The sequence below is a fragment of the Heloderma suspectum genome, chromosome 2 (genome assembly GCF_057233095.1).
Source record: "Heloderma suspectum isolate Gila_16-S chromosome 2, 16-S_ref, whole genome shotgun sequence".
NCBI lineage: Eukaryota > Metazoa > Chordata > Lepidosauria > Squamata > Helodermatidae > Heloderma > Heloderma suspectum.
In genome coordinates this window covers 384,938,138-385,010,226 of record NC_139459.1, presented here as the reverse complement: position 1 = coordinate 385,010,226, position 72,089 = coordinate 384,938,138, and the positions used below count along the sequence as shown (strand labels likewise).

Below are 72,089 nucleotides of genomic sequence, written 5' to 3'. Positions count from 1 at the left end.
TGTACGAGGGTCAAGAAGCAACAGTAAGAACCAGACATGGAACAACTGAGTGGTTCAAAATTGGGAAAGGAGTACGACAAGGCTGCATATTGTCACCCTGCTTATTTAACTTATATGCAGAGTACATCATGAGAAATGCCGGGTTGGATGAATCAGAGGTTGGAATTAAGATTGCTGGGAGAATTATCAACAACCTCCGATATGCAGACGATACCACCCTAATGGCAGAAAGTGAAGAGGATCTCAAGAGCCTCTTGTTGAGGGTGAAAGAGGAGAGTGCAAAAGCTGGTTTGAAACTCAACATTAAAAAAACTAAGATCATGGCATCTGGCCCCATCACTTCCTGGCATATAGAAGGGGAAGAAATGGAAGCAGTGACAGATTTTACTTTCTTGGGCTCCAAGATCACCGCAGACGGTGACTGTAGCCCTGAAATTAACAGACGCTTGCTCCTTGGGAGGAAAGCTATGGCCAACCTAGACAGCATAGTAAGAAGCAGAGACATCACCTTGCCGACAAAGGTCCATCTAATCAAAGCTATGGTTTTCCCAGTAGTAATGTATGGCTGTGAGAGCTGGACTATAAGGAAGGCTGAGCGCCGAAGAATTGATGCTTTCGAACTGTGGTGCTGGAGAAGACTCTTACGAGTCCCCTGGACTGCAAGGAGGTCAAATCAGTCCATCCTAAAGGAAATCAACCCTGAGTGCTCATTGGAAGGACAGATAATGAAGCTGAAGCTCCAATATTTTGGCCACCTAATGCGAAGAGAAAACTCCCTGGAAAAGACCCTGATGCTGGGAAAGACTGAAGGCAAAAGGAGAAGGGGACGGCATAGGATGAGATGGCTAGATAGCATCACGGATGCAATGAATATGAACTTGAGCACGCTCCGGGAGAGAGCGCAGGACAGGAAGGCCTGGCGTGCTATGGTCCATGGGGTCACGAAGAGTCAGACACGACTGAACGACTGAACAACAACAACAACAAAATAGTTTAGCAGACGCTATTTGCGTTCCCCCTTATTTTTGCCATCTTAGTCTACATAAATATTTACATAGACTAAGATGGCCAAAAATAAGGAACGCAAATGGCGGTGGCTGTAGCTGCTGCCATTTGCATATGCGCGTTTTTTGTGTTTTTTTAAGCCAGACGTGATAGGCTACATAAGTCCTTACGTAGCCTATCACGGCTGACTACAGGGACACAAATGGCGGTGGCTACGGCCGCCGCCATTTGCGTCCTTGCTAGCCAGTGGCTGGATGTCCGGCTGGCGGCTGCTGGCAGAGCCGGTTGGCAGCTCCGCAGAATCCTGCTGGGATTCCGGAGGGGAGGTGCAGAGCGCCTCCCCCACCTGCGAAGATTCTGGGGGGAGGGACAGAGTGCCCCCCCCCAGTGGAACCTGGCGGAGCCAGGTAAGGGGACTTTCGTACATCCCTAGACTGGAACATCTTATGAAAATCATATAAAGGAATTGTACTGGCTGCCAATATGCTTCCGGTCAGAAGTCAAATGTTTGGTGATGACATTTAAAGCCCTAAGTGGCTTGTTGTTGTTTATTCGTTCAGTCGCTTCCAACTCTTCGTTACTCCATGGACCAGCCCATGCCAGAGCTTTCTGTCGGCTGGCACCATCCCCAGCTCCCCCAAGGTTGAGTTCATCACCTCCAGAATATCCTAAGTGGCTTGGGACCTCAATATTTGAGGGCACACCTCTCCTCATATATTCCTACCTGAGGACTGAGATCTGGTGGATGGGCCCTCCCCTGCGTCCCACCAGTACAAGACATATGCTATGGTGGGAAGTAGGAGAGCATCTTCTTTGCTGTGGCACCCTGGTTGTGGAATGCCCTCCCCTTGGAGGCCCGATTGGCACAGATAATGGTTTCATTTTGGCACCAAGGAAAAAACATGTCTGTTTATTAAAGCCTTTGATGGCTAAATGCATTCCCTACAGCAGCACACTGTTTTAACTGTTTTATTATTTTAGATTTTAATTGGTATTAGCTTGATTGATAGTTTAAGGGGTTTAAATTATTTATTGTTTTATACTGTTTAAATTTATTTTATCTGCATGCCACCCTGAGATCTTGATGGTATAGGGTCAGATACAAATGTTTTAAATAAAATCAAATAAATGCAGATAATCTACCCCGGTGCCAACACCACCCTTTTGAGAACATTGCCCCAAATGGGGGTATTAGCAACTGGGCAGTTATTATTCAAAACCACAGAGTCCAGAGCAGGCTTCAAAAGGAGTGGTCATACCCCTGCCTCCTAATAAAACATCAGCCACTGCCCCTTCCCATCAGGATGCATTTACCACATGCTGCACCCACCCAGTCACACCCCTCCCCTAGCTAGCTTTTATTAGCACCAGTCAGGAGGGTATGTAGTCAGGCACATTGCTGCAAACGGTTGTCCACTTCATAACAACAACTAGTTCTCGATGGGCCTGGGGCTCCTTTTGCAAGGGATTTTTTGGAGGAGGGCGACTACTTGGGGAGGAAATGTAAAACAGGATCTATTTGCTGCCTGCACTGCCATGCAGGAGGAACAACCATGTGCTCTAACACATCTTTGGTTATCTTCAGCATGAGCCTTTTGCCATTTCTGGTGGTGTCGCAAAAGAAAAGGGGAATACCTCCCGAGGCTGCAACCTTTGATGTTTCAGCTTTTCTCCTTCACCCACCATCTGCATCCCCTTGATTTGGGATGCATATGCAGCATGTAAGGCATGGGCCACAGCTTGGACACTGCTGTAAGTGATATAGCTGTCTTGAGACTGGACTCTCTCAATCTCCTCCCATGGCATTGCCTCCAGTTTCTCTTTCTCTGTGCATCTCCTCCAAATTTTCATGGACAAAATATGTGTTGAATTGAAACAGGTAAAGGTTTCATCCCAGAACAGTGTCAGAGCAGAGGAAGCTGGTTCATAGTAGTCATATTTTGTCCTTTTTTTAGTCTTCATTATGAAGGAGAGAGAACCATGTAGGAAATGGAAGAGATAAGGTTCATAAATCAAGCTCAGGTTGATGTCCTGAAAAGTTGTTGTGATCCAGACTTTTGCCCCACTTTGCTTCTTTTCAAGTATGCTTTGTATCAAGGCAATAGGAGCAGTGCCATAGAAAGAGTCTGCATAGTAAATAACTACATTGACTTCTCTCCAGTTCACAGAGAGTTCACCCCGGGACAAAAGGTATATGATATCTCGACCTACCATCTTTGAAAAAGCAACACAAATTCCATTGCTCATCATGAGGGGTGGCAAGGCCCTCATGAACCTCTCTCCATTGTCAGTGTCTGAAGCAAAGAGACCGACCCACGTCCATCTGAAAAAGAGGAGGAGCTGGACGATTCCTGGGTACTGGGCTTCTTCCTTTGGGGCCGTCCGGTAGACAAAAGGGAACTGAGTTTTATCATTAAAAGCATGAGCAACAACACCATAACTGATCTAGAGAGGAAACGGAGAGACTGTAGTTTAGTATTGTTTTGTTTTCTGGATGAAGGTCAAGTATTTATGAACCTGAAATAATTAGTATCTAACAAAATGCCTCTCACTATGCAAGGTGTGGGGTACATGTAGAGGGGGAGTGCAAAAATATCCCAAAGATCATTTGTGATGCAGCCCTTCTTTGTGTTATTTGCTCAAAGAAGTACACTGGGGTCCTTTTCATGTATTCGAAATACAGTAGAATGATACACTTGAGGACACCTACCGATGTAGCTTAAAGCATCTCCTTGCCTCATATGAGGCAAGGGCTCCCCCTGCCCCAGCTATGCTCTCGATTCTGTTTGGGGAGCACACAAGAGCCATATTCAGGAATTGCAGCCATGAAGGGCCAACATGAGTACAAAGTACAACAGGGCTGCATCTTTAGTTGAGAGATGGGTGACCTCATAGCTCCTGGGGCAGAACTGTGTTGGTGATGCTGCAGAAATGTCTGTGGAGGTCCCAACGCTTGAGGCCAAAAATGATTATGGTCCTCCTCCAGCCTCACTTTTTAATGCGAGGCTTCCTGCTCCAAAGCACCACAACGGCCACTATTCAGCTCCAACACACTCCAGAGGACAAGCTCACCCAGTGGGCAGTGAGAGACACAGCAGAGTTAGAGCTCAGCTCAGCTCCCATGTCTATGCAGCTGAACTCCTCTCTTCCAACCCCACTGCCATGTCCTACCTGTGGGATTTTGTAGATGCTTGACATGGATGAAATATGGAGGGAAAGTTCAGAATCCGTCCCTTCAAGAATGGCCAGCAGGTGATTCTTTCCCTCACAGTTGTAATTTGGAATCTTGCTTTCACCTCCAGCAACCAGCTGTAGCATGGCATAGGAAGTTGTTCTTCCATCAAAATAGGACTTGTAGATGTTGTAGCCCAGGGTGATGTTGGGTAAGAGCCTGGGGTTCCGGTTGATCTCCTGAATGGCAAACATGAAGGCCTGGATGTGCCAGAACCTTACACCCAGCAAACTGCAAAACAGTACATAAAAATGAAATTCAGCGTGTCACACTGTCATTCGCTATTTAATGAAAACAAATCTTAGTTGCTTTCTTTGATACACTTAAACTCTTTTTTATACAATGTAAGGCTCAGAAGAGTTGATCATCTCATAATGGTTTGGAAATTCGTAGCGGGCAGCAAACATGCCTGTATTGCAAGGTAATTAAGTATTCATTTCCTGAGAAAAAGAAAGGTGGAGATCCTGCACCCCATCCCTTGAGAGGGGATGTTGACAGACACCAAGGGACAAATATATACACATGATAGCATGGCCTTTCTTAAGGCCTATCAGTTAAAAAAAAAAAAAAATCACCACGCAAAATGGTTATCTGGGTGGGAGATAATTCAGCATGGATCTCTCCCATGAGATCTCTGATACAGATCCTCCACTTTAACATGACTTCAAATTATATTCTATGAAATCTAGACAAAGTTGGACTATCACAATGGTCTCCAGCCAGTAACGTCATTAATCAGTCAAATGAAAAATATGTCACTGAAAACTTACTGCCAAATTTAATGCAAGTGGCCGCAATGATTCAGAATCACCACATTTACTTGGGAGTAAATCCTACTGCACTCAATGGGATTTACTTCTGAATAAGCAAGGTCCATGTTTATATATTTATTATGGTCATTAGACGCATTCAAGATAAAATACAAGACACAGTATCAGGTGACAAGGATGCAGTTCCTTCAGTATAGCCACCACAATGAATCAGCTGACCATTTATACACATCACAATTAGAAAATAATTAGACACCGGTTAGGTGAGATATCCGACCTCATCCCATCAACAGTGAATGACCAACCTTTCATCAGAATGCCCTGGGAAGTTAGTCAGCAGGGGATACAGCATTTGACATCTCAAATCAGAATAAAAATTGCAATATCAGAGTGTGTGTGTCAGAGTTTCCTATCTTACACAGACACAACCTGTTTTGGAATGGAATTTCCCAAACCTTGCCCTGAAAAGCTGCTGTTGATGTAATGTTAAGACTTGCATGAACAAATGCTTGCTGGACTGCTTCATTCCTTGTTGTTGTTCCGAGGCTTCAAATAAGAGGGTAAAGTGCCAGGATTGGGCAGAATCCCTTAGGGTCACAGGGTAGTTCCCGCTATGCGATATCATAAAATCTCTGAATGAAGACTTCAGAAGCTTGTTGTTGCTCCAGCATTTGACAAGATTCAAGCAAAACATCAACTGAGTTCATTCTATGTTTTGTGCATAGATTCCCTATAATGGACAAAAGGCTTATTGGATGGTAATTAACCAAAGCCTTTGGTTGCCTCATTTTGATTATCTGTTCATTTAGGTTATTAGAATAGGATAATTAAGAATCCCCATAATCTGTCTATAACTTGTGTCCATCTGCATCCATTTATATCAAATATAAGGTGCCGATCTCTGGCACCTAGCTACACTTTTGTATTACAGATCGGTACATCTACTTTTCCCCTTCATGGATCACTGCCTTGTTGTGGCGAAGGGGCTTGCGTAACTCAGTGAAGCCATAAGCTATGCCGTGCAGGGCCACCCAAGACGGACAGGTCATGGCAGAGAGTTCTGACAAAATGTGGTCCACTGGAGAAGGAAATGGCAACCCACTCCAGTATTCTTGCCAAGAAAACCCCATGGAACGTATCACAAGGCTAAAAGATATGACGCCGGAAGATGAACCCCTCAGGTCGGAAGGTGTCCAATATGCTACTGGGGAAGAGCAGAGGGTATTTCCAAGTAGCGCCAGAAAGAGTGAAGCGGCTGGGCCAAACCCGAAAGGACACTCAGCTGTGGATGTGTCTGGTGGTGAAAAGAAATTCCGATGCTGTAAAGAACAATATTGTTTAGGAACCTGGAATGTCAGATCAATGAATCAAGGTAAGCTGGAGGTGGTCAAACATGAGATGGCAAGATTGAACATCGACATCTTGGGAATCAGCGAACTCAAATGGACAGGCATGGGCGAATTTAATTCAGGTGACCATCATATCTACTATTGTGGGCAAGAATCCCTTAGAAGAAATGGAGTAGCACTCATAGTCAACAAAAGGGTGGGAAAAGCAGTACTGGGGTACAATCTCAAAAATGATAGAATGATCTCAGTACGAATCCAAGGCAAACCATTCAACATCACAGTAATTCAAGTCTATGCCCCAACCACTGAGGCCGAAGAAGCTGAGGTTGATCGTTTCTATGAAGACCTACAACACCTTCTAGAACTAACACCAAAAAAAGATGTCCTCTTCATCATAGGGGATTGGAATGCTAAAGTAGGAAGTCAAGAAATCACCGGGATAACAGGCAGGCATGGCCTTGGTGTACAAAATGAAGCAGGACAAAAGCTAATAGAGTTTTGCCAAGAGAACATGCTGATCATAGCAAACACTCTTTTCCAACAGCACAAGAGGCGACTCTACACATGGAGGTCACCAGATGGACAATATCGAAATCAGATTGATTATGTCCTTTGCAGCCAAAGATGGAGAAGCTCCATACAGTCAGTAAAAACAAGACCTGGAGCTGACTGTGGCTCAGATCATGAGCTGCTTCTTGCAAAATTTCGGCTTAAATTGAAGAACGTTGGGAAAACCACTAAACCGTTCAGGTATGACCTAAACCATATCCCTGATGAATATACAGTGGAGGTGCGGAATAGATTTCAGGGATTAGACCTGATAGACAGAGTGCCTGAGGAACTATGGACGGAGGTCCGTAACATTGTTCAGGAGGCAGCAACGAAATCCGTCCCAAAGAAAAAGAAATGCAAGAAAGCCAAGAGACTGTCTGATGAGGCTTTACAAGTAGCTCACGAAAGAAGGGAAGCGAAAAGCAAGGGAGAAAGGGGAAGATATACCCAACTGAATGCAGAGCTCCAGAGAATAGCAAGGAGAGACAAGAAGGCCTTCTTAAATGAACAATGCAAAGAAATCGAGGAAAACAACAGAATGGGAAAGACTAGAGATCTCTTCAAGAAAATCGGAGATCTCAAGGGAACGTTTTGTGCAAAGACGGGCATGATCAAGGACAAAGAAGGCAGGGACCTAACAGAAGCCGATGAGATTAAGAAGAGGTGGCAAGAATACACAGAAGAACTATACAGGAAAGATCTGAATGTCCCTGATAGCCATGAGAGTGCGGTCACTGAACTTGAGCCGGACATCCTCGAGAGTGAAGTCAAGTGGGCCTTAGGAATTATTAGTAACAACAAAGCTAGCGGAGATGGCAGTATTCCAGCCGAGCTATTTAAAATCCTAAAAGATGATGCTGTTAAAGTGCTGCATTCATTATGCCAACAAATCTGGAACACTCAACAGTGGCCACAAGACTGGAAAAGGTCAGTTTACATTCCAATTCCAAAGAAGGGCAACACCAAAGAGTGTTCAAACTACCGCACAATTGCGCTCATTTCACATGCCAGCAAGGTGATGCTCAAAATCCTACAAGCTAGGCTTCAGCAGTATGCGAACCGAGAACTACCGGAAGTACAAGCTGGGTTTCGAAGAGGCAGAGGAACTAGAGATCAAATCGCCAACATTCGCTGCATCATGGAGAAAGCAAGAGAATTCCAGAAAAACGTCTATTTCTGCTTCATTGACTACGCTAAAGCCTTGGATTGTGTGGATCACAACAAACTGTGGCAAATTCTGAAAGTGATGGGAGTACCAGACCACCTTACCTGTCTCCTCAGAAACCTGTACGAGGGTCAAGAAGCAACAGTAAGAACCAGACATGGAACAACCGATTGGTTCAAAATTGGGAAAGGAGTACGACAAGGCTGCATATTGTCACCCTGCTTATTTAACTTATATGCAGAGTACATCATGAGAAATGCCGGATTGGATGAATCACAGGTCGGAATTAAGATTGCCGGGAGAATTATCAACAACCTCCGATATGCAGACGATACCACCCTAATGGCAGAAAGCGAAGAGGATCTCAAGAGCCTCTTGTTGAGGGTGAAAGAGGAGAGTGCAAAAGCTGGTTTGAAACTCAACATTAAAAAAACGAAGATCATGGCATCTGGCCCTATCACTTCCTGGCATATAGAAGGGGAAGAAATGGAAGCAGTGACAGATTTTACTTTCTTGGGCTCCAAGATCACCGCAGATGGTGACTGTAGCCCTGAAATTAAAAGACGCTTGCTCCTTGGGAGGAAAGCTATGGCACACCTAGACAGCATAGTAAGATGCAGAGACATCACCTTGCCGACAAAGGTCCGTCTAATCAAAGCTATGGTTTTCCCAGTAGTAATGTATGGCTGTGAGATCTGGACTATAAGGAAGGCTGAGCGCCGAAGAATTGATGCTTTCGAACTGTGGTGCTGGAGAAGACTCTTACGAGTCCCCTGGACTGCAAGGAGGTCAAATCAGTCCATCCTAAAGGAAATCAACCCTGACTGCTCATTGGAAGGACAGATAATGAAGCTGAAGCTCCAATATTTTGGCCACCTAATGCGAAGAGAAAACTCTCTGGAAAAGACCCTGATGCTGGGAAAGACTGAAGGCAAAAGGAGAAGGGGACGGCAGAGGATGAGATGGCTAGATAGCATCACGGATGCAATGAATATGAACTTGAGCACGCTCCGGGAGAGAGCGCAGGACAGGAAGGCCTGGCGTGCTATGGTCCATGGGGTCACGAAGAGTCGGACACGACTGAACGACTGAACAACAACAACAACATCTACTTTTCTTTTCTCCCATCCTTCTTAACAGAACAAGATTCAAGACTATTAAAATACTTAATGTGGTTAAGGACTATTTAATATTCCAGAATGGCTGACTGGCTGGTGGGGAAACTCTCTTAGCATATTAAAGCTACTCTGTTTCTTGGTTCTGAGGGAAGCAAAAGCTGAGTGTAGTCAAAGTTCTTGGTTCTAAGGGAAGCAAAAGCCGAGTGCAGTCAAACGCGTACCCTGGATTTTAGGAAAGCTGATTTTCATAAACTCAGAACAATGATCAGAAAGGTCCCATGGCAAGCGATGCTAGCGAGAAAAGGAGTCCAAGATGGGTGGGAGCTTTTAAAAAAGGAAATTCTCAAGGCACAATCACAAGCAATTCCAACAAGAAGAAAAGGTGGAAGACAACAGAAGAAGCCAATGTGGCTTCACAAAAAGCTTAGGGATGACCTGAAAACAAAAAAGGACACATTTAGGAAGTGGAAAGAAGGCCAAGTAACGAAGAGTACAGGCAGATAGCACAGAATTGCAGGGATGGCGTCAGGAAGGCTAAAGCTGAGAATGAGCTGAGGTTAGCGAGGGATGCTAAAAACAACAAAAAGGCTTTCTTCAGCTACGTGCATAGTAAAAGACAGAGGAAAGAAATGGTTGTTCAGCTATTAAATAAGGATGGCAAAACGATAACAGATGACAAAGAAAAGGCAGAGGTGCTCAATTCCTACTTTGGCTCAGTCTTCTCCCAAAAGAGGGTCTATGACCACCCTGGCAAAGGTGAAGTACAGGCTGAAGGGGCAGGATTGCAGCTTGAGATCGATAGGCATATGGTCAAGGAAGACCTAATTCCTTTGAATGAGTTCAAATCTCCAGGGCCAGATGAACTGCATCCTAGAGTCATAAAGGAACTGGCAGAAGAACTCTCAGAACCGCTGTCTATTCTCTTTGAGAAATCATGGAGGATGGGGGAAGTGCCAGATGACTGGAGGAGGGCTAACGTTGTCCCTATCTTCAAAAAGGGTAAAAAGGAGGAACCTGGGAACTACAGACCAGTCAGTCTGACATCAATCCCTGGGAAAATTCTGGAGCAGGTGATAAAGGAATCCATCTGGAAGCACCTTGACAACAATGCCGTGATTACTCGAAGCCAACAAGGATTTGTCAAAAACAAGTCCTGCCAGACAAATCTGATCTCATTTTTTGATCAAGTAACCTCCCTTGTAGACTGTGGGAATGCTGTAGACATCATATACCTCGACTTCAGCAAAGCTTTCGACAAAGTGCCCCATGATCTCCTGATGAGCAAACTAGCTCGAAGTGGGCTAGATGAAACAACGATCCGGTGGATCCATAGTTGGCTACAGAATCGGACTCAAAGAGTGCTTATCAATGGGACCTTCTCAAACTGGGGAGAGGTAACGAGTGGGGTACCGCAGGGCTCAGTCCTGGGCCCAGTGCTCTTCAACATTTTGATGAATGACTTGGAGGAGGAGGTGCAGGGAATTCTGATCACATTTGCAGATGACACAAATTTGGGTGGGATAGCTAATACTTTGGAAGACAGAAACAAAATTCAAAGTGATCTGGATAGACTGGAGCGCTGGGCAGAAAACAACAGAATGACATTTAATAGGGACAAATGCCAAGTTCTGCACCTAGGAAAAAGAAAGCAAATGCACAGTTACAAGATGGGGGATACGTGGCTCAACCAAACTACAAGCGAGAAGGATCTTGGAATTGTTGTCAATCACAAGCTGAATATGAGCCAACCATGTGATGTGGCTGCAAAAAAGGCCAATGCTCTTTTGGGCTGCATTCATAGAAGCATCGCTTCCCAATCCCGGGAAGTACTAGTTCCCCTCTACTCAGCACTGGTTAGGCCTCATCTGGAGTACTGTGTCCAGTTTTGGGCACCACACTTGAAGAAGGATGCAGACAAACTGGAGAGGGTTCAGAGGAGGGCAACAAAGAGGATCAGGGGACTGGAAACAAAGCCCTATGAAGAGAGACTGAAAGAACTGGGCATGTTTAGCCTTGAGAAGAGAAGACTGAGGGGAGATAGGATAGCACTCTTCAAGTACTTGAAAGGTTGTCACAGAGAGGAAGGCCAGGATCATTCCTTGATCATCCCAGAGTGCAGGACACGGAATAATGGGCTCAAGTGACAGGAAGCCAGATTTCAGCTGAACATCAGGAAAAACTTCCTGAGTGTCAGAGCAATACGACAATGGAACCCATGACTAGGGGTGGACGAAAGTCCCTTACCTGTCCTCGAAGGACGTTCGCGGTGGGTGGGAGGCGCTTCGCTGGTCCCCCCGCAAAGTTCCGGCCTGGAGGGGAGGCTTCCTGCCTCGGCCTGGCCGAAATTCAGGCCGGGGGGGAGGCTTCCCGCCTAGGCCGGCCGCGAACGCGAAAGTTAAAAAAAAACCAAAAACAACGCCCCCTGATAGGCTACGTGATGATTCACGTAGCCTATCACGGCTAGATCTGCAAAGTCAGCCGTGATAGGCTACATCAATCGTCACGTAGCCTATCACGGGTGACATAAAAAAAAAAGCGCGTACGCTAATGGCGGCCCCCATAGAGAGCCGCCATTCGCGTTCCTTATTTACTCGCTGTAGTCTACGTAAATGTTTACGTAGACTACGGCGAAAATAAGGGCAATGCTATTTGCGTTGCCCTTATTTTCGCCGTAGTCTACGTAAACCTTTACGTAGACTACAGCAACCAAATAAGGAACGGGAATGGCGGCTCCCTATGGGGGCCGCCATTATCCGTACGCGCTTTTTTTTTTTTTAAGTCACCCGTGATAGGCTACGTGATGATTTACATAGCCTATCACGGCTGACTTTGCAAATCTAGCTGTGATAGGCTACGTTAATCGTCACGTAGCCTATCACGGGGGCGTTTTTTTTTTCTTTTATTGGAATGGCGGCGGCGGCAGCTGGTAGAAAGATCGGCTGCCGCCCCCTCCCCTGACAAAGACCCGCTGAACCGCCGGCCGGACCCACCGCCGGGAGGGACATTCGCCAAAGGTAAGTCCCGTCCCGGGGGGGTGCGGGGGGCGGGGGGGTGGAGAATTTCTCCCCGAAACTTGTTCGGGGGGCCGAACACGTTGGTGCTCGGCCCTCCGAAGTTTCGGGGAGAAATTCTCCGCCAACCCTAGGAAAAATGGACAAAACCTGCCAGACTGCTGGAGGTCACTCATCAAACCTTAAACTCCTACGAATAAGCCACTTCCTACCAGTTCTACCTCAAAATTGGCACAGGCCATCCTCAAATAAACTTCTCCTCTGCTGCCAAGTTTGGTCTGTTCAGCCATTTTCTCAGTATAAACCCCCTCCTCAATTTCTGATTATGACAGCAGAATGCGATTGACGCAACTGGCCCTTAACACACGGCCACAACTGTGGCTCTAAAATGATGCTGGAGGGGAAACCTGTGTGCGGGCATTTGCCTCCAGAAAGAGCCACCCCAGCACCAGCCTGTGTCTTATCACAGCAATGAAAAGCAAAGAGGGTGTTTGTTCTTTCCATTGAAGGGGTTGAAATTTGAATAATAAGGTGATTCATTTGTTCGGTATGTACAGAGTTTCCTTAATTGTGAGAATAGAGAAGATTGTTAGTGAGATTGTTTTTGATGAAATGTGTCAAATTATTTTAACAGGAACAGAACATATAGTACAACTTAATCGGGAGACAAACAAGAAAATGACATTGGGCTGGTACAGTAACTTCAATGTGTGTTGTTGATGCCCTAGTGTAATAGCATCTTACATCCGATTAGTTTATAGTATATAATGGAGATTTTATATTGTGATATGGTGACAGTGTGTGTTTACTAGAGATGCTGGTAAAGCTCACTGGGCTAAAGCCCAGGCAAGAGTGTGCATGTGTGTGTGTGTGTGTGTGTGTGTGTGTGATAATTCTCACCTCAAAGAAGAGGTGGACATTATAAGACCCCTGAATTCTTCTCCAGCTTCGATTCAAATTCCACCCACCCACCCACTCAGCCTGCCTGCCCTCTCACTTTCCTGTCCTGATACGCAAACCCTCTCACTCCTTCCCTTTAAACCCAACTTCTGGCTGCTCCTCACAATGGTGACATGGAAAGATCTTACAAACTTAAGAGATATTTTAGTGTATGTGTATTGTGTGTTTATGCTATTGTTGCATTTTGTTTTTCTTTAAAAAAATAATAAAAAAGAAAGAGTCACCCTAGCACCAGCTTGTGTCTTATCAGAGTGATTAAAAGCACAGAGGGTGTTTGTTCTTTTGGTTGAAACACTGCAAGGGAACCCCATTTCTCCAGTCAAATGTGATCAGACTGAATGAAATGGTGCTTTATTTTAATGATGCTCCTGTCCTTCAAACAGCACAGTGGGGCCAAAGTAGGGAGAGCAATTTACCAGGGATGATGACCAGATATGCCAGAAAAGATGGACAGTGTCCATTAAATGAGGACAACTGCTGTGAAGGTTTGGAAGCATTAAATCATCATCACTTACGTCTCCACCCTGGCTAATGGGGACTCAGAGAAAATGTATGGTTCTTGACACTTAAAGTACTGTGAGGAGAGGACTCCACTGATGAGGTAGTCTCCTGGTGAGTAATAATATGATCCTCCCAACTGATCTTTGTCCAGAGTCCTCGGGCACTTTGTCTTCTGCACTTGACCGGCCGCATAAGGAAGCAGGAGCAACAGCAGCAGCAGCAACGGTGTCATCCTTGCTCTGCCTGGCTCTTCCCACTCCTCCTTTGTGACTGTTCCTTCCACCTCCACAGCCAGCTAATGAGAAGACGTGAGAAAAGTCCTGCAAGATTGTGGCTGCAGTCTCGAATACAGCCAGCAACTTCTGAACTGAGTGCAGTGGGGGATGTACTAAACTACACCACAAGCATGGTCATCTCAGCCTGTCCTAAACCTAAGCCCGACGGAAGCACAGGAGATATTTTATGCACCAAGCTTCTCAGGCACAGTGCGAGAGGTTTCCTGGCATGGCCTTTGATTCTGATGTTTGCTTGCTTGGTCTCCAAGGCGAACAGAAAACAAAACATCTCTTGAGCTTTGGCAGGAATCAGAAGAGATCACTGTGTTTTTGATAATGATCAGGGGAAGCTTCACATCTGCAACTCCATGGATTCTCTGAGTGGCTCGAGGCCCAGCTGCAGAGCTGGAGAAAAACATGTTTGCGAGAAGTCACACATGTGGCTCCTTCTTCTGGCATGGGGGCACAGGGGAAAGGTGAGCTTGGCTTGACCTGTATTAGAGAAACGCACACGAAAGAGCCAAGATCAAGAGAAACTTTTAGGATGCATACCAGTGGTTGGGAACACGTGGACCCCCAGATAGGTCTGGACTGCGAGTTCAACAGCCCCAGCTGGCATAGCCCATGGGGAGGAATGACAGGAGTTGCAGTCCAAGAAGATCAGGGGGGCCACTTCTTCCCCATCCATGATGCGCATGAATGTGCACACCACTTGGGGGAGTTTCCCAGCCCTGATCCTTTTGCCAACCCTCCCAATCGCACCTCTGGTGCTGGATAAGCCACGATTACCAGTGGTGAAAGAATGAATGTTTGCTGCCATGCAACTCAGTGATCTCCCCTCTCAGTACTACCAATGAGCTTGTCAGAATTGTGCATAATCTTGTTTGGGAAGAAATAAACTATATTCCATTCAGAGCTGGCATTAATACTGGGAATCCATAGGCAGTTGCCAGACCCCTGTACCCTGTCTTGGTCCACTGCTGATGCCTATCCTGAGCCCTCCATGTCTCTTTCTCCTGACCCGGCCATCCATGATGTAGCCACCTTTTAATTTCCGTGTCCCTATTATACCATTTCTCTAGGGTATTGGGGGAGATTAAAATGGCGGCCAGACCCAGCCAGGTAGCATGGCTTGGAGTGCTGCCACCACAGCCAGGTGAAGCCATTGGAGCCCAAAGACAGAGGAGGGGGCCCACCAGAGGAGACTTGGGCCCTCTCAGACCAGGAGCTGGCCCTGGTTTCCCCCCATGGATCTTCCTGCGATACCAACAAAACCACCACTAAATCACAGAACACATCCATGGACACTGAAGGGTGGCATGGTGGTTTTGGAGGGAGTTCCCTTGTAAAAGCCATGGATCCATGGCTATACCATATACTATAGTATTTTCAATGCTATAGCCTATGGGGGAAATGTGCATTTTCGGCCAGTTTTTTTTTACCTGTAGCACATTTTTCTACAACGAAATGAGCACAATATAGTCGAAGGTTAGACAAATGGTTTCCCAAGTCTGTGGAATCCACCCGACAGGGAAAAGACAATCCACTCGTTGGATTCATAAGGAATCCAAACTCATTTGGTTCCATTCCAGGTTTCTCCAACATCCCTAATTCCAGGTCTCTCTGGCAGCCTGTAAAAAAAGTTTTAAATAATAGCTGGGAAAGGACAGGGATATGAGAACATGGTCATGAAATGCAGATGTCCAGATTTTGGAAGTGGCCAGGAGTGAGGCTAATGTAGCAACTACACCCATTCCAGAGATGTAGATCAGACCACAGTGCCAAAGTTACACCCCGTTTGGCCTACAGAAACATCCTGTATGTGGGGCTGTCTTTGGTAGAGATGGGATAATCACTCATCACATTTCCTGCTCATGATTCCTGATCACTCTGGGCAATTGGGAAAATCAACCAAATCAAGTAGCAATCGAACCAATTACCTCAAATTTGCACCAATCCCCTCAAATTTGCACCCTTTCCTTGATTTGCGCAAGTTTCTTCCTTAGACTAAAGCAGGGCTGGTTCAGTCTCCAGGGGAATTTTCACAAATTGAACTGGGAAAGTTGTACAAATTGAACACGAGCACACGTCTCATGATTTGCAAACATTTTTGGCAGACATGTGCTCATGATCGCATTTGGAACTTCATGGTGGGGGTGCTTGCAAGGTTTCTGAGCAAAATCAATATTCTCATGTATCCCTGGTCCTTCAAAAGTGATTTTAAACTTCAGATGGTGCAGAATGCTGCAGAGGACTATTGACCAGGGCTATTTACAGGTAAAATGGAACTCCCAAATTACAACACCTTCACTGTTGGCTACTGGTCTATTTCCAGACTAGGGGTGGATGAAAGTGAATTACCTGTCATCGAAGCTTGTTCGCGGTGGGCGGAAGGCGCTTCGCTGCTCCCCCTGCGAAGTTCAGGCTGGGGGGGGGAGGCTTCCTGCCTCGCCCGGCCGAAATTCAGGCCGGGGGGGAGGCTTCCCGCCTCGCCCGGCTGCGAACTCGAAAGTTAAAAAAAAAAAACTCCCCCGTGATAGGCTACGTGACGATTAACGTAGCCTATCATGGCTAGATCTGCAAAGTCAGCCATGATAGGCTACGTCAATCATCACGTAGCCTATCACGGGGGCATTTTTTTTTCTTTTATTGCAATGGCGGCGGCGGCAGCCGGTCGAAAGATCGGCTGCCGCCCCCGCCCAGGACAAACACCGGCCAAACCGCCGGCCGGACCCGCCGCCGGGAGGGACATTCGGCAAAGGTAAGTCCCATCCCGGGGGGGTGCGGGGGGCCAGGGGGGTGCAGAGAATTTCTCCCCGAAACTTGTTTGGGGGGCCGAACACGTTGGCGCTTGGCCCCCCGAAGTTTTGGGGAGAAATTCTCCGCCATCCCTATTCCAGACACAACTTATGGTGCTGGCTATTAGACAGGCATGCATGACCTGGAACCAGGCTATTTGGAATATGAATGCATAACATTTACTCCATTGATCCTTACACCATAACAGCACAAAACCAAGTCACAGAACTTACAAAAACTGACATAATAAGAATACAGTAATCACTAATTAATTAATTAAGTAATCCAAGATCACCGCAGATGGTGACTGTAGCCATGAAATTAAAAGATGCTTGCTTCTTGGGAGGAAAGCTATGGCCAACCTAGACAGCATAGTAAGAAGCAGAGACATCACCTTGCCGACAAAGGTCCATCTAATCAAAGCTATGGTTTTCCCAGTAGTAATGTATGGCTGTGAGAGCTGGACTATAAGGAAGGCTGAGTGCCGAAGAATTGATGCTTTCGAACTGTGGTGCTGGAGAAGACGCTTATGAGTCCCCTGGACTGCAAGGAGGTCAAATCAGTCCATCCTAAAGGAAATCAACCCTGAGTGCTCATTGGAAGGACAGATCCTGAAGCTGAAGCTGAAATATTTTGGCCACCTAATGCGAAGAGAAAACTCTCTGGAAAAGACCCTGATGCTGGGAAAGACTGAAGGCAAAAGGAGAAGGGGACAGCAGAGGATGAGATGGCTAGATAGCATCACGGATGCAATGAATATGAACTTGAGCACACTCCGGGGGAGAGCGCAGGACAGGAAGGCCTGGCGTGCTATGGTCCATGGGGTCACGAAGAGTCGGACACAACTGAACGACTGAACAACAACAACAACAACAAATCACTAATTAAAATTAATAGCTGAAATAATTTGAAACACATTCTTAAAATAACAAGCTTTACAAGTAAAGCTCAGCTGATGGCGCTGGTTATTCTATATTCTATACTCTTCCCCCAGTTGCTGCCTGACTGCCACATGTCTCACTCCCCGGTAGGGACGTACAGATTGTGAAAAATCTGTTCATTTTGCAGATTGTCAGTCACCTTTTACTCCATTGTCCACCCACTGACAGAACTTTATTTTTTTTTAGCTTCTGAAGTTGCATGAGCAAAATGCACAAATCCCCCCCCCCAATGCACAAACTGCCCCCGCAAATATTCATTTTAACACTCAAGCCTCTCAGGGAAAAGTGAATTTTGGGGCCAGTTTTTTTCTTAATTATATATTATTGTTGCATATTCTTCTACTATAAAATTTGCACAAAATAGTTGAAGGTTAGAAAAATGGTTCCCAAAGTCTATGGAATACACCCGACAGGGGAAAAGACAATCCACTAGTTGGATCCCTACAAAATCTGAACTCATTTGGTTCAGTCGCAGATTTCTCTGACATCCCCACTCCCAGGTATCTCTGCCAGCTTGTAAAAAAAGTTTACAAAAACTTAAAAAAAAAAAGAACGGCTGGGAAGGGGCAGCGATGGGAGAACATGGTAAAAAAAATGCAGGTGTCCAGGTTTTGGCAGTGGCCAGGAGTGAAGCTAGTGTACAAGTTACACCCATTCCAGATATGTCAGATCTGAGCATGGTGACACATGCCTAAGTTACACACTGTTTGGGCGTAACATCCTGTATGTGGGTCTGTCTTTAGTAGAGATGGGTGGATCTATGATGTCTGAGACTGCTAGGGCTCTCTAAATATTGTATCATCGCTCATCACATTTCCTGCTCACGATTCCTGATCACTCTGCACGAACAGGAAAATCTAGCAAATGATGGAAATTGATCAGCAATCAAAAGGGAAATTGCTGCCAATTCCCTCAAATGTGCACCAGTTTCCTCATTTGCACAACTTTCCCCCATAGAGTAAAGTGGGGCTGATCCAGTCTCCAGGGGGATTATCACAAATCAAATTGAGAAAGTTGTACGAATCGAACAACGAATCATATGCCGGAGCCGCAGCCGCAAGGGACATTCGAACAAGATAAGTCCCGTCCCCATGGGGGGGGGGGATGTCAGAGAATTTCTCAACCAATTTTGGGGGGCGAAATGCGCTGGCATTCGGCCTCCCCGAGATTCGTGGAGAAATTCTCTGACATCCCTAGACTGCTTGTGTGTTTTGTGAGCAAAAACAATATTCTCATATATCCCTGGTCTTTGAAAAGTATTTTTAAACTTCAGATGGTCCAGAATGCTGCAGCCAGATTATTGACAGGGGCTATTTACCAGTAACATGGAGCTCCCAAGTTACAAGGGCTTCACTGGCTACCAGTCTATTTCCAGACACAATTTAAAGTGCCGGTTATTACTTGGAAAAACATGCATGACTTTGGAAGCAGGCTATATGAAATATGATTGCATAACATTTAGTGCATTAATCCTTAGACCATAGCAGCACAAAACTAAGGCACAGAACTTACAAAAACTGACATACAGTAATCACTAATTAAAGGTAGTAGTTAACATTGTTAAAATAACAAGCTTTACATATAAAATCTGTCCAGGCTGGGAGTGCATGTCAGAGTCAGGGAACGGGGCAGAAATCCCAGCCAGATAGTGCAGATGACAACTTGGACACTAGAACAAGAACTGACAATGGAGTTTGCAAGACTCTTCCCCAGCCATCTCTTCACTGTGTTCCCTGGTTTTGTGGCCAGGAAAGCCAACACCACCGTGATGGTTTTGGCCAACACCAAAGAAACAGCCTCTGAGAAGATGATGCTGAAGGCCATTTGTTGGAAAAAGCAGCTCACCTTCCTTGGCTGACCAATGAACAGGAAGGAGGACAAGAAGGAAAGCATGATGAAGATGAGGAGAATGTAGGAGAGGTCTCGGTTGTTGGCCTTGATTACTGGAGTTTCTTGGTACTTAATGAAGATTACTAATACAAAGCCTGTGGTTAAGGACAAGAATAGAGCAAAGGAAATCAGGACAATCCCCAAAGGTTCTTCATAGGTGAGGAAGGTTATCTCCTTGGGGACACATTGATCTCGGTCCTTGTTTGGATGCTGATCTTCCAGACACTTGGTACAATGGTCTGCATCTGAGAAGAAGGAGAGTGACATCAGCAGGATTCACATCAATCTTACATCCAGAACAGTCAGTATTCTATGAGATTTGGAACAGAGTTGAGTGTGTGGGAGAGTTCAGGAAACAACAACGTGAAGTTGGGTAGGAAGAGAGACAAACATTCCCTCTCAGACGACCTGCTTTGTGACCAGAAGTTCCAATCTATGGCCTCTAGGGATGGTGGAGAATTCCACCACGGACACCAGTGAGGCCAGATTCTTAAGATCTGGCCCCAAGGGATCCGTGGTGGAATGGAGCAATCCCCACCACCACCCCGCGAAGCCTGTGCAGACCGGATCCTACCTGCCTCCGGCGGGTCCGGATCCGGCCGCTGCTGTCCTCTGTCCGTTGTGCGGCCGTGAATGATGTCCTGTGTAGGGGATGCCATTTACATCCCTGCGGGTAGCCATGATAGGCTACATAAATATTTACGTAGCCTATCACGGCTACCCGCAGGGATGCAGATGGTGTCCACTACGCCATTTACTTCCCCGCTTTTGCTGTGATTAGGCATGGCGGAAAATTGCACCATGGATCTCGGTGAGGCCGAATGCCAGCGCATTCAGCTCCCCAAAATCCATGGCAGAACGAAGCCCCCTGCCCCCCCACGAAATTTCAGCCATTCCTGTGCTCCTCGAATGGCGGCCGCGTCTGCAGCCGCCATTTGTGTCTTTCGAATGGCCATGATAGGCTATGTAAATATTTATGTAGCCCACCACAGCTAAAAAAGGGAACGCAAATGGTGGCCGCTGTAGCCGCCGCCATTTGCGTTCCCTTTTTTTTTTTTTGCCATGATAGGCTACGTAAATATTTATGTAGCCTATCACGGGCTGGTGTAGGGACGCAAATGGCGTCCCCTACACAGGACACCATTTGCATCCGCAGCAGCCCGGCAGCGGCTGGAGGCCCCACTGCAGGTTGGCCCAGCTGGTGGCTCCGCAGCCTGGCTGCGGAGCGGAGTCAGCCGGGCAGGATTCCAGGCAGGAGGAATGGATCACCTCCCCCCATTGTGTATGCATTTGTGTATGCACGTGTTTTTTTTTAAAAAAAAAATCAGTCGTGATAGGCTACGTAAACATTTACATAGCCTACCACGGTGTTTTTTTTTAAAATCTAGCCGTGTTAGGCTACGAAAATCTTTACATAGCCTATCACGTTTTTGTTTTTGTTTTTACCTGAAAATGGTGGTGGCAGCAGCCGGTTGGAAGACCAGCCGCCGCAGCTGCCGCCGAACCGCCGCTGGAGCCGCCACCGGAGCCGCCGCCGCCATGAAGATCAGCATAAGGTAAGTCCCGTCCCAGGGGGGTGGGGGGCGGGGGGCCGTTCCACCACTGATTTCGGGGGGCCGAATGCACTGGCATTCGGCCTCCCCAAGATCCATGGTGGCACTTTCGTACATCCCTAGCAACAGCTATTAGGAATGTCTCTGGAAATGAGTCATACAGTTTAGAGTGGATCCAACAGGCTCTCTAGTGCTAGTGACTCTAAATAACCCCAGGTCCTTCATTAATGGAAGCACTATTTATTACCCCTGTGCATCACGTCAGTGCTGAATCCGAATCCCAAAGTGAATAGGTGTGCAGTTAAGGATGTACGAAATTGCCCTTACCTCGCTCCACCGGGTTCCACTGGGAGGAGGAGGTGCTCCATCCCTCCCCCCAGAATCCTCGCTGGGGGGGAGGTGCTCCACGCCTCCCCCCCAGTATCCTGGCCGGTCGGTACCGCTCTGCGGGGATTCCACGGAGCCGCCGGCCGGCTCCACCAGCAGCCGGACATCCGGCCACTGGCTAGCAGGGATGCAAATGGCGGCGGCCGTAGCCACTGCCGTTTGCGTCCCTGTAGTCAGCCGTGATAGGCTACGTAAATCTTTACGTAGCCTACCACGTCTGACCTTTTTTTAAAAAAAAAAAATGCGCGTATGCAAATGCAAATTTGCGTTCCTTATTTTGGGCCATCTTAATATTTACGTAGCGGACGCTATTTGCGTTCCCCCTTATTTTCGCCGTCTTAGTCTACGTAAATAGTTACGTGGACTAAGATGTCCCAAAATAAGGAACGCAAATGGCGGCGTCCGTAACCGCCACCATTTGCATACGCGCATGTTTTTTTTAAAAAGTCAGACGTGATAGGCTACGTATAGATTTACGTAGCCTATCATGTCATTGTTGTTGTTTTTTTAAACCTAGCCATGATAGGCTACATAAATATTTATGTAGCATATCACATCTTTTTTTTTTTACAAGACTGCAAATGGTGGCGGCAGCAGCCGGTCAGAAGACCAGCCGCCGCAGCTGCTGCCGCCGGACCTGCCGCCACCCGGAAGATCCGCCCCAGGTAAGTCTCATCCCGGGGGGGATTCGCAGGGGAGTGGGGGGGGGTGGCAGGCCATTCCACCACGGAGTTTGGGAGCCCGAATGCACTGGCATTCGGACTCACCGAGATCCATGGCGGAATTCTCTCACATCCCTAGGTGTGCTCCGGTGTTGCCTCTATGAGTTCAGAAACAAATCAGAGCAGCACCGAGGCACTCTGAAGGGAAGCGGATTACCACCTTTGGTCTGCCATGGAGATTCGGAGCTATTCTGATGCCTTCTGAAGCCCAGATAGCTTGTCTCCAAAATGTATCAACTTGCGAAAGATCAGAGAGGGGGAGAGGGGGAAGAGGAGGGCATGAGCGTTGGCGGATGGCAACTCTATTTGCCAAATGAGGGCTGAACTTAACCCAGCTGTCTCCTATCAGTGACAGTGGTGAAAGAGTGGGGCGGGGGTTGGGATACTATATTGGAGGAAAGCCTGTATTTGTTTCATTGTGTGTGTGTGTGAGAGAGAGAGAGCTGTTAGAGGTGATGGTTAGGCTAGAGGGAGCTGTTACTTAGTTGGCTAGATCTGTGGTGTGTGTCTGTGTGTGTTGTACTGCAGCTTGGTTCTTCTTATTCTTTCCAACCCAACCCTTTTCAATTCAACTATTCTCTTTCTTTTCTGGATTATTTATTTAAAAAAACAAAACAAAACAGTCCTTCAGTTTAGTTTCCTCTTTTCCTTTCCTTGTTCTTTGGCTCCCGCCCCCCTTCTGAATTACTCAACTTTCTTTCTTTCTTTCTTTCTTTCTTTCTTTCTTTCTTTCTTTCTTTCTGAAATTAAAAAAGTTGTTAGCTTAGTTGCCTTTCCTTGCCTTGTTCTTCAGCTCCCTCTCCCCCCGCTGTTTTCAATTCAACTTATTCTTCCTAGTTTCCCCTGTCATTGTTGCTAGATCCTTTAAAAATACATTAAAAAACTACTTTCCTTTCCTTGTTCTTGGCTCCCTCTCCACTGTGCCCATCTCAATTCCTGTATGCCTTCCTTCCCATTTTTGAACTCTATAGTTTTTCCCTAAAAAAAAATAAAAATAAAAAATATATAAACTATTTTATTTGCTCGTAGGTAGTTCCATATTTGCTTTTCTTTTGCTCTTGTGTGTCTATGTGTTTGCTTGTGTTTTCGTCAAGCAAACAGTGTGTAGCAAAGCACTACACACTTTGACATCTATTATTTACATTTAATACTACCCTGTGTGGCAAAGCAAACCCAATATGAGGCATCTCTGGGGTCTTGGCATTGGAGCTGCCCATTGCCCAGATTTCACACACTTCTGTGCAACCAGCAAAGACACAGTGCTTTGAGAGTTTCTGTTAAAAAAAGCACATAGCAGCACAGCTAGGGGTGTACAAACCCCACCATAGTTGGCTCCACTGGGGATCCATGGTGGGAGGAGGCAATCTGGTCCTCCCCCCCAGAATCCTCCACGGCTGGCACCGCTCCGTGACGAGTCTGCGGAGCCGCCAGCCGGGGCCAGCTGCTGCCGGACTTCCAGCCACAGCTGGTCTTCGGACTCAAATAGTGTCTGGCCTAGTGGATGCCATTTGCATCCCTTCACCTTTCTTGATAGGCTACGTAAAGCTTTATGTAGCCTATCTCGGTAAGGGGAAGGGACGCAAATGGCGTCCGCTAGGCCAGATGCCATTTGTGTCTGAAGACCGGCCGCGGATGGACCCGGCTGGACCCGGACCCGGCGGTGCCAGGTAGAATCTGGCCAGGTCGGACTTCACGGGGTGGCGGGGTGGGGTGGTCCGTTCTGCCACAGAGTCCGGGGGGGGGGAATTTTTAGAAAGATTTACATAGCCTATCACATTAAAGAGCAGGGACGCAAATGGCGTAGCGGACACCATTTGCGTCTGCAGTCTGTCAGTCCAGACAGCAATACAGCCACCATACAGCCATGGTGGCCGTATTGCTGGGTCTTCAGAGCCAGTGGCAGGCAGGATCCACCAGTAAGGACTACATGATGGAGGAGGAACAGGAAGTAGGAGATCTGATCCTCCATGGACTTCTATTGAATCTGGCCTCATTGGGGTCCGTGGAGGATTTCTCCAACATCCCTACCTGGAGGGTTCTTATCAGCAAGAGGGGTTACCACCCACCCTTCCTACAGCTGCATGGGATGTGTATGATGGGGGCGGGGGGCTTCCTATACGATATCCTGCTATTGCTCCCCAGAACAGGTGGTGAGGCTGGTAGGGATGTAAGAAAGTCACTTACCTTTTCGAAGGGCGTGATTTGCGGTGGGGGGGAGGCGCTCCGTCCCTCCCCCCTGAATCCTGGCCGGCCAGCTCCGCAAGTGGCGGCGGCCATAGCCGCCGCTGTTTGCGTCCCTGCAGTCAGCCATGATAGGCTACATAAATGTTTATGTAGCATCTACGCTATTTGCGTTCCCCTTATTTTCACTGTCTTAGTCTACATAAATGTTTACATAGACTAAGATGTGTCAAAATAAGGAACTCAAATGGCGGCGCCCATGGGTGCCGCCATTAGCGTACGCGCGTTTTTGTTTTTTAAATCAGCCATGATAGGCTACGTAAACATTTACGTAGCCTATCACGGTGTTTTTTAAAAATCACATTTTTTTGTTTGTTTTTACTGGAAATGGCGGCGGTGGCAGCTGGTCAGAAGACCGGCTGCCACAGCTGCCGCCGCCACCGAGCCACCGCTGAACCACTGCCGGAGCCACCGCCACCAGGAAGATTCGCCCAAGTTAAGTCCCGTCCCGGGGAGGGGCGGGGGGCAGACCGTTCCGCCACTACTTTCGGGGGGTCGAATGCACTGGCATTCGGCCTCCCCTAGATTCGTGGCAAAATTCTCTGACATCCCTACTGGCTGGGCATCTCCTCACAAAATCTCACCTTGACTCTGGGTCTATAACTATTGTGTCCCAAATGGGCATGGTGTTACTTCTTATGCCCCCCCCCCTTGTCTCTGCATGTACAAACACTTTGATTTCCCCTCTGTTAGCAACAGATCAGATCTTTCTTTCTGTTTGCTCCTGGTAAAAATTCATTTCCACCTCAGACTGGCTTTTCTTATTGATAAGAATAGGCATCCTCTGCGATTTTTCTCAGCCATTTTGAATTACTGCCTTGAAGGATTGGGCTTGCATTATTATCATATATTATTTATTACAGAAGTTAAAAAATTAAAATACACCATACCAAGTTTAAAAGCCATTAACATAAAAGCACACAAACAATATACATGAACAACATATACCTAAAAATACTTTGAACTTTTCGCGGGTTTGATTTGCAGTGGTGGGGAGAAGGCACTCTGTCCCTCCCCCCGGAATCCTGTCTGGCAGGCAAAAAAAGAAAAAACAGCATACACAAATGGTGGCGGCTATGGTGGCTGCCATTTGCGTTCCCTATTTTTTGCCGTTTTTGCCTACGTAAATATTAATGTAAGCTATTACTAGTGATGTACGAAAGTCACTTACCTGGTCCCACAGCTTGCTTTGCGGTGGGGGGGAGGCGCTTCGGTTCTCCCTGCTAAGTTCAGGCTGTGGGGGGAGGCACCCTGCCTCGCCCGGCCGAAATTCAGGCTCGGGGGGGAGGCGCCCCGCCTCACCCGGCCGAAATTCAGGCTGGGGAGAAGTGCCCCGTCTCCCCGGCCACGAAAGAAAAAGTGAATGGAAAAAAATAACAACACCCGTGATAGGCTACGTAATGATTAACGTAGCCTATCGCAGCTAGATTTTGAAAGTCAGCCATGATAGGCTACGTTAATCATTACGTAACCTATCACGGGTGACTTTCGAAAAAAAAAAAAAGCACGTACGCAAATGGCCATTTCTAGTAAAAAAAAAAAAAAAGCAAAAAAAGTGATAGGCTACGTAAAGATTTTCGTAGCCTATCACAGCTAGATTTTCAAAAAAATACCATGATAGGCTACGTAAATCTTTACGTAGCCTTTCACGGTTGAGTGGAAAAAAAAACCGCGCTTATGCAAATGGTGGCGCCCATGGGTGCCACCATTTGCGTTCCTTATTTTGGCACTTGTAATCTACGTAAATATTTACTACATATTTAATATGTAGTAAATATTTAATATGTAGTAAATATTTACTACATATTTACTATATATTTACTACATATTTATAGTAAATATTTAAATAGGGTCTATGCTATTTGCATTCCCCTTATTTTCGCTGTAGTCTACATAAATGCTTGCGTAGACTACATGTGCCAAAATAAGGAAGGCAAATGGCGGCGCCCATGGGCGCCGCCATTTGCGTACGTGCGGGTTTTTTCTTTCTTTCACTCAGCCGTGATAGGCTACGTAAACATTTACGTAGCCTATCATGGCTGACTGCAGGGACGGATGCAGCCGCTGCCATTTGCGTTCCCGGCCGGCCGGGATTCGTGGTGGGAGGTACGGGGCGCCTCCCCCCGGCCACAATTTCGGAGGGGAGGGACGGGGTGCCTCCCCTGCTGGCCAGAATTTCTGGGGGAGGGACGGAGCACCTCCCCCCCACCATGAAGCAAATTTCATCAAAGTTAAGTGACTTTCGTACATCCCTAGCAGCAGCAGCAGCCGGTCGGAAGACGGGCTACCGCAGCTGCCGCCGCCAAACCGACGCTATAGCCGCTGCCGCCAGGAAGATTCGCCCAAGGTAAGTCCCGTCCCGGGGAATGGGCAGGGGGGTGGCAGACCGTTTCGCCACTGATTTCAGGGGGCCGAATGCGCTGGCATTCGGCCTCCCCGAGATTCGTGGCGAAATTCTCTGACATCCCTACTAGATATACAATTTATCGATTCACTCTGTCATCTACCCATGGCCCTTTCCAAGCTACCAAAAGCCTTGGGTTTTACCGGCACCAAGGGCTACTTCCCACATTATTTTAACAAACCTCAGAATTGGGACTACGTGGGCCCGCTGCCTAATGCAGAGGACTATGGTGCCCAATGCATGATGCCTGGAGAGAGAAAGGCTTTTTTTAGCGTGGTATGATGAGTACAAGTCAAAAACTTTTGAAATGCAGAAGGAGTTGATGTTTTATCCCAGCATCTGTAGTGGGTAATCCTACCCATAGAGAAACCTTGAACTACCTAAAGAACTCCAAAGGTGTGATGCCAATGTTGTTGCACACAGCTACGAGTGCTAAAAAACAAAAGCGTTCTGATGCTCCTACCTGGTTCAGCTTATGAAGTAACCTTTTGTGGTTTTTGTTTTATCAGGACTAAAAATAAATTAGTATTTATAAAAACTTACTTAAAGTAATCTGCGCTGTGCCTGTCTACTTTAAGGGTAAATGGTTAGAAAACATAAAGATAAGAAATTCTTTGTTTTAAAAGCCCCAGTTGTTGTTGTTCAGTCGTTCAGTCATGTCTGACTCTTCGTGACCCCATGGACCATAGCACGCCAGGCCTTCCTGTCCTGCGCTCTCTCCCGGAGCGTGCTCAAGTTCATATTCATTGCATCCGTGATGCTATCTAGCCATCTCATCCTCTGCCGTCCCCTTCTCCTTTTGCCTTCAGTCTTTCCCATCATCAGGGTCTTTTCCAGGGAGTTTTCTCTTCGCAAAAAAAGCCCCAGTAGAGGATGCTTTATTGGGAAATGTGGCTATGAAAATCACGGTATGATCTACAGCATTGGGCAAGTTGGAACATGTCTCAGGCATGCCTGGGCAAGTTGGAACTTGTCTATGGCATGCCTGGGCAGGTTGGAACTTGTCTAAGGCATGCCTGGGCATGTTCTTCTTGTTTTTTACAAAATGATCCACCATTTGATCATTTCTTTCTAAATTGTGAGAATAGGGTAAATAGTTAGAAAACATACAGACAAGAAATTCTTTGTTTGAAAAACCCCAATAGAGGGTGCTTTATTGGGAAATGCAGCTATGAAAATCACAGCATGATCTACAGCGTTGGGCAGGTTGGAATATGTCTAAGGCGTGCCTGGACATGTTCTTCTTGTTTTTCACAAAATGTTCCACCATTTAATCATTTATTTCTAAATTGTGAGAATACAGTTCTTGAATCTGTTTAAATGTTAGGCCTTTACAACGCTGCTGCAGGAAATAAAACACAGTGGTAGCCACAAACCATGGACTCATCGGCTTGGAGTTGCTGGGGTTGAAACACAGTCTTTCTGGCATTTTCCATTAAAAAATTCATGATGGTTTTAGGGAAGAGGCGGTGGTTGGGCGGGTGTCCATAGGAATAAAAAAACTCTTTTACTTTTATCCTCTGTCAAGTAGATGGCCAGCCAGTGTTCTCCAGGTAGGTTGCGGGGGTGGGTATTGACTACTAACCCCACAGGCCTTTGGTGTACCCTCCCACTGGGCAGCACGTCACAAGGAAACACGCTGTAGAAAATCTTTCTGGTGTAGGAGCTTGAAGATAGCACACGAGTTAGCTGCATGCTGTCCAAGTTACATATAGTCAAACAGGACATTTCTCCTGTGATTTATTTCTATCACATTGTCAAAAACACCATAACAATCATGTTGACCATGGCGGCCAGGGCTTTAGCAAAATGGAATTCTGCTCTCAGGTTCCCAGTTTTAATCAGAGAATAGTGATCTCCGCATTCTTGGTCTGGCGTCAGGTCAAATGCAAAAAGTGTGTAACCGTTCGCATACTCCTCACGGTTAATTAAAAGGGCCCTATCTTTCATATGTTTGCCGGCTGTTTGTACCAGACTCATGTATTCTCTTACACAGTTTCCATCTTCAAAATTGGGTTTGAGTGGCTTCGTGGGGATTTGCTCTCCATCCAGGTAAATAGCTGCAAAATTAATATAATGCTGAAAATTAAATGGATTTTTATTGAAAGCTCCGCTGAAGGAATCATTATCCACTAGGCCTATAACGACCTGTTTAGGCAGTTGCCCCCAAAACAGGTTTTCCTGATTGGCAATGCGGCTTCCTCTTGGAATGCTAAACACTTTCATACTCACACGATCCACGAGGTATTTGCCATTGGCTGTCAACAGAACCTCTGCATGGCCTAAGCGAACGCCAGGGGCCACCCTCACTTTTTTCGCAAAAAGGGAGGCTGACAAAATTTGCAGTCTGTAACTTCTTGCTGCACTTTCTGTCATTAAGCAGAAAGCATCTTTGCTGCATGTAAGTTTAATTTTCACATCAACTCCATTTAACAGCAGTTTTTCCTGAAAAAACAGATCAGTGTGAAGATGTCCCAATAGCTCTATTTTTCAGCTTTGAGCTGTTAGGTTTGCTCTTTTAATGAAGCCTTGATTGTTTCGGTCCAGACCCGCAGATTCGTGTTCCCCGGCTGTATCTTTGTAAAATAGGCCTGCTGAGAATTGTGTTGCTAGAGTATCCTCACTGTAGTTCAGCGCAGATTCAATGAAAGCACGATAAGGGTAAGAATTATTAGTCTGACTTATAAGTCGATCCCCCACCGTTACATCCAATTGACTAAAGATGGATGCTATGGGGTAATTCACGAGGCCTACTGCCACATCTGCAGCAATGTTGCTTCCATCTTCATTGACAATTTTGCAGCATACATAGAGCAAGGTTTTATTTAGATCCATATAATCTTCACCATTTCCTGCAATGAAGAAGTCTAGGGGTGCAGATTCTGTCAAGGCTGACAAGGGGGATACTTCGATAAACAAACTTCTCTCAATACTGGTCTGCATAGGACCAATGCTGAATAGATCCAATTCAGATTTAGTGCATTCTTCAGAGCCACAGCGGATAAAAGCCATGACTGAGTCTAAAATATATCTCTTTTTGACACAGCTGGACTTCTCTTCTTTCTTACAACACGTCACTTCTGACATCTCTTTCCTGTCACAACTTTTCTTTTAAGGGGGTGAGGCGGTCCAATCAATCTCACCGTGATGCTTTTCTTTTTCTGCTCCTTTTCCTTTTAATATACATTAGGCCTGACCCCTCTTTAGAAAGTGGATTGTCCACTCTATTCAGAACTGCTTGAGTAACATGACCAGCCACATTTTTAACAATATTACATGCAGCAGTCTTTGTGTGGGGTTTGATGATGTCCAAGCCTCTTCTCAAAAGGGGAACTGCTTTTTGGAAAAGGCTCCTGAAAATCCCACCAATCCCTGCCCTGTACATAACAGGGGCACCATGGAATCCTGGCAATGCATTTCTGGCCTGGGCCCTATAATATCCCCTATACAGGGTAGGTTCCTCATATGTTTTTAGTATGACCATTTTAACTTTAAAAGACCTGGGATTAGGGATGTATGAAAGTTAATTACCGTTTCACGGATCTGGTTCGCGGTGGGGGGGAGGCGTTCTGTCCCTCCCCCCAGAATCCTAGATGGGGGGGAGGTGCTCCGTCACTCTCCCCGGAGTCCTGCCTGGCCAGCTGTGCTCCGCAGGAATTCTGTGGAGCCGCTGGCTGACTCCACCAGCAGCTGGACATCCAGTTGCTGAGTAGCAGGGATGCAAATGGCAGCTGCCGTAGCCACCGTCGTTTGTGTCCCTGCATTCAACCGTGATAGGCTACGTCTGGGTTAAAAAAAAAAAAGGTACTCAAATGGCGGCGGCTATGGCGGCCACCATGTGCATTCTTTATTTTTCACCGTCTTAGTCAATGTAAATATTTATGTAGACTATTACGGCGAAAATAAAGGGGAATGCAAATAGCGTAGTGGGCGCTATTTGCGTTGGCCTTTATTTTCGCCGTAATAGTCTACGTAAATATTTATGTAGACTAAGACGGCAAGAAATAAGGAACGCAAATGGCGGCTGCCGTATTCGCCGCCATTTGCACATGCATTTTTTGTTTTTAACCCAGATGTGATAGGCTATGTAAGTCTTTCTGTAGCTTCTCACATCTATGTAAAAAAACAAAAAAAAAAGAGACCAGCCTGCAAATGGCAGCGGCGGCAACCGGTCGGAAGACCAGCTGCCGTAGCCACTGCCGTTGCAGCTGCCGCTGGAGCCACTGCCATCCGGAACATCCACCCCAGGTAAGTCTCATCCCAGGGGGGATCCGAGGGGTTGTGTGGCAGGCGTTCCGCCACGGATTTTGGGGGGCTAAATGCCAGTGCATTCGGCCTCACTGAAATCCATGGCAGAATTCTCCTCCATCCCTACCTGGGATCTCCGGGGTGAAAGTGCAACTTCACAACCATCTTACCAAAATGAAATGGTACACTTTTGTTCTGATCCGTCTTTATTTCAGCAGTGATGGTGTCAATGTGATACTTACTCACAGGTATGTAGTGAGGCTTGTCATACCCAATATTGACACATCCCTTGTTCTGTCCACGCACCGGCACACAGCACAGTAAAGGTACAGAAAAGTCCCCAACAATATGATGTTCCACAATGTCCATGTCGATATATAAGGTGTTAAAGCCACCGGTAAAGTCAGAATTTCCATTTAACAGCCCCAATATGTGGATCAGCTCTGTACTGGCTTCTACACTATATGGTGTTGTGGCTTTAACAACAATTTTTTCCAGACAGTGCATCGTAGTGCATAATCGCTTCCAAGTCACCTGGTTTATCTAATATAAGCTTGTTCATGTTTTCAACCAGATCAGAAAAGCTCACAAAATAGCCACTTTGCAGAAAAAAAGGTCCACTTGCTTTTCCCTTGATGAATTTCAATCTGTTCATTGCTAGTTAGAGTGCACCAGCTGTGTGGGTATTGTATCTCAACCAGATCCACTTCCCATGACCCTGGAAGGTCCAGAGATCTTGCTAGGCATATAGTAAATGCAGAGATGGGGTTCTGTGGGAAAACCTCTGCACAGGTGTTACTAGGCAGGGTAATGTAAAACCCACGGTCACCCATCCTGTTCTGCCCTTCTATACAAAGATAAGAAGTGAGCACCCAACTGTTGAACTTGCTAGGCCAGCCTAACCATTTCACTAGGTGATACTTTCTCCTACCCCTACCTTTTGTGGCCAGGACTTCTTAGATCCTGTACACCCTATCCTCTGTGGCATTAACCTTCTGTAATTCTTCAGGATACAAGGTCCCCACTACAGTGTCTCCTTCATAATCTTTTAACTGGTAGACAGGTCTCTTTGCTCTTTGGATGACTTGATCCACTATAAATAACTCTGTGGTGAAATTCTGTTCATAGCCCTTTGCAAAGACACCCTTGCTTTTAGAAATCCGCACATGGTCCCCTTTTCTGATCAGGGGTGCCTCATGTTTCCTTTTTACAGAGCTCCCATAGACTACTTTCCAAATGGCCAGGGAGTTAGACTGATTAACATCCACAAGTCTAGCTTTGATGGTTCTGTGAAAGCTATGGTTATAACTTTTTAGGAATTGCAGTAGCACGTCTATATAAGTGAAGGTATTGTTGGCTGTGAAATACCTCCATATTTTTGTTTTTAAAGTCCTGTTGAACCTCTCAACAACCCCAGCTTTGACCTCATTATAGGAAACAAAATGGTGTACCCCACGTTTTTTGAATAGACAACCCACATCCTTGTTTAGGAACTCCGTTCCTTTGTCCCTCTGCATTTTGATAGGCTGCCTTCCATCTTGTGTGAAAACCGCTTTAAAAGCTCCAGACACCTCCCTGCCCATTTTGCCTTTTAGAGAGCAAGCCCAGGCATATTTAGACAGAATGTCTATCACTGTTAAAATATACTTGTAACCGTTGTTGTATTGAGAGAATTGCTTCATGTCGACTAAATCGGCTTGCCATTGTGCATCCACTTCAGACACTATGGTCCTATTTCATTTAAAATGGGTCCTGGCTGGTTTATGCAGTGTGTAAGCCTCCTGATCTGAGAGCCACTTGGTAACTTCTTTCCTGACCAGCATTTTGCTCTGTTTCTTTGCCTCCTGAAATAAGGGGTTCACTCCACCCAAACTCCCAACTTCACTGGAGGTATAATAAATCTTCTTTAGGATTTCTTCATGATCTGACATTTTGTAGGTTAACACAAGAATGGACACATAGGGTTACTACAAAGCATTTTTATTGGTGCAAAAGAAACAACCACCACAGAAAGCATTATCTTTCTATGACCGTGTCTGGGGAAATACATGACAGGCAGGAAATGTTGACTGTCGGTGAACTCTCGATGTTCAGGTTCTTGATATCACCATACATTCCATGTTCCTGTGTAACACAATGAAAAGCTTAGAATCAGCAGCATGTACCCCACCCTGGAATTGCTCTCTAAATACTATTAAGAAAAAATCTCAGAAATAAACACTTACTGGTGTGCCTCCTTTCTCTGGAACAACTTCCATCTCCTCTTCCAGATCCTCAAGGGATGTGCAGAAAGTAGACCAGGTTGTGTCAGGATCCCCCAGCTCCATTTTCTCTAAAGGCGAGGTGGCTATTTTCATAAGCACCCCGCCATCCATGTCTTCAACAGGCTTCACACTGGTGCTATCCATACTCCAAGCGGCATGTAACTTGGTTTCAGGAAAACTTCTTTGCCCCATGGGAAATACAGCTAAGGGTAAGCTCTCTATTACAGTTGCTGTGACAACAGCTCCCTTCCCTGGTTTACCGTTTATGACTCCAGGTGTCATAGGTGCAGTTTCCACCTTTCTGGGCTGAATGCACAAGGGTACAGGGGGATGAGTAAAACCTGAAGGTCCCTTAAGGGCCACGCCATGTTCTCTGTGCAGAAAACTTCTCTGGGAATGATAAAAGGTTGTTTTTCTGGGGGCAAGGCTGTCCCTATTGGTCACGGGGGTTGCGGGGCATGACCTTACAGGGCTAGGCTCTAAGACCTCTTCCTATTGGGCCATGGTGGCTTGGTGATTTCGTAGAGGGGTCACATGACCCTGCAGGACCAATCCGGGCGTGGATTGGAAAAGGCCCCACGGGTCATCTTTGTGCCCGTACCTGCTAGGGTTCTAATACCAACTCCTATTGGTCCATGGCAGCCTGACGAGTTTGTAGAGGGGTCACATCACCCCACAGGACCAATGCAGGTGCAGCTTGGAAAAGGCCCTGTGGGCCATTTCCATGCCTGTACCTGCTAGGGCTCTAAAACCAATTCCTATGGGTCCACGGAGGCATGGTGAGTTTGTAGAGGGGTCACATGACCCTGCTGAGCCAATCTGGGTGTGACTTGGAAATGGCACCATGGGCAATTTCTGTGCCTGTGCCCCCTAGGGCTCTAAAACCAATTCCTATGGGTCCACGGTGGTATGGCGAGTTCATAGAGGGGTCACATGACCCCCATAAGGTGACCCTGAAGGTCATATGGCCAGGTCAGCTGATTGTATACATAGGGCTTCCGGCTAGGCAGGACTTCCCATCTCAATGGGAGGCAGCACGACTGTCACCTTCACAAATGGGGCATGGTGTAGAGTTTGATGCAAACCCCCCTCCTTTACTACTCCCTGTAATTATTCTGGAGAGGGAACCTCTGTGTGGGCATTTACATTTGGACCACTCCCAAGAAAATACCTCCCCAGCTCCAGCCTGTGTCTTATCACAGGGTTGAAAAGCAAAGAGGCTGCTGGTTCTTTTGGCTGAAACAATGCAAGGGAACCCCATGGATCCAGTCATATGTGAGCGTACTGAACTAAATGGTGCCTTCCCTTTAATGAAGCTCTGAATTCTTCTTCAAAAAGTACAGAGTGGGAAAAGTCAGGAGAGAGGTTTATCAGGGATGACCAGAGATACCAGAAAAGATGGACAGTCTGCCCCAAATGGGGACAACCAGAGCATGGGTTTGGAAGCATTAAATCATCAGCATCACTTACGTGACAACCCTGGTTAAAGGGGACTCAGAGAAAACGTATGGTTCATTGCACATAAAATACTGTGAAGACAGGACTCCACTGATGAGGTAGTCTCCTGGCCGGTAATAATAGGATCTTAACTCCTGCTCTTTCTTCTGAGTCCTGAGGCAGTCTGTCTCCTGCAGTTGACCGGCCACATAAGGAAGCAGGAGCAACAGCAGCTGCAGCAACAATATCATTCTGGGTCTGCCTCCCTCCTGCTGTCCCTCCTTTGTGACTATTCCTTTCACCACCACATCCAGCTAGGGATGGCGGAGAATTTCTCCACGAATCTCCGGGAGGCCGAGTGCCAACACATTCGGCCCCCCGAAATTGTTGGTGAAATTCTCCGCCAGCCCCCGCCCCCCCCCCTGGGATGGGACTTACCTTGTGCGAATGTCCCTCTCGGCGGCGGTTCAGCGGAGGTACGGCGGGGGCGGGGGCAGCGGCCGGTCTTCTGACCGGCTGCCACTGCCGCCATTGCAAAATAAAAAAGGAAAGTAAAAAAACAACAACACACACCCGTGATAGGCTACGTAACCATTAGCGTTCCCTTATTTTCGCTGTAGTCTACGTAAATCTTTACATAGACTAGATGTGCCAAACTAAGGAACGCAAATGGCGGTGCCCCATGGGCGCCACCATTTGCATACGTGCTTTTTTTTTTCAAAGTAACCCGTGATAGGCTACGTGATGATTTACATAGCCTATCATGGCTGACTTTGGAAATCTAGCCATGATAGGCTATGTAAATCGTTACATAGCCTATCACGGGTGTGTGGTGTTTTTTTTTTACTTTACTTTTTTTTTTCGCGGCCGGGTAGACGGGGCGCTCCTCCCCGGCCTGAATTTCGGTGGCGAGGGATGGGGCGCCTCCCCCCCGGCCTGAATTTCAGCCGGGCGAGGTGGGGCGCCTCCCCCCCCTCGCCTGAACTTCAGGGGGAGAAGCGAAGCGCCTCCCCCCCACCGCGAAGCAAGCTGCGGGACCAGGTAAGTCCCTTTCATCCACCCCTACATCCAGCTAATCAGAAGACGTGAGAAATGTCTTGCAAGATCGAGGCTGCAGTGTCTTTGCAATGATATCAAATTCTGAGCTGAAGGCAGCGGTGTGAGGCGGTGCAGTAAACTATACCACAGGCATGGTCCTTTCAGCCTGTCCTAAATCTGAACCCAGGATTTCAGGAGCACAGGATATATTGTATGCACCAAGCTTTTCAGGGGAGATTTCCACTCTGTTCCCTTTGCCAGTCCTCCCAGTTGCACTTCTTGTCCTGGATAAGCCAGGATAACCAGTGATCAAAGAATGAATGGTGGTCGCCATACAACTGAAGAATCTTGGGATGGTGGAGAATTCTGCCACGGATTCCAGTGAGGCCGAATGCACTGGCATTCGGCCCCCCAGAATCCATGGTGGAACGCCCTCCTGCCACCCCGCCTGCCCCACGGAACCCCCCGGGATGGCACTTACCTGGGCCAGATGTGGCGGTTGCGGCAGCGGCTTCGGCGGCGGGTACAGCGGCGCAGCAGCAGAGGCAGCAGCTGCGGCAGTGGGGGTGGCAGGGGCGACAGCGGGGGTGGCAGGTGTGGCGGCGGTGGCGGGAGCAGCGGCGGAAGATGCGGCGGCAGCGGGAGTGGTGGCAGAAGGTGCAGCAGCGGTGGAAGGTGCAACGGTGGTGGCAGTGGTGGAAGGTGCGGCAGCAGGGGTGGCAGGTGCGGTGGCGGCAGGTGCGGTGGTGGGGGTGGCAGGTGTGGCAGCAGTGGGTGCAGGGGTGGCAGGGGCGGAAGCGGCAACTGGTCTCCTGGCTGGCCGCGGCTGGGCGCAGCATATGCAAATGGAGGCGGCTACAGCGGCCACCATTTGCATTTGCTATTTTTAGCCATTCTAGCCTACGTAAATATTTACGTAGGCTAGAAGGCGAAAAATAGTGAACACAAATGGCGGCCATGGTAGCTGCCGCCATTTGCGTACGCATTTTTTTTTACTTTGCCATGATAAGCTATGTAAATATTTATGTAGCCTATCACGGTTAAGTACAGGGACGCAAATGGCAGTGGCTACAGCCGCCGCCATTTGCCTCCCTACTGCCCAGCAGCTGGATGTCCGGCTGCCGGCGGAGCCAGCCGGTGGATCTGCACAATCCCCGTGGAGCAGAGCCGGCCAGGCAGGTTTCTGGGGGGAGAGACGGAGTGCCTCCCCCCCCACTGCGAGGCAGATCCACGAAATGGTAAGCGACTTTCATACATCCCTAGAAGAATCTCCCCCTATTAGTACTTCCAGTGAGCTCATTGGAACCATGCATCATCTTGTTTGGGAAGAAGTAAATTATATTCAACTAAATGGTTAGTTACAAACACAGATTGCAGAGAAAAATGAAATGTAAATATAGGTTTAAGGTTAGCTCTTGGTGTTGACTCCAGGCATGCCACTGTAACGTCCTTGTTCTGGTTCATCAATCACTTGATTCTTTTGCGCATGCGACTCGTGGCAACCTAGAGTTGTCCATGGCAGAAGAGAGGTGTAGGCAGACAACCGTCAGCCAGAGGAAAGCCATCCAAGCGAACAACACAGAAGCAATTTCAGAGACATGGGAAACATTAGAGCTTCCAGACTGAGCTATAAACTTCATCATTCTGCCTTTGCGATGGAAGAACAATGATACGTCCATAAGTATCGCAAGTGCAGCAGAGTTCTTGTGCTCAAGGACTTCATTGTTATGCCGGTACTCAGTAGCTCATGGGTAAACATTGAGTAGCAGGTTAGTAACTCCAGCAAGGTGCAGCCCAGTGGGCTGTTCTCTGCTCACTTGAGGCGAGCCATAGTGGCCTCATTGGTGTCAAGGATGTACAGCTGGCTGGAGCTTGGAGGCTCATCTTAATTAGCGTCTCTTAATTAGGGATGTCAGAGAACTCTGCCATGGACTCCAATGAGGGCAGATTCAAAAGAATCCCACCTCCAGAGTCTGTGGCGGAAAGGATCCCTTACCTCTGCCTCCTCGCGGAATCCTCCCCGGCCGGATCCTCCCTGCTGTCGGCTCCGGAGCACCAGCAATGAGGCCGCCATTGCAGTGCCATATCGCTGGCTGAGGCTGACTCCTGACTCCATTTACAGCTGCATTTCGCTTAATCTAAGAGCTTTATGGCTGCAAATGGAGTAGTGGGCACCATTTGTGTCTGGAGTCAGCATGAACCAGCAATACAGCACAGCAATGGTGGCCATATCACTGGTGCTTCAGAGCCAGCCGGAGACTCCGCGGAGTCGCTGTGGAGCAGAGTTGCTGGCAGCTGGCGAGAATTCCGAGGGAAGGGATGTATAGCCTTCCCCCCCACACACAGAAGCCCCTGGAACAAAAGATAGGGGTTCTGCCCATCCCTACTCCTGATCCCTTCATGATTTGTTTGTCGGCCGTAGGTTGCTGGCATATTGTACTTTTGCCTGCACCTCTGTTTAGAAAAGTGGACAGAGATTCTTTATTGTTCATATTTCATTTCACTCCAATTTGCGATAGGTTATGTTTCTTTGGGGCCACGGTGGCTTAGTGGTTAAGACGCTGAACTGCAGACTGGAAGGTCGGCAGGACAGCAGTGCGAAACCCGAGTGCTGCATGACGGAGTGAGCTCCCATCTTCAGTCCCAGCTTCTGCCAACCTAGCAGTTCGAAAGCAAGAATTTGCAAGTAGATAAATGAATGAATAGCATTTCCTGCGCTAATCTTTAGACCATAGCAGCACAAAGCCAAGTCACGGAACTTACTAAAAGTGACATAAGACTATCTGCTGTCCTGTGCAGATCCTCTCCTCTGTGCCCAATCTGTCCAGCGTTCAGCTAGACATGCAATTTCAGGCATCTAGCCAGGGAGTGCAACAGGACAGTGATGCTGTGCAGTACATAGGAAGCCTCGTAAACAGGATTCCATGGTCTCCTCCACTCCTCATCCCTACGACCTCCCCCTTTCACCCTCTCTGTACTCCATTTGTGACCATGGAGAAGCAGAAGGCATCAAGAGAACCACACTGACTACGAGGTGGTGAGGGAGGGAGCAGAGACCACGGTATCTGGGCCGTGGCTCTGAACTCCATCCCCAGAAACAGAGAAATCCAATGGTCCTCTGGACACTGTCTGGTAGTCTTAGGATTGCTCTCACTTTATTAATGCTTTTATACACATGATCAGAGAAGGCTATAACAATGTTTAACTACAAGGACCCTCTAAAGCTGGGTGTGAGTGGAAGGAAGTGAAAGCATATGATATGGTTCCTTGCTTTCTTGTTGCAGAGGCAGAAGAGGGAGAAGGAATAGGAAGGGCTGGGGCTGGAAAAAGGAACTGATCAAGCTACAGGACAGCAAGGGGGTGAACAAAACAAGCATTCATCAACTTATGCTTGTTTCATCAACACACTCTCTATCACCCAGTGGTGTCTAGAAGCATGTGGGGTTGTTCTTACTATCCAGCACAAAGCAGGTGGTATGGAAGTGCGGTCTGGCATGGGGGAGGGGAGATCTTTGGGTTGCCTTTGCTTAAATACATCTCAGGACCACGTGTCCCACTTTCAAACAACTCTTACACATTAGGACATCTCTCCTCCTGATGACAAGGAGTCAGAAAAACGAAACACTCCTAGAGCTGTAGTGTTAATTTGCGTTGACCCCAATTTAGTTTGGGCTGCACACTACAGTTCCTGATTCATCTCTCTCTGTCTCTGTCTCTGTCTCTGTCTCTGTCTCTGTCTCTGTCTCTGTCTTTGTCTCTCTCAGCAGTTATTGGCAGGGAGGCATATGATTCACAGCATCTTATTTCAAAGTGAAGCATTGGACAAGACACTCATTGCCAGTTATTCAGTAGGGCCCAAGGCAGTGTCTTGAATCAAAAAGACATGTTGGGCCACATTGGATGTCTTGGATGTCTGGGATGTATTGTTGAGGACACTGTCCTGGTTGCATCAGTGGATGTCATGTGGTTGATTTCATATGGCCCAAACCTTAGGTTGGTGTGCATACTCCTCCCTCTTGATCTTTCAGTGTATGTTGGGAAGTTATATGACTTAATATGTCACAGAGTGTTACACAAAGCCAGTGCTTTGGACTGGAGAAAATTGCTGCGGATCTTGAAGAGAGCAGTCTCCCAGTCATGGAGGTCATGGAATCAGAGAACAGTAGGGTTGAAGGGGGCCTCAAAGACCATCGAGTCTAACCCCCTGCTCAATGCGGGTATCCAAGTCAAAACATCCCTGACAGGTGGTTGTCCAGCCTCATATATATTACATGGAACATATATTGCATATGGCATGGGACAGAATAAATCCCATTTTGGGGCACAGCAGAACTGGAAAGCTAGTACCCAACTTCAGCCCTGTTCTTGATGCTGCTCTGAACTGCATAGCCTTTGTGCCACTGGAACCTGACCATGAGCATTAAGCATGAGCATAAGACTATCCATATCAAATATCTCTCAGTTTGGGAATCTGTACCCTTCCTGAAATACAATTCCCTCCTGTCAGAAACATCATTTCTGTGCAGTAAATGTGTGATGACCATAGATGACAATGACAAGCAAGGAAATGAAAGTACCGAATTAAAATCCTGCATTCTTTGAGAATAATCCCTAATGACAACAAGTGCATGAAACCGTCATAGCAAGCAGAGTAATTACAATTACAATACACTCATGCCATTAACAAACAAAGAAAAATACATTTAACATCGTGCATTCAGGGTAGGGATGGCGGAGAATTTTTACCTGAAACTTCAGGGGGCCAAGCGCCAATGTGTTCGGCCCCCCGAACAAGTTTCGGGGAGAAATTCTCCGCACCCCCCTGCCCCCCGTACCCCCCCCCGGGACGGGACTTACCTCTCCCGAATGTCCCTCCCGGCGGCGGGTCCGGCCGGCGGTTCAGCGGGTGTTCGTGCGGGGCGGGAGCGGCAGCCGGTCTTTCGACCGGCTGCCGCCGCCGCCATTCCAATGAAAGAAAAAGAAACAAAAACGCCCCTGTGATAGGCTACGTGACGATTAACGTAGCCTATAACGGCTAGATTTGCAAAGTCAGCCATGATAGGCTACGTAAATCGTCACGTAGCCTATCACGGGTGACATTAAAAAAAAAAAAAAAGCGCGTACGGATAATGGCGGGCCCCATAGGGAGCCGCCATTCCCATTCCTTATTTGGTCACTGTAGTCTATTTCAAGATTTACGTAGACTACGGCGAAAATAATCGTCACGTAGCCTATCATGGGGGCGTTTTTGTTTTTTTTTTAACTTTGGAGTTCGCGGCTAGGCGAGGTGGGAAGCCTCCCCCCCGGCCTGAATTTCGGCCGGGCGAGATGGGAAGCCTCCCCCCCCAGCCTGAACTTCGCGGGGGGAGCAGCAAAGCGCCTCCCCCCCACTGCGAACTAGCTTCGATGACAGGTAAGTGACTTTCGTCCACCCCTAATTCAGGGTTTTCCATGTGCGCTCAAGCTGCAAAATGCTGGTACACTGCAGCTGTTAAGGGCCACACCTTCACCAGATGCATGATTTAGACAATGTGGGTATGGTATAGTTCCAGCCTCACCACTACCGCAGATGCGGATGGCGGTCACTGGCAGAGTGACAGCCCCAAGGCTCAGCTTCCCCTGTCTCCTGTAGCAGAAACACAGGAACTGTGCAATGGAAGCTATAAGCACATCAAAAGGCTCTGTTAACTATGATCTCAACAAACTAGTATCTCCTCCAAACTTACACCAAATATTCTTCCATAACTTTGCTTCTATGGATCAGAAACCCTAGTTTGTTTTGAACATGATATACTCCTTCGTATTCAGATCAGGTCTCAGCACAATAATGTAGCACTTGGGAAGAAAGATGCAGCCCAACAACCCAGCACTGGAGGCCAAGATCGAGAAGACCTGCACGGCCACCATGTATTTCCCCTTGGTGCTCAGGTAGGAGGGCACAAAGGACAGCCAAACACTGCAGAAGACCAGCATGCTGAAGGTGATCAGTTTGGCTTCATTGAAAGCCCCAGGCAGCTTCCTGGCTAGGAAAGCCACTGTGAAGCAGATGGCAGCCAGGAAGCCCATGTAACCAAGGGCAGTATAAAAGAAGACGACAGATCCCTCATTGCATTGCAGGATGATATCTCCAGGCTGAGAGTGCATGTCAGAGTCAGGGAAGGGTGGAGAGATCCCCAGCCAGATGGTGCAGATGACAACTTGGACACTGGAACAAGAAGTTACTATGGAGTTTGCAAGACTCTTCCCCAGCCATCTCTTCACTTGGTTTCCTGGTTTTGTGGCCAGGAAAGCCAAGACCACTGTGATGGTTTTGGCCAACACCGAAGAAACGGCAACTGAGAAGATGATGCTGAAGGCCATTTGTCGGAGAAGGCAAGTCACTTTCCTTGGCCGCCCCATGAACAGGAAAGAGGACAAGAAGGAAAGCATGATGAAGATGAGGAGAATGTAGGACAGGTCTCGGTTGTTGGCCTTGATTATTGGAGTTTCTTGGTATGTAATGAAGATTCCTAATACGAAGCCCGTGGATAAGGACAAGAATAGAGCAAAGGAAATCAGGACAATCCCCAAAGGTTCTTCGTAGGTGAGGAAGGTTATCTCCTTGGGGACACATTGATCTCGGTCATTGTTTGGATGCTGATCTTCTGGACACTTGATGCAATGGTCGGCATCTAGGGATGTCAGAGAATTCCACCAGGGATCCCAGTGAGGCCAAATGTCAGGGCATTCGGCCCCACAAAATCAGTGGCGGAACAAAGCCCTCCACCCCCCTACCACACGAAAGGCATGCGAAATGGAGGACTTACCTGGTGCCATCCATGCTGCTTTGTGAATGGCGGCTACATATGCCGTTTGCATCCCTGCAGAGGCCGTGATAAGCTACATAAGTATTTACGTAGCCTATCACAGCAAAACAACAGGAACGCAAATGGCGGCTGCCGTAACTGCCGCCATTTGCATCCACAGGATCAACACGCCTGCAAATGCACCCAGCCACCAGCTCTGCGGAGTTGCCGCAGAGCGGACCTGGCCGGGTTAGGATTTCGGGAGGAGTTGTGGAGCACCTCCCCCCCACCGTGAATCACCACTTCAAAAAGGTAAGTGACTTTCGTACATCCCTATCGGCATCTGAGAAGACGGAGAGTGAGTTCAGCAGGATTCACATAAACTGTATTGCCAGAAAAAAATGTGCAGTTGGGCAGGGAGAGAGAGAAATGTTCCCTCACAGAGGACCTGTTTTGTGACCAGATGTTTCAGTCTATGGCCTCATCACCAAGTGAGGACCTTAGTAGAGCAGGGAGAGGAAAGCTGTCTCTGTGGGGCATTACAGAGTGGTTGTCAGTCATGGAAGAAGAGAGAAGAGTGGGCTAGATGGACTGATGGGCTGACTTGGAATAAACACAGCCTCCTACCTGGTTTAAATATGGAAAAGTGAGGGTATTTATCCCAAAATTTTTCAAGGTAAGGGAGTCTCTGTGAGGTTATCCTGGTTTTATCTTCATAAAGATAAAAGGAAACTTCCGTAAAGCTTTCATATTTTTTAATCAAGTTTTACTAAAGAGGTTTAAAAAAACAGAAGACTGAATCAACTTTGGGCAGGGGAGTGCTCTGATCACCAGAAAGTGGGGGTTGAACTGTTTTCATGTCCCCTTTTGTGCCAGGGACCCCCTGCTTGCCTGCCACAGGATCGCAGCATGGTGCAGACAATTCTCTGCATACAGTGGAGAAAGACCCACCATGTCTGTACATACTGCCCTGCCCCAATCATGGAAAAAGCAGTGCGGTTCTTTGTAGTGGACATGATTTGTACCAGGAACAGTGTGCACTAAGCATTCCCCCTGCTTTGCATCCCAGAGATTCACTCCCATGGTCTTTTCTTTCCACTCACTTTATGGGATTAATGGTGGTTAAAAAACAACAACAACCTAAAGTCGAGTAGGGGTCAGAGTTCAAAAATGTCTTTAGCATCTGTTCCAAAGATGTATGAATATTTAATGGGTTAATTAAAATGCTTTTGTGCCTGCACATCAGAACAATGATAACAAAGATGTATGGACCAGAAGAATCAAACATTGTAGAAGAAGTGCAGAAATAAGCCTGAACCCGCCTCGATAAGGCCTAACCCTAACAAAATATAAAACAATAAGCCCTAACGCTAATAAAAAATAAACCTAGCATTCAGTCGAATGGAACAAGCCTTCATTAAAATCACGCTATGTACTGGAATGGCATCATGAGGTATTTTAGGCTGAGCAGTAGTGAATGGCCCATGAACATAAGAAATTCCCATGATGTTTTACACTAGGAGCAACAGTCGTTCATGAAGCCTTCTTCTCTTACATACTCATGGAATGTTTTGCTCAAGGGGTTTAAAGAAAAGAAGAGAGAATTAAAATAGGGCTGTGGAGACTATTTGGCGTATTCAAATAGTTGTGCTATTATGCAAGTGAACTCCCATCTGATCTTGCCTACCTTCCTGAATGGAGATGGTTCCTTCCGCACATGGAGCGCAAGCATAGCAGCATGGTGGCTCTCCTTCTTGGACCTCCTTGGCATATCCAGGGTGACAGCTCTCAGTGCATCTGGAATGAGGCACGGTCTAGCAGCAAAGAGAAGGAGCATGAAGGAAAACAGTGTTATGAATATGTGTGCCTATGGAAATGAGTCCTTCAATATAGGCAAGACTCAACAGGGTTTCTACCACTTGTGCCCCTAAGTGAAATAGCGAAGTGATCCCAGGTCCTTGTTTCAGGGAAGCACTGTTTATGCATCACAACATCTCATGGAAGTTTTTGGTTTGTCTGTTTCAAAATGTATATACTACCTATACTATACACGTGCTCAAGCCAATATAAAAACTGACGGGGAAACGTATGACAATGAAATAAACTAAAAGACAATCCTAGAATATCAGAAATTTCAAGCAACAGCAGTAAAAGAACAAGCTTCAAAACATGTGCATGCAATAACAGTGAACAATAGAGGGAGGGAGATGAGCTATTTGTGGGAGGACAGGCACCGCCATTGAAAAGGTCTTTCCTCTTCTCTTTTTTGATCTTCAGTGGCAAGGCAGAAGGCAAAGGATCAGAGGCCTCATGGCACAGCTGGAGATGGAAAGGCATTTTAAAAAGCGGGGGCTACCTGGTAGATTTAGAGACAGTTAGCGGGGTACATGATTGTTTTATATCCCCTAACCAAGTTCAGCACCTTTGATAACTCTTTTATAGTCCTGGATGGTTCTGACTCAAACCCAGAATGGATCCACAACCCCACTGAAATCAGAGCCACCAGCCTCCACTCTACCAAACCACAGAATACATTGAATTACATGAATAAAAGAATTGTGTAAAAAACAACAATTCAACACAAAAGGATGGCCACATGAAAATCCCTTTCAAATAATAAAAAGGCCTCTTGAAACAGAAAGAACCTCCTGCTTGAGACTCATGGCAGACCAACATCTGCAGAGACATTGCCACACAACAAAATGTGTGTTTTGTTCTTTCCTGCCAGTTGGCACCAGCCGAATCACAGCTGGTCATGCCACTTGGAGGAGGCCTCATCAGATGCTCTAAGACAACATATCCCAGAGTCATGCGCAAGATGCCATTTTTGTGAGGGCTGTTAACCACTTCAGTCTGAACCCGGAATCCCCAGCATGTCTGGGTGCTTTGGTCCAAAGTGGTGCAGTTCTGGAGCAGGCAGGTCAGGATCAGGCCGAAGCACTCCAATATGGGTTGGATCACTCTGAAGAGCTTTGGGGTGCTTCAGCCCTATGTGGACAGCAACCCCACCCTGCTGTGTGAGCCCCTCACTCCTGACCTGGTCTCCAGGGGATCACATGCAGCCATCACTCTCTTGGAGGGAGTTGCATTTCCTTTCAAAATGGTGATTCTTCTTCTTCCAGTAAGAAGAAATACCATTTTAAAAAATAAATAAAAGATGACTCCCTTGCAGAGGCCAATGGGTGCGAGCACTCCCGACAGATGCAGGTCAGGAGTGGGTTTCTGTGGGGGTGCCAACAACAATGTGTGTGTGGGGTCACTCTCAGCGGGGGTTTTCCCATTCTGCTTTGGGTCTCTATATGTTGCTTCAGATCTGGAGAAGTGGGACAACCCAGTTTCAGGGGAGATTGAGGCGGGTTCGGGCCAATTCGAGTCCTCTAAATTGATGTCTGTATTAAGTTGGTTGGAGTGTGCACAGCCCTAATTTTTGCTACCCTGACCCTGGGGGGCTTCAAATGTATCAGCACCTTAATCTGCATTCTGAAGCTGAGTGTGAGCCAAAGAAGCTCTTTCAAAGCAAATGTGGTGCTGTCTCTCTGCCCTGCCCCAGTTGTCCGCCAGCACCCGTATATCCGGCTGCTGGCGGAGCCGGCCGGCGGCTCCACAGAATCGCTGCGGAGAACAGCTGGCCGGCCAGGATTCCGGGGGGGGGGGAAGGAGCGCCTCCAACCCCAGTGAGGATTCTTGGGGGAGGGACGGAACGCCTCCCCCCGCACCATCAGCATAATCCCCGAAAGGTAAGTGATTTTCGTACATCCCTAATTCACCCACCCTTCCTAGAACTGCATGAGATGTGTCTGAAGGGGTGGGCATTATTGTGCTCCAACCCTTTGTTTTTCCTGGAAAACTCAGGGTTGTCAGTGTGGCAACCTGCAGAGGAGAACCCTGAACCACAATGCTTTCACGTTATAAAGTATTGCTCCACAGAACATATGGGGAGGATGGGCATCTCCTCCCAAATGTCACCTTGGCTCTGGCTCCAAAGTGTACTGCCCCAACTGGGCGTTGTGTTAGTTCTTATAGTCTCCCCCTTGTCGCTGCACTTAGAATCCATACCACCTCTTTTACCTCAATCCAATTCTACCCATAGTGGGGCCATAACTCAGCAGTAGAGGACCTGATTTACATGCACAAGGTCCCAGGTTCAATCCCTGGCATCTTCTGGTAAGGCTGGAATACCTCTGGCCTGAAACCCTGGAGAGCTGTTACCAGTCAGTGTCAACAATACTCAGTTAGATGACCCCATATTTTTGGAGGCAGCTACCTACGTTGACCCTTGAACTCAGTATGAATTGGGGTACCGAATAACTGACTGGATAGACATGTGGTCTAACACATGTTAAGTAGCTGGGGAGTAGGGGGACACACACAACAAAGGGCAGATATTATTAGAGCTTAACAGAAGTCACAAGACAATAATTGGACACGAATCCTTTCCCCTACCTCATTAAAATATCTGGGCCAAACAATGGCTTCCTGGTTAATGGTGAGTTTCATCTCTCGAGATGCCTGTCTCTTCACACTCCCAACATTCACTCCAGCACGAGACTCATTAGGAAACATCACCCAATTCATAATATCAAAGTCAGCTGCCAGTTCCCCAGTCTTATCCAGATACAATCTGCTCATGGAGGTATTAGAAAACTGGATTTCTCTCAAGAAAGTGTGAAGCTAGAATGACAGAGAAAATGGCCTGGATTTAGAAATCATGAAAATGTAGTCCATAACTTAGGCCTCATCACTTTGAGATGTGATCTTCCATGTTCAGTGCACATCCCCTCTGGGCTCAGAATGCCATTCTTTGGCTGTTCACAATCACAACCAGAGTTGTCAGAATAATCCGCAATAAATTCAAAAGGGTTCATATTTAACAGATGGCTTTTCACACAGATTAGGAAACTTACAGAACATCTGTTTTTTTACATTGGGTGGAGAGGAGGTGCAAGTGCACGTTAGGGATGTACGCAAGGTACTTACCTTTCCAGGGATTATGCTGATGCTGGGGGGGAGGTGTTCCGTCCCTCTCCCCAGAATCCTGGCTGGGGAGGGAGGCACTCCATTCTTCCCCCCCAGAACCCTGGCCGGCTGGCTCCACTCTGCAGGGATTCTGCGGAGCCACCGGCTGGCTCCGCCAGCCGCCGGACATCCGGCCGCTGGCTAGCAGGGACGTAAATGACGGCGTAGATGCTACGCTATTTGCGTTCACCGTATTTTCGTTTTCTTAGTCTAGGTAAATGTTTATGTAGATTAAGACATGCCAAAATAAGGAACGCAAATGGTGGCGCCTATGGGCGCCACCATTTGAGTATGCACATTTTTGTTTTAAATCAGCCGTGATAGGCTACGTAAACATTTACGTAGCCTATTACAGTGTTTTTTTAAAAAATCTATCCATGATAGGCTACGTAAATCTTTATGTAGCCTATCACTTCTTTTGTTTTGTTTTGTTTTTTTTACCTGGAAATGGTGGCGGTAGCAGCCGGTCGGAAGACCGGCTGCCGCATCCACCGCGGCCGAACCGCCACTGGAGCTGCTGCAGGAGCCGCCGCCACCAGGAAGATCTGTCTAAGGTGAGTCCCGTCCCGTGGGGGGTGTGGGGCGGGGGGCTGTTCCGCCACTGATTTTAGGGGGCCGAATGTGCTGGCATTTGGCCTCCCCGAGATCTGTGGTGGAACTTTCGTACATCCCTAGTGCACATTAGTACAAACTGCGCCTTTGAAAATGACCAAAATTCTCAATCAAAAAAGTGCATCCCATCAATGAACTGATGGCAGAACTAAAGATGCCTGATTACATGCAGAGATTTTAAAACAATCCCTGCACATTCCTACTCATAATGAAGGTACCAGACATGTTCAGTGATCATGCTTAGCCATAATGCTTAAGGAATGTCTGCTAACTTTGGTGGCTTAGCATGTCGTGTGTTTGTGTGTGTGTGTGGTGGGGAAACCACATTCCCCATTGTTAATAAGCCAGGAGTCCTTTCATGCCACTGAAGATGGGATGCTCACAAAACACATCAAGAAGATAGCCAGATAACAATGGAGAGGTGATGGTTACCAAAATGAAAATAACATTGGTGGAAAAGGTCATATATCCTCTGGGATGCCACAGCTCAAGAGATCAAAGAATGATCACCAAATCTTAATTTCTGAAACCACCGTTGCATGTATCAGAAGAACTGGAGTGCAGTACCTCCAACACCAGTGTAGAAGGCCCAGAAGGATACAGGGGTTGGTGGTAGAATAATAGAATAAATAGGGATGTCAGAGAATTTCTCCACGAATCTTGGGCAGGCCGAATGCCAGCGCATTCGGCCCCCCGAAATTGGTGGAGAAACAGTCTGCCCCCCCTGACCCCCCCGGGATGGGACTTACCTTGTGCGAATGTGCTCGACGTACGGGCGGTTTTTTTTTTTAAAAAAAAATGTCAGACGTGATAGGCTACGTAAAGATTTACGTAGCCTATCACGGTGTTTTTTTAAACTTAGCCGTGATAGGCTACATAAATCTTTACGTAGCCTATCATGTCTTTTTTTTTTTTTTAAGTGGAAATGGCGGTGGCAGCCGGTCGGAAGACTGGCCGCCGCCACCGGAGCTGACGCCAGAGCCGCTGCCGCCAGGAAGATCTGCCCCAGGTAAGTCTCGTCCCGGGGTGGGGGGAGGCAGACCGTTCCGCCACTGATTTCGGGGGGCCAAATGTGCTGGCATTCATCCTTCCCGAATCCGTGGTGGAATTCTCTGACATCCCTAGCTCTGAACATGCTCCCACCATGGTTTGTATGCGATTTTGGACCTTCTGAAGCAGCTCTGCTTTGCTTCAAGCTGATTCATTCATTTCTCTTCAGATCCCAATCCCAAGCGAGATTTGGATATCCAAATCATTCTGATATGACATTTTCTCATTGACTGGCATTGAAAAATAGAAATGGCTGTCAGGTTTAGAGTTTTCATGCTAAACACATGGAATCTGGGAACCTGGCATCCCCCATTGAGGGGATTCCACCTGCCAAATTTCAGACAGTCTGGCAAAGTAGTTGTTGTGCTAGGCACTGCTACAATGTGCTTTTCTCAGAAATACAAACCAAACTCAGAAGGGATAATAATCCGAGAAGTTAGTTGTTGGAGTGGAGGAGGTCACTGTCCCTGATCTCTGCTGTAGCTTTCTTGGAAGTGCCACATCAAGCAGGGACCTCTGAGCACTGCAACTTGCTTCCGCATTCAGCTGCCCCACTACACCAGCACACGCTATCTGGACTGGGGGAGGGCCTGACTGCCTGCCAGTGCTGAGAATCCCAGCCACACCTCGTCCACCTCTGCCCCTGCCAACAAGACTCCAAAGATGCCTCATATTGGGCTTGCTTGCTTTGCAACACAGTGCAGTTTTGAATTATTCAAGTAATAGATGTTAATGGTTGTAGTGCTTTACACTTTTTTTTTGGAAATGTGGACTGTATAGTGCTTTGGCACAGGCTGTTTACTTGTGAACAACACAAGCACACAAACAGAGAGGGGGAGATGAAAAGGAAAGCAAATGCTGGACTGCCTACAATCAAGGAGGGAGGATAACAGAAGACAGCAGGGTTTTTAACTGTTGTTGTTTTTGTTATTGTTTAAGGGAAATGTGATCAAAAATGGGAAAAGAAGAAAGGAATAAAGGAATGGAGGAGTGTGGGGGTGGGTGGAGGAGAGCCAAGAAAAAGGACAGGAGAGTAGTGTGTATGTGTGTGTGTGTGTAAAAAATGTAGACAGAATGAAAGTAAGGGCAAACAAAAGATTGAGAACTGAGAAGGGTGGGGTGGAAGTTAAAGAAAGAGGAAAGGGAAGGAAAAGGAATGTTATTTTTATTGTTGTTTTTTTTCCTTTTTAAAATAAACAATCAAGAAAAGAATGAAGCTCCCCACTATTAGAGAAGGGGGAGAGGAAAGACAAAGGACCGGGCCTAGAAAGAGGGAAACTGAAACTCCGTATTCCATATTTTTCAAGTTTTTTTTTTTTTTTAAATCAAGGAACTACAATTGAAAGAAAGAAAAAAATGAAAAAGAATAGTTGGATTGGGAAGGAAGAAGAAAGTACAAGCACAGACACACCATATGGATTTAGCCAAATGTCCCAAACAACACGTCGTAAACCCAAACCACCACCTAATCAGTGCTCTCTCTCTCTCTCTCTCTCTCTCTCTCACACACACACACACACTCTCACACACACACGCTGAAATAAAAGCAGGCTGATCTCTCCAATGTATCCACTCCAATACTGCCCCCCCCTCCGCCACCACTGTCATTGACTGGAGACTGCTGGGTTACACTCTGCCCTCATTTGGCAATTAGAGTTGCCATTCGCCAAGGCTCATCATTTCCCCTTCTGCCTCCCCCTCTTCTCCCTCTCCCATATCTTTTGCAAGTTACTAGTTTTTGGAGACAGACTGTCTCCACTTGAGAATGCATAAGAATGCCTCCGGAGATCCAAGTGGGACTGAGGAGCCTTGGCAATAAGCTGCTTCGCTTCGGGCCACCTCGGCACTATTCCGACCCACTTCGGAGGACGGCGAGGCACCTCCAAAGCAGCCCACTTTGCTTCATTATTCAGGACTCAGTCCGAAGATGTGCACAGCCTTCTCCAAAACCATAGAGTCCAGACAATGTTTAAAAACAAATGGTCACACTACGGTTGAGTACAGACACGGAAGTTGGAGGGAGCCAAGAACAAGGACAGGAGAGTAGTGTGTGTGTGTGTGTGTGTGTGTGTGTATAAAATCTAGACAGAATGAAAGTAAGGGCAACGAAATGGTTGAGAATTGAGAATGGTGGGGTGGAAGTGAATGAAAGAGGTAATGGAAGGCAAAGGAAAGTAGTTGTTATTGTATTTTTCCTTTTTAAAATAAAGAGTCAAGAAAAGAATGAAGTGTAAAACCTATTAGAGAAGGGGGAGGGGAGAGACAAAGAACCAGGCACAGAAAGAGGGAAACTGAAACTCCGTACTTTTCAAGGGTTTGGTTTTTAAATCAAGGATCTACAACTGAAAGAAAGAAAAAACGAAAAAGAATAGTTGGATTGGGAAGGCAGAAGAAAGTACAAGCACACACACACCATATAGATATAGACAAATCTCCCTAACAACATGTCATAAACCCAAACCACCACCTAATCATCTCTCTCTCTCCCCCCCACCTCTGACACACACACACACACACACACACACACACACACTGAAATGAAATGAAAGCAGGCTGATCTCTCCAATTTATCCACTCCAATATTGCCCCCCCCCCGCCACTCCATGACTATCACTGATTGGAGACTGCTGGGTTACACTCAGCCCACATTTGGCAACTAGAGCTGCCATTCGCCAAAGCTCACCATTTCCCCCTCCCACCTCCCCCTCCTCTCCCCCTCCCATATCTCTTACAAGTTGCTTAGGGGTGGACGAAAGTCACTTACCTGTCCTCGAAGGACGTTCGCGGTGGGGGGGAGGCGCTTCGCTGGTCCCCCCACGAAGTTCAGGCTGGGGGGGGAGGCTTCCCGCCTCGGCCTGGCCGAAATTCAGGCTGGGGAGGAGGCTTCACGCCTAGCCCGGCGCGAAATCGGAAGTTTTTTTTTTAAAAAAAAAACACCCCCTGATAGGCTACGTGACGATTGACGTAGCCTATCACAGCTGACTTTGCAAATCTAGCCATGATAGGCTACGTGAATCATCACGTAGCCTATCAGGGGGCGTTGTTTTTTTTTTCTTTCATTGCAATGGCGGCGGCGGCAGCCGGTCGAAAGATTGGCTGCCGCTCCTGCCCCGCTCGAACACCCGCCGAACCGCCAGCCGGACCCGCCGCCGGGAGGGACATTCGGCGAAGGTAAGTCCCATCACGGGGGGGGTGCGGGGGGCGGGGGGGTGCGGAGGATTTCTCCCCGAAACTTGTTCGGGGGGCCGAACACGTTGGCGCTCGGCCCCCCGAAGTTTCGGGGAGAAATTCTCCTCCAACCCTAAGTTGCTACATTTTGGAGACAGACTGTCTGTGCTTCAGAAGGCATCAGAATTCCTGTGAAGATCCAAGTGGGACCCAAGAGCCTTGGCTCCAACAGCCCCCCCCCCCATGGCTCCCAGCTTGCCTCGCAAGGTCAGCCAAGTGAGCTGACCCCCCCCCTCCAAAAGGGCCTAAGTGCTGGAGTCCTCAGCACACATGGGCCCAGCATGCAAGCCATTGTCTCTTTGCAAGGAGGAGATGGCTAGAGAGGCTGGGGGACTGAGGAGCCTTGGTGATGAGCTGCTTCGCTTCCGGGCACCTTGGTGCTATTCCGATCGACTTCGGATCACAGCGAGGCACCTCTGAAGCAGCCCACTTTTCTTCATTATTCGGGATTCAGTCCAAAGATGTGTACAGCCTTATCCAAAATCATCGAGTCCGGACAATGTTTCAAAACAAATGGTCACGTGACTGCTCCCTTACGAACACCAGGCACTACCCCCTCACATCAGGATGCATTAACCACTCGGGATGGATGGACTGACCTTTGTCCAAGGCATAGTGGAGCTCCAAGAGCCCCCCCCCCCAGCCTCCCAACATGCCTTGCAAGTGAGCTGCTCCCTCCAAAAAAGCTCTTAACTGCTGGAGTCCTCAGCACACAAGGGCCCAACACGCAAGCCATCACCTCCTCTCAAGGAGGAGATGATTAGAGAGGCTGGGGTGCTGAGGCCTCATCCAGACCATGCCAGCTGTTAAGGGCTTCCTCGACAGCTGACAGGGCAAGATTAGGCCTCAGTGCTGTATATGCCCCAGCCACACTTGCCATCTCCTCCTTGCAAGGAGGAGATAGTGAGAGCGGTTGGGGTGCATGTGGTGAGAACTGGCCTCCCAGATGAAGGTGGTCCTTGTGACATCCCCATTTACCACAGGCTGCACCCACCTTTTATTAGGAGGACATGCAATCAGGCAAGTTGCTGCATGCTGTGGACTTCATACGACCACGATAACAGAAATGGATCCCACTGGATCTTCCACAACAAAAACATTAAGTCAAGAAATTGTATCCTCACGGTGCTTCACAAAACAACAACTGCTTCTCGATGGGTCTGGGGCTTCATTTGTAAGGGATCTTTGGAGGAGGGAAGCTACTTGAGCATGTGACGGTGGCAGAAAACAGGGTCTACTGGCTGCCCGCACTGCCATGCAGGAGGAACAATTATGTGCTCTAACCCATCTTTCGTGATCTTCATCATAAGTCTTTATGGAGGTGTTGCCAAAGGAAAAGGGAATACCTGCCAGGGCTGCAGCCTTTGACGTTCCTGCCTTTCTCCTTCACCCACCATCAACATGCGCTTTGGTCGGGATGAATATGAAGCATGTAAGGCATGGGCCACAGCTTGGATGCTGCTATAAGTAACGTAGCTGTCCTGAGACAGGGCTCTCTCGATCTTCTCCTGGGGCAGTGTCACCTGTTGCTCTTTCTCTCTGCAACCTGTCCAAATTTTCATGGACAAAATATGCATTGAACTGAAACACTCAAAGGTTTCATCCCAAAACAGTTCCAGAGAAGAGGAGACTGGCTCATAGTGGTCATATTTTGTCATTATTCTAGTCTTCATTATGAAGGACAAAGAACCATGGAGGAAATGGAAGTAATAAGGTTTCTGAGACATGTTGAAGTCCATGTCCTGAAAAGCTGGTGTGATCCAGAGTTTTGCCCCAGTCGGTTTCTTTTCAAGTCTGCTTTGTATGAACATCAATGGAAAACACCCATAGTGGGAGTCCGCATAGTAAACAATGACCTTCACTTCTTTTCCCAAGAAAGAAAGGTCAATCTGGAATATTTGAAGTAAGATATTTCGTGGTAGCCTTTTTGAGAAAGCGACACAAATCCCACTGCTGATCATCAGGGGTGTCAAGGCACCCAGGAACCTCTCCCCATTCTCAGTGTCTGGAGCAAAGAGACCGACCCACGTCCATTGGAAAAACAGGAGCAGCTGGACGATCCCAGGGTACTGGGTTTCTTCCTTTGGGGCCATGCGGTAGACAAAAGGGAACTGAGTTTTGTCATTATCAACTGGCGTAACAATGCCATAACTGATCTAGGGAGCAAAGAAAAGTAAGAGGCGGTAGCTTAGTATCAGTTTGTTTTGTGGATGAAGGTCAAATATTTTTGGCTAAAATGGAAGGAGGATTATGTAACCCGGCTTGGGTTCCTTGAAGAGGAAAAAAGGCAGGATATAAATGTAATAAATAAATAAATAAATAAATAAATATATAAATAAATACATAAATAAATAAATAGTATCTAGCTCAATGCCTTTCACTATGACGTGATATATGTGGAGGGGGAGGGCAAAAATATCTCAAGCTTCATTTGTGGCGAAAAATAAGGAAGGCAAATCGTGGCGGCCATAGCCGCCGCCATTTGCATATGCATTTTCTTTTTTTACCCAGCCATGATAGGCTACGTAAATCTTTACGTAGCCTATCACGTCCCTGTAAAAAAACAACCTCCAGACTGCAAATGGCGGTTGTGGCAGCCGGTCGGAAGACCAGCTGCAGCAGCTGCTGCCGCCGAAGCCGCCTACGGAGCCGCCGCTGCTGCCGAAGCCGCCTCCGGAGCCGCCGCTGCCCAGAACATCCGCCCCAGGTAAGTCTTGTCCTCAGGGTATCTGTGGGGGGGCTGGGGGGCAGGGGGGCAGCCCGTTCTGCCACGGTGTTCTGGGGGCCAAATGCACTGGCATTCAGCCTCACCGAGATCCCTGGCGGAATTCTCTGAAATCCCTAACCTGGACCATGGTTTCGTGCTGGATCGACTCTGTGGGAAAGGCATTGGAAGAACTGTGTTACATCAGTTTCAGTCTGACCTACAGGGCTGATTTGAGAGAGTAATGTTGGGTGTCCATTCCTTGACCGCTTGGCAAGTGAGCTACAGGGTTCCACAGAGCACCAACTTGTCCCCAATATTGCTCAACATCTGTATGAAATCACTGGCAGTGGTCATGAGGAGATTTGGAACAGTTCAGAATTCAGGAGCTCAGCTAATGTTGGGACCTGACCCTCTTCAGCATGCTACCCCTTTGTTGAGGGAACTGCTCTACCTGCCTATTTGATGCCAGGTCAGATTTAAGCATTTTTTTCATTAGTGTCCAAAGAACTAAGCAGCTTGGGACCAGAATACCTGCAAGAGCACCTTCTCCCTTTCCAACCTGCCTGATGACTCAGCTCATCGGGGGGGGCATGTCCTGGTGGTTCCCCATGGACTTATGGCCTGATTGGAGTCCACCCAGAGAAGAGCCTTCAGTGTGTTGGCCCCCTTTCTCTGGAACTCCCTGCCTCTGGAGGTCAGGCAGGCACGAACATGGTGCGGTTCCCTGAAATCATCTTTATTTCAGGATACCATCCTTGGCTGACCAGCCACAATTGTATTGTGATTATGTTTCTTTCCCCCCTCTCTTTTTTTATAAAATAATTTTTAACATGGAGTGTTACTCTTTTATCTTATCTTTCAACTTTTATTGTTCACCACTCCAGAATCTCTCTAAATGTGGAGTGAAATATAAATGTAAATAAATAACTACAGAAATAACCACAGAAATAACTACAGAAATAAAAACATGAAGGCTGTGCCTTCAACAGAGAGATGGGGGACAGCATACCTTCTGGGGCAGAATCATGGCAGTGGTCATGTGGGGGCTGCAAAAACTGCTGGGGAGGGTTCTCGTTCTTGTCAGCCACTACTGTTTTCTGCGACATCTGCATAGGAGAGCCATTCGAGACATGATTCAAGGTGCAATCCTATACAGATGGATGGGCCCTCAGACATCTGCTGAAGTCAGAAGCAACCTCTGATCCAATGCAGGGCAGAACCAGCTGAGAGAAGGGGATTCCCTCCGTGCTGCACTTTGCGTTAGATGGAGTTTTTCACACATCAATGTAAGGCATCGGGAGGGGGCAGGAACTGGGCTGGGGATCACATAGAAAGCTGTCCAGTACAGCTTCCGTGGTCTCCTGCCATCCCTACCCCCAGGGATGCCCAGTCTCCCATCCCAGAGCTCCACCACTGCCACGACTCACCTCCAACACACACTCGAGACAAACCTTATGACCAGGAGGCACAAGCCTCATTACTTGACCATTACTGGTCAAGTAATGAGGAACACCTCATTACTTTGAATGAGTTCAAATCTCCAGGGCCAGATGAACTGCATCCTAGAGTCATAAAGGAACTGGCAGAAGAGCTCTCAGAACCGCTGTCTATTCTCTTTGAGAAATCATGGAGGACCGGGGAAGTGCCAGATGACTGGAGGAGGGCTAACGTTGTCCCTATCTTCAAAAAGGGTAAAAAGGAGGAACCTGGGAACTACAGACCAGTCAGTCTGACATCAATCCCTGGGAAAATTCTGGAGCAGATCATAAAGCAATCCATCTGGAAGCACCTTGACAACAATGCAGTGATTACTCGAAGCCAACATGGATTTGTCAAAAACAAGTCCTGCCAGACAAATCTGATCTCATTTTTTGATCAAGTCACCTCCCTTGTAGACCGTGGGAATGCTGTAGACATCATATACCTCGACTTCAGCAAAGCTTTCGACAAAGTGCCCCATGATATCCTGATGAGCAAACTAGCTCGAAGTGGGCTAGATGAAACAACGATCCGGTGGATCCACAGTTGGCTACAGAATCGGACTCAAAGAGTGCTTATCAATGGGACCTTCTCAAGCTGGGGAGAGGTAACGAGTGGGGTACCGCAGGGCTCAGTCCTGGGCCCAGTGCTCTTCAATATTTTTATTAATGACTTGGAGGAGGAGGTGCAGGGAATGCTGATCAAATTTGCAGATGACACAAAATTGGGAGGGATAGCTAATACTTTGGAAGACAGAAACAAAATTCAAAGTGATCTGGATAGACTGGAGTGCTGGGCAGAAAACAACAGAATGACATTTAATAGGGACAAATGCCAAGTTCTGCACCTAGGAAAAAGAAACCAAATGCACAGTTACAAGATGGGGGATACGTGGCTCAACCACACTACGAGCGAGAAGGATCTTGGAATTGTCGTCGATCACAAGCTGAATATGAGCCAACAATGTGATGTGGCTGCAAAAAAGGCAAATGCTATTTTGGGCTGCATTCATAGAAGCATCGCTTCCCAATCCCGGGAAGTACTAGTTCCCCTCTACTCAGCACTGGTTAGGCCTCATCTGGAGTACTGTGTCCAGTTCTGGGCACCACACTTTAAGAAGGATGCAGACAAGCTGGAGAGGGTTCAAAGGAGGGCAACAAAGATGATCAGGGGACTGGAAACAAAGCCCTATGAAGAGAGACTGAAAGAACTGGGCATGTTTAGCCTTGAGAAGAGAAGACTGAGGGGAGATATGATAGCGCTCTTCAAGTACTTGAAAGGTTGTCACAGAGAAGAAGGCCAGGATCTCTTCTTGATCATCCCAGAGTGCAGGACACGGAATAATGGGCTCAAGTTACAGGAAGCCAGATTCCGACTGAACATCAGGAAAAACTTCCTGAGTGTCAGAGCAATACGGCAATGGAACCAATTACCTGGGGAGGTGGTGGGCTCTCCCACACTGGAGGCCTTTAAGACGAGGCTGGACAGCCATTTGTCAGGGATGCTCTGACTTGGATTCCTGCATTGAGCAGGGGGTTGGACTCGATGGCCTTGTAGGCCCCTTCCAACCCTACTATTCTATGATTCTATGATTCTATTGTAAGCACTGAAGAGTGAGGGCTGAACCTGTCCCCTGCCAATTCACACCTGTGGGATTTTGTAGATGCTTGACATGGATGAAATGTGGAGGGAGAGGTCTGATTCAGCCCCTTCAAGGACGGCCAGCAAGTGATTCTTCCTCCCGCAGCTGTAATGTGGAATGTTGCTTTCGCCCCCAGCAAGGAGCTGCAGCATGGCGTAGGAGGTGGCTCTTCCATCGAAGAAGGACTTGTAGATGTTGTAGCCCAGGGTGATGTTGGGTAAGAGCCTGGGGTTCTGGTTGATCTCCTGAATGGCAAACATGAAGGACAGGATGTGCCAGTGCTTTGTCGTTTGGAAACTGGAAAGCAATAAATAAATGAAAACTAAATGCAATACCTCTTGCTGTCATTCTCCACTGAATGAAAAAAACCTTTCCTTCCTTCATATCCCTATATCCTTTTCTTACAATTTTAATCTCAGAAGAGCCATCATCACATAATGCTTTAGCTGTCCATACGGGCAGCAAACATACCTGTGTTGCAAAGTAATTGAGAATCCATTTACCTGCTAAAAGAAAAGGTGGGTATATTTGTACCCCACTCCTTGAGAAGGGATGTTGGCAGATTTCAAGGATGAAGGATCTAGCTGTCTGTCTGTCTGTCTGTCTGTCTGTCTGTGTATATTTAGATAGATGATCTCTCTCTCTCTCTCACACACACACACACACACACACACACACCTTTTGTTAAGGCTTATCAGTAAAAACAATCATTCTATCATGTAACATCATAATAGCGGTGTGGTATCATTCAGAACGGTTTCACCAATGTTTTTGAAATTTACAGGTTCCAGAAGAAGTGTTGCATTTACATGCCATGAAATTTCCAAGTCTATTGGTGAACTATTGTAAGAGAAACAGCAGCATGAAGAGAAACAAAAAGCAAGCAAACAAACCAGCAAACCCCTCTGTCTGTCCAAAGTGACTTGGAGAGTATGTTTCAGCTACCTTTTTTGGATCAGAGTTTGTGGAAAAAGAAAAACCTTCTTTAAAGTCTAAAAGATTGATGCTTTCCTATTCCTTATGTGTTGGGAATGGTGGATTTTTTTTAAAAAAAATAGCCCCTTTTAACTTATATGCAGGTATAAGGAGGGGGAGCCAGAGATTAACAGTGCCCTCTTATCCATGCCATTTCAGTAGACATAAATAAAAATAACAATTCTTTTATTACTAAAAAAGGGGCTGAATCAGATTTTACATCTGGTTTGAGTTCAGCTTCACTGTCTCCTTTCCCCAAGATCATAACATCATAATAGTGGTGTGGTATCATTCAGAACGGTTTCACCAATTTTTTTGAGATTTACAGGTTCCAGAAGAAGTGTTGCAGTTCCATGCCATGAAATTTCCAGGTCTATTGGTGAACTACTGGGAGAGAAACAGCAGTATAAAGAGAAAAAGGAAACAAAGAGACCAATTATTTTATTATTACCTACGAAGTCCTTATAATGACTTATAAGGTCTGCTTCTTCCTGCCTTTATAGTTCTAAGTGTTTCAAGATATTTTACTTCTGGTTTGAGTTCAGCTTCACACTCTGCTTTCCCTCAAATTATCTTTAAAATTAAATCAATTCTCTTTTAGCTTTGCAACTTTTGTTACTGAATATCACCCCTAGAGACTTAGAAGTGAGTAATATGGCGAAGGGGGAGTCATAGCTTAACAGTGCCCTCTTATCCATGCTCTTTCAGTATGCATAAATAAAAATAACAATTATTTCATTATTACCTACATAGTGCTTATAATGTTTACGGCATTTGTGTTAAGTGCTCGGGAACGTTGCCTCAAAGAAAAGCTGGGTCCCACTCATTTTACTCACTGGAAATCACATCAAAGTGGAAACTGAAAACGAAGCATTCTTTAACGCTTCTAGAAGGATCACCATTTTTCCAGTTAGTACTCACACAACCTGTAGAACCTTGAAAGGGGGCTTATGGACACTTGCTTTTGCCACCTTAGCTCACTGCAGACAGTATATTCAAAAACACAGCCCCTCAGCTGAGTCTGGTGCCCCTGAATGCTCAATCTGCCCCCCCTGGCATCCTCCCTTGCTACCTGAAGGATCATCTCCTCCCATATTCACTTGCCCAGACCCTGAGGTCAGCTCCAGCAGTTTGACAGATTTTGTCTGGTTTTTTTCCCCACTTGAGTTACATGGGTACTTTGGAGGATCATTTCTCCTGTTTGTACAGCATCTCTTGGAAAACAGTCTGTCATCTTTCATAAGGAAGAAGGTGCAGAATATACTATGCCACAGAAAACTATAAGGCATTTCGAGGTTTCTTCCCCATTTTAAGCCGGCATTCAAATAAAAACGAATTTCCACACAAGCCACTCCAGATCTGGATGGACAAAATTTGGAGACACATTATGGAGATACTTAATTCTCCTATTTCTAATAACCTAAATGAACAGATCACCAAAAAGATGACCAAGGGCTTTGGTTCATTGCCATCCCATAAGCCTTTTCTCCATTATAGGGAATCTATGCACAAAACACAAAACAAACTCAACTGGGGTTTGGCTTGAATCTCTTCTAACGCAGGAGCAACCACAGGCTTCTGAAGTCTTGATTCAGAGACCTGATGATACTGAATGACAGGAACTACACTCCTGCCCAGCAGAACCTGTTCCGCAGTGACCCTCTGGGATTCTGCCCAGTTCACCCACTTCTTTCATGTCTCTTCAGAATAAACAGGGCCATCAAGCATTCATTCATGCTGGACTTAATCTTTGACCAGCAGAAGCATTTCAGAGGAGGTTTTGGGAAACTCCATTCCAGAGCAGATCCTGTCTGTGTGAGGCAGGAGTCCCTGCAACTCTGACCCAAGGACTCTTTCATTGTAATTTTTATTCTGATTTGAGAGGCCATATGCTGTATCCTCTGCTGACGAACTTCCCAGGGCATTCTGAGGAAAGATTGGTCATTCACTGCTTTGGGAAAAGTCAGATATCTCAACAAAGAGGTGGCTAATTATTTTGTAATAGCAATGCAACTAAGCACTCAGGGGATTGTATTAGCTAAACTGAAGACATTGTATCCCTGTGTCTGGTTTTTATGTCTTGTATTTTATCTTGAATGGGTCTAACGCTCATTACACACACACATACACACACATACCCCTTTCTTATTCAGAAGTAAATTCCACAGAATGCAGTATGATTTACTTTCAAGTTCTGTCGTCGATAAGGGACAAAGGTGCTCAGCCTTAAGAAAGGGCCACAACTATTTCCCTGCAATTATTCTGGAGAGGGAACCTCTGTGTGGACATCTGCATTTGGACCACTCCCAAGAAAGAACCTCCCCAGCTCCAGCCTGTGTCTTAGCACAAAATTTGAAAGCAAAGAGGCTGCTCGTTCTTTTGGCTGAAACAATGCAGGGGAACGCCATCGATCCAGTCATATGTGAGCGTATTGAACTAAATGGTGCCTTCCCTTTAATGAAGCTCCGAATACTTCTTCAAAAAGTACAGAGTGGCAAAGGTCAGGAGAGTGATTTATCAGGGATGACCAGAGATACCAGAAAAAATGGACAATCTCCCATAAATGGGGACAACCGGAGTGCGGGTTTGGAAGCATTAGATCTTGAGCATCACTTACTTCACAACCCTGGTTAAAGGGGACTCAGAGAAAATGTATGGTTTGTTGCACATGAAATAATGTGAAGACAGGACTCCGCTGATGAGGTAGTCTCCTGGCCGGTAATAATAGGACCCTAACTCTTGCTCTTTGTTCAGAGTGGTCAAGCAGTCCATCTCCTGCAGTTGCCCAGCCGCATAAGGAAGCAGGAGCAACAACAGCATCAGCAAGGACATCATTCTGGGTCTCCCTCCCTCCTGCTGCTCCTCCTTTCTGTTCCTTTCACCTCCACTGTTCCTTTCACCTCCACACCCAGCTAATCAGAAGACGTGAGAAAAGTCCTGCAAGATCGAGGCTGCAGTGTCTTTGCAAGGACATCAAATTCTGAGCCGGAGGCAGCAGAGGGAGGCAGTGTACTAAACTGTATCACAGGCATGCATAGTCATCTCAGCCTGTCCTAAATCTGAGCCCAGGCTCTCAGGAGCTCAGGAGATTTTTTATGCACCAATCTTTTCAGGCATGGTGCAAGAGGATTCCTGGAGCTGCCTTTCATTCTGATGTTTACATCATTGGTCTCCAAGGAAAACAGAAAGCAAAACCTCTCTTGAGCTCTGGCAAGGCTCAGAATAGATCACTATGTTTTTGATAATGATCAGGGGGAGGTTCACAGCTGCAATTTCATGGATTCTCTGAGTGCCTCGAGGGGAGCTGTAGAACTGGAGAAAGACATGTTTGTGAGAAGTCACACAGGCAGCTCCATCTTCTGGTTGGCAAGGGGGAATGGTGAGCCTGGCCTGGCCTGTATTCGAAAAACTCACACAAAGAGCAAAGATCAAGAAAATCTCTTAGGATGTATACCAGTGTTTGGGAACGTGTAGCCCACCAGATAGCAGTGGACTTCACGTTCAGCAGCCCTGATGGCCTAGCCCATGGGGAAAAATGATGGGAGTTGCCGTCCGAGAACATCAGGAGGGCCACATCTTCCCCATCCCTGATGCACATGAATGTTCACACCCCTTGCGGGAGTTTTCCAGCCCTGCTCCCTTTGCCAACCCTCCCAGTTGCACCTCTCTTGCTGGATAAACCGGGATTACCAGTGCTCAAAGAATGAAGGGTGGCCACCATGCATCTCAATTGTCTCCCTCTATTAGTACTACCAGTGAGCTCCTCTGAATGGTGCATCATCTTGTTTGGGACTTAGTAAATCAGATTCCACAAGGTAGTTAAACGCGTTAAACTTCTAAACGCATTCCGAGGAGAAAAAAAATGAAATTGATTGAAAGGTTCAAGTTAACTACCTGTGTCTAGTGAAACATTCCAAGTGTTCCATCTTTTATCTTTACAAAATGTCCTGAAATACAATGTTCTTGGTGTCAGCTCAAGGGTGGCCACTGCAACATCCTTCTGATGGTCCACTGGCCACCTCAATTGTGGTGTTTGCCAATGAGCACAACTGTGTTTTGGCAGCACAGGACAGTCCATGGCAGAAGAGAGGTGTAGGCAGAGAGATGCCAACTTGGTTTGCCTGGCTGCAACATGCGCCATGCCAGGACCCCATCCAGCCTCACCGTGAAAGTGAAGCAAAGGGTAAACCAAAGGGTCACCACAACTCTCCTTACAGGAGATCTTGCAGCACTCTCAACACTTAGGGTACACTACCAAACAAAGATGAGCCAGAGGAAAGCCATCTGAGCTAATCCACACAGAAGCAATTCAAGAGACCCCTGGAACATTACTGCATCCAGAGTGAGCCATAGTGTTCATCATTCTGTGGTCATGATGGAAGCACAGCGATGCATCCATAGGTGCATGCCCAGCAGCAAGTGCAGCCGTGTTCTCGTGCTCAGGGACTTCACTGACATGCTGGTACTCAGTAGCGTATGGGTAGACATTGAGTAGAAGGTTAGTGAGTGACTCCAGCAAGGAGCAGCCCGTTGTGCTGTCCTCTGCTTGATTGAGGAGAGCCATCGTGGCCTCCTCAGTGTCAAGAATGTACAGCTGGCCATAGCTTGGAGTCTCATCTGACCACAAAGTGCTCATCAGATGGTAAATGGAGCCTTGCACCCTGAACACAAATGGACTTCCACAAATAACAATGGTTTTCACTGTCAGGAGTTTCACTGTCATACAAATGTTGAAGAGCACTGAGTCCAGGACTGAGCCCTGTGGTACCCTGCCCATTACCTCTCTGCAGTTTGAGAAGATACCATTGATAAGCACTCTTTGAATCTGAGTCTGTAGCCAACAGCATGAGGCATGGCTAGACTGCTAGTTCACCTCTGGTTACTGCTACCAGTAAGCGTTTGATGTCTAGTCATGTTAGTAATTGGTGTAATATAGAAACATTATTTTGTTAAATCGAACAACTAGACACTTCCTTTCTGAGCAATAGCTAAACTTCGACTGGGTTACTTTTAACTGTAGGTATCTCTTAATCCCGTCATGTTTTTTTTACAGACTGTATGTTACTGGTAAGTTATTGTAGTTTGCCCTGCACCTTTGTTTATGAAAGTGGACAGGTTCTTTTTTTGTGTCCATATTTCATTTTTTCCAATTTGCGGTAAAATCATTACGGACATAAACTCCTGACAGTGAAAACCATTGTTATTTGTGGAAGCTGCATGAAGAGCTTTCCAATGAAGTGTGCTTCATGAGTGTTGGTCAAGGGAAAGGCAGTCAAACTAACTCCCAACTTTGAATTATAGGTATACACAGTTTTCCAATTATCAGAGCAGCCTTCTTATGAGCTGGTGTCAGTACGAGGCATCCATGGGCAGTTGCCAGGGCCCCTGTGCTCTGTCATGGTCCATTGCTGATGCTTGCCCTGAGCGGTCCTCATACCCTCCCCCAGTCCTGCATTGGCTTCAACAGACTCTGAGTGAAGGGACAAACCCAGAAGAAAGGTAACAAAACAGGCAACCATGAAAGCACAGATGAGCAGTCAGAAACATGGGGCCAGGATTAAGCAGTAGTGGTAGAGATAGCAGGCAGTGTTTCTGCCAATTCATGGAAGCCGCTGCATATTCTTGCAAGGGGTCTGCAAATGCACAGTTGAGCTTGGCCAGACCTTTACTATAAAAACAATATCATCAGAGACAAGGCCAAGATCCCCTTTTAAGATATAGTTGCATACTGTACGTTATGAACACATGAAACATCCTTCTGCTGAGAAGCAATAAGACAACTGGGATAAGTAAACTGGTGAAGATGAATAAAATCCCAAAAGCCAGGTAACATAACTTTACCAATAAAGGCTGCAAGCATACTGTCATCGAGCAACAGAAGAGAGCAAGTTGTGCACTCATATCAACCATTAGGATGTATGTGAATGTCTGCAGAGTGGTTGTGTACTGTACATTGTGAAACTTTCTTCCACTGAATCTCAATGACGAGTCAACCATCATGTCCATGCAGTAACTGTGTGATGACCATAGATGACACTGACAAAAAGGAGATGGAAGTATCAAAATTAAATTCTGCGGCCTCTTAGAATAAGTCTTAATGAGACTTCTGGTTGGAACCGATGTCGCTCTGAAAGCTTCCCACGGGTTCTCCCATGGGAGCTTTCCCAAACAGCTTTTTAAAAGGTTGAAAAACCTTTTCATCTCCCCCCCTGGAATTAAAGGTGGGCAAGGTGGAATCTGGACAACATCTTGGAGAAAAGTACCCCCCTCGAGATGGTGGGGGAGGGCTGGATTCCAGGAGTACCTCCCCAGAGCTTTACCAACGCAAATAGCTGTGATGAGGCTCCTCTTTCATAGGTAAGGATGGACGAAAGTCCCTTACCTGGTCCCGCAGCTTGCTTCGTGGTGGGGGGGAGGTGCTTCGTTTCTCCCCCCGAAGTTATTGGAGGGGTGGAGGCGCCCCATCCCTCCTGGCCAAAATTCAGGTCGGGGGGAAGTGCCCCATCTCCCCGGCCGTGAAATAAAAAAAGGAAAGTAAAAAAAAACAACAACACGTGATAGGCTACGTAATGATTTATGTAGCCTATCATGGCTAGATTTTCAAAGTCAAAGTAAATCTTTACATAGCCTATCACGGATGACTTTGGGGGAAAAAAAGCGTGTACGCAAATGGCGGTGCCCATGGGCTCTGCCGTTTGTGTTCCTTGTTTGGGCAGGGGTAGTCTACGTAAAGATTTACATAGACTGCGGCGAAAATAAGGGCAACACAAATTAATTACTTTGAGAAAGACTTTATCTTTAATTTACGGAGCAAGCCAGAAGGTTGGATTTAATCCAAAATTCCATCACTGCCTTGCAAGGAGCTGTCGATTTAATTAATGTGTCATGGCAAAAAATGGAGATGAGAATTAACAAGCTAGAAGACCAAGTAGCAGCGAATGAAACTTTGACACAAATTTGTTTTAAAAATACCTCTGACAGAATTTCTCAACTGTAGGCCTTCACGAGAAGATCCAACGTACAAATTATTGGAATTCACAATCTGTCTAATGATGTAAATTTGCCTATTTTTATGGATAAACTTTTGCATGAGATACTCCCTATCCCATCTGATGATTTATTTGATATTGAGCAGGCATTTCATGTGCCAAATACGAAAGAGACTCACTCTGCCATCATAGCCCAATTTGCAGAAGTCTCCACAAAGCATTATATCCTGCGTTTGGCAAGAGAGGGTGGAAGCCTTTCCTGGAAACAAGATAAAGTTATGTTATTTCCCGATTATATCAAAGAGGTGGCGAATAAAAGAAGACAATTTATCAAATCAAAAAACTGCAAAGAGACACACCCTGAATAAAGGCATTATTTAGGCAATAGGGGTATGGTATAGTTCCAGCTTCACCACTACCTAAGAGATGTGGATGGCTGTCAAGGGCAGAGTGATAGACCCAAGGCCCAGATTTGCCTGTTTGATGTTATAGGAACATGGAGGCTATGCAACCTATTTGTTGTTTATTCGTTCAGCCGCTTCCGACTCTTCATGACTTCATGGACCAGCCCACGCCAGAGCTTCCTGTCGGCCGTCGCCACCCCCAGCTCCCCCAAGGTAGAGTCTGTCACCTCTGGAATATCATCCATCCACCTTTCCCTTGGTCGGCCCCTCTTCCTTTTGCCTTCCACTTTCCCTAGCATCAACATCTTCTCCAGGGTGTCCTGTCTTCTCATGATGCGGCCAAAGTACTTCAGTTTTGCCCTTAATATCCTTCCCTCAAGTGAGCAGTCTGGCTTTATTTCCTGGAGGATGGACTGGTTTGATCTTCTTGCAGTCCAAGGCACTCTCAGAATTTTCCTCCAGCACCACAGTTCAAAAGCATCTCTCTTCCTTCGCTCAGCCTTCCTTGTGGTCCAGCTCTCGCAGCCATAGGTTACTAAGGGGAATACCATTGCTTGAACTATGCGTAGGGGTGGACGAAAGTCACTTACCTGTCCTCGAAGGACGTTCGCGGTGGGGGGGAGGTGCTTCGCTGCTCCCCCCGTGAATTTCCAGCTGGGGGGGGAGGCTTACCACCTCAGCCCGGCCGAAATTCAGGCCGGGGGGGAGGCTTCCCGCTTGGCCGGCCACGAACGCGAAAGTTAAAAAAAAAACAACAACGCCCCCTGATAGGCTACGTGACGATTCACGTAGCCTATCACGGCTAGATCTGCAAAGTCAGCCGTGACAGGCTATGTCAATCGTCACGTAGCCTATCATGGGTGACTTTAAAAAAAAAAAAAGCGCGTACGCTAATGGCGGCCCCCATAGGGAGCCGCCATTCGCGTTCCTTATTTAGTCGCTGTACTCTGCGTAAATGTTTACGTAGACTACAGCGACCAAATAAGGAACGGGAATGGCGGCTCCCTATGGGGGCCGCCATTATCCGTACAAACTTTTTTTTTTTTTTAAAGTCACCCGTGATAGGCTACGTGACGATTGACATAGCCTATCATGGCTGACTTTGCAAATCTAGCCGTGATAGGCTACGTGAATCGTCACGTAGCCTATCAGGGGGCATTTTTTTTTTCTTTTATTGCAATGGCGGCGGCAGCAGCCGGTCGAAAGACCGGCTGCCGCTCCCGCCCCACTCGAACACCCGCCAAACCGCCGGCCGGACCCGCCGCCGGGAGGGACATTCGGCGAAGGTAAGTCCCGTCCCGGGGGGGGGGGCGGGGGGGTTCAGAGGATTTCTCTCTGAAACTTGTTCGGGGGGCCGAACACGTTGGCGCTCGGCCCCCCGAAGTTTCGGGGAGAAATTCTCCGCCAACCCTAACTATGCGGACTTTTGTTGTCAGTGTGATGTCTCTGCTCTTCACTATTTTATCAAGATTTGTCATTGCTCTCCTCCCAAGAAGTAAATGTCTTCTGATTTCCTGGCTGCAGTCAGCATCTGCAGTCATCTTTGCGCCTAGAAAAAATCTGTCACTGCCTCCACGTTTTCTCCCTCTATTTGCCAGTTATCAATCAAGCTGGTTGCCATAATCTTGGTTTTTTTGAGGTTTAACTGCCTATAAGCACATCAAAAGTCTCTGTTAACTACAGTCTCACCAAACTAGTATCACCTGCAAGGATATGCCAAAAATTTATGCCAGTTTTGTGCCACAGATCATGAGTTTGTGCCATCACCCACAACTGTCTACTGATAAATCAAATGCAGGTTCATGCACAAAGGAGCACAAAACTAGCACAACATTTTAGCATACGTTTGGAGGAAGCATGAGAATTGGGATTGTATGAGAATTGGGATTTGTGTCACACAACAGCATAAAACGGCGTTTTTTGGAGGAAATATTAGATTGGGGGGTTCCTAGATAACAGAGCCATATAAAAACATTAGGAATTTTGCTCGGGAGACTTTAGTAAGGGATGTTGTCATACACTAGAATATACCTAGGCAAAGGGCTGCAGGGGGAAATGCACATGCCACAGGCATTTGGAGTGGGTGGCTTTGAATTTGGTTGGCTTGGCTCACTTGGCAGTTGCCGTTCTGGGCCATTCTGTTCAGTACCGGATGGGTTCTGGACATCAGGGTGTTACTAATACAATAATTATGAATCAGGGAAGTACACAGCAGTATTAGTCAAAACCTTTCCTCAGACTATGGGAAGACTAATTTAATCTGTAATGGTGAAGACAGCTTTGGCTATGAGGCAGCACAGAAATGGAATAAACAAACTGACTTGGATTCCTGCATTGAGCAGGGCATTGGAGTCGATAGCCTTGTATGCCCCTTCCAACCCTACTATTCTATGATTCTATGAAACAAACACAATTATACAGAATACCTCCGAGTTGCCCATGGTTTCGTTTCCACCTATATCTTCGTTTGTAAGATGAAAGGGGAAAAGATGCATATATGTTAAATGTACTACCTCTGTCAATAATTACAGTTCAATTCAAAGTGTTTCTTTCCATGTGTGTGTGTACGTGTAAATATATAAAATAGATATTTAATACACTCTTGTTAGTCTTTCTATCTTGTGTGTGTGTGTATCTAATTTCTGATGATTTGTATAATTTCATTTTGGAAAACAAATAAAACCTTTTAAAAACATAAAAAAATAGAACATTACAAGGTTGTCTGTCCTAAATTATTGTTCTCAAATGTCTCCATCATATGCCAGTGTTTCTGGCATTCTTTTTTAAAAACAAAGGGATTGTTCCGGACAGTTTCATTCTGGTTTTTACACTATCCAGTGTAAGAGTTAAGGCAAGCAGTGGAGGCTATGAATCCCATCCAGATTTTGGTAAAAACTAGGGATGGGGGACAATTTCTCCCCGAAACTTCTGGGGGCCGAGTGCCAATGCATTCGGCCCACCGAAATAGACGGTGAAATTCTCCGCCCCCCGCCCCCCCCGGGATGGGACTTACCTTTCACGAATGTCCCTCCCGGTGGCGGGTCCCGGCGGCGGTTCGTCGGGTCTTCGTCAGGGGTGGGGGCGCCAGCCGGTCTTTTGACCGGCTGCCACCCCCGCCATTACAAGTGCAGTAAAGAAAACAACAAAAACCTGTGATAGGCTACGTAACTATTACCGTAGCCTATCACAGCTAGATCTCCAAAGTCAGCCGTGATAGGCTACGTTAATCGTCACGTAGCCTATCACGGGTGACTTTGGAAAAAAAAAAGCGCGTACGCAAATGGCGGCCCCCATAGGGAGCCGCCATTTGCATTCCTTATTTGGTCCCTGTAGTCTACGTAAAGATTTACGTAGACTACGGCGAAAATAAGGGCAATGCTATTGTGGAGGGTATGGAAATCTTCCAGAACTCTGCTTCTATAGATCAGATGCTGTAGTTTGTTTTGAACATGATATGCTCCTTTGTATTCACATCAGGCCACAATAAAATAATGTGGCATTTGGGAAGAAAGATGCAGCCCAACAACCCAGCACTGGAGGTCAAAATCGAGAAGACCTGCATGGCTACCATGTATTTTCTCTTGGTGCTCAGATAGGAGGGCACAAAGGACAGCCAAACACTGCAGAAGATCAACATGCTGAAGGTGATCAGTTTGGCTTCATTGAAGGCCCCAGGTGGCTTCCTGGCCAAGAAAGCCACCATGAAGCAGATGGCAGCCAGGAAGACCATATAGCCAAGGGCAGAATAAAACAAGGTGACAGATCCTTCATTGCATTGCAGGATGATCTGTTCAGGCTGGGAGTGCATATCAGAGTCAGGGAATGGGGCAGAGCTCCCCAGCCAGATGGTGCAGATGACAACTTGGACACCGGAACATGAACTTACAATGGAGTTTGCAAGACTCTTCCCCAGCCATCTCTTCACTGTGTTCCCTGGCTTTGTGGACAGGAAAGCCAAGACCACCGTGATGGTTTTGGCCAACACTGAAGAAATGGCAACTGAGAAGATGATGCTGAAGGCCGTTTGTCAGAGAAGGCAAGTCACTTTCCTTGGCTGGCCAATGAACAGGAAGGAGGACAAGAAGGAAAGCATGATGAAGATGAGGAGAATGTAGGACAGATCTCGGTTGTTGGCCTTGATCACTGGAGTTTCTTGGTATTTAATGAAGACTCCTAATATGAGGTCTGTGGATAACGACAAGAACAGAGTAAAGAAAATCAGGACAATCCCTAAAGGTTCGTCATAGGTGAGGAAGGTTATATCCTTGGGGACACATTGACCTTGGTCCTTGTTTGGATGCTGGTCTTCTGGACAGTTGTTGTAATGGTCTGCATCTGAGAAGAAGGAGAGTGACTTCAGCAGGATTAACATCACCTGGACATCTAGAAAAATGTGCCGCTGGGCAGAGAGACAGACAAACATTCCCTGGCATGGACCTGCTTTTTGACCAGGAGTTTCAATCTGTGGCCTCATCACCAGAGGGCTCATTAGTGACGGGTGGGACATTACAGAGTGGTTGTCATTCAGAGTAGAACAGAGAAGAGCAGGTTAGATGGATTGATGTGTTGACTTTGAATCAAGACAGCTTCCTACCTTGTTCTAATATGGAGAAGCAAATGCATTTTTTCCAAACATTGTACATGATAAGGGAGTATCTGTAAGGCTATCCCATTTTTATCTTCATAATAATCCTCTAAGGCATGTCAAGCTACATGGTAGCTGAGTGGTTATTTATTTATTTATTTATTTTATTTATCCAAATTATGTCCCAACTTTCCTCCACAAGATGGTACTCAAAGGACTCCTGGTTAAGTTTCAAATCCCAAATAGGAAAATCTCATAAACCCTTCTTCATTTTATTTAACTGAAGTTTTATAGGTATGGTGGAGAATTCCATCACAAATTTCAGTGAAGCCAAATTCACTTGCATTCAGCCCTCCAAAATCCATGGCGGAATGGCCAGCCCCCCGCCCCCCCCCCCGCGGAGTCCCCCTGGGACGAGACTTACCTAGGGTGGATGCTCCGGATGGCAGCAGCTCCAGCGGCAGTGGCGGTGGCTGGTCTTTTGACCGGCTGCCACGGCCGCCATTTGCATTCTGGTCTTTGCTGTGATAGGCTACATAAGTCTTTACGTAGCGTATCATGGCAAACCAATTAAAAAAAAAACGGCAAACGCAAATGGCGGCGGCTACAGTTGAGGAGGCAAGGCTGGCCAGAGATTTGTTGGCTCCCAACGCTGAGGAATTGCCTACATATGCAAGCTTCTCAAGGTGGGGGTGGAAGCATCCAGGCTGGGCCACAAAGCTTCCTCTCTAGGGGCTGGAGGAGTAGAATTGGTG

General features: G+C 46.9%; 1 protein-coding gene across 1 annotated transcript; it reads right to left on the bottom strand.

The window, feature by feature from the left end:
* Positions 1-37,270: 37,270 nt before the first annotated feature.
* LOC146356403 (vomeronasal type-2 receptor 26-like) lies at positions 37,271-64,270 on the bottom strand. The gene is made up of 6 exons (XM_084830092.1): positions 64,230-64,270; positions 63,813-64,017; positions 44,335-44,461; positions 41,657-42,533; positions 41,421-41,488; positions 37,271-37,365 (listed from the first exon to the last, which is right to left on the bottom strand). The coding sequence occupies exons 1-6, from the start codon at positions 64,268-64,270 to the stop codon at positions 37,271-37,273; spliced, it is 1,413 nt and encodes a 470-aa protein (XP_084686218.1).
* Between the last annotated feature and the right edge of the window lie 7,819 nt (positions 64,271-72,089).

Coding starts and splice junctions, on each gene's coding strand:
- LOC146356403 (XM_084830092.1), bottom strand. CDS start 64,270: ATGACTAGACATCAAACGCTTACTGGTAGCAGTAACCAGAG. Junction 44,462..63,812: donor ACGCTACTGAGTACCAGCAT/GTCAGTGAAGTC, acceptor CTTTGCTGCTAG/ACCGTGCCTCATTCCAGATG. Junction 42,534..44,334: donor AACCATCTCCATTCAGGAAG/GTAGGCAAGATC, acceptor TGACATCCCTAG/ATGCCGACCATTGCATCAAG.